We start from the raw sequence: 67,227 nt of genomic DNA on the forward strand, positions 1-67,227 counted from the left end.
AAAGCATTAAAGAAAGAAAAGAAAGAAAAAGGAAGGAAGGAAGGAAGGAAGGAAGGAAGGAAGGAAGGAAGGAAGGAAGGAAGGAAGGAAGGAAGGAAGGAAGGAAGGAAGGAAGGAAAGGAAAGAAAGAAGGAAGGAAGGAAGGAAGGAGGAAAAGACTTAAGTAATTTATTGAGGCTGGTATAATCTTGATATTAAATCTAGATAAAGACAGATATGATCTATAAATACTAAATAAAAGTAAAACAAATTCTTGAACAATTAAGAGATCAAGTGGAGTTTACTCCCGAAATTCACCAATGGCTCAATATTAGGAAAAAATTATTTTAATTCACCACATCAAGAGACTAAAGGAGAGAAAACATCATCTCAATAGGTATGGAATTCAGTAAAGTTCTAGAATTTTTCATCATAAGGACCCCAGAAACATTTTTGCATGCCAGCTCCCGGAGATGTGTAAGAATGCTCATAGGAGCGAAGACTGGAAAGAACGCAGATGTCCACAAACAATAGATCGGATGAACGCATTGCGGTCTGTGTGTGGCAGGGAGCACAGCAGCGAAAGTAAACAAATGATGGCCATGGACCACGGCATGGATGAGTCTCACAGACATAACACTAAGCAGAAAGAGCCAACAGAGGCAATTTTAAAAATGCCTTTTCAGGGATCCGCAGAAAACTCCAGGTAAAGCAGGAGAGTGATCAACACAAAACACACAACAGCATTACCGCAGGGCAGTGGGGAAAGAGGTCCCTTTGAAGGTGGCTTCTTTTGAAAATCAGACTGTAAGGGAAGTAAAAAGAAGAGCAAATAATGCTCTTTGAGCTTTTCCTGCTTGTTTTGGGGTCTCAGATTGGTGGGCCAGCATTCTTTCTGTGGCTCTTTCAAAAGGCTTATCTACCTTGAGAAGCCTCAGCCTAAAGCAAATCTAGCTCAGCTAGAACTAATTACCCATTATACTTTCTCTTCGAGTCTACATAACTCATCTCGAAGCAGCTACCCCTCACTCCATCATTTCAGCGGGTGGTTAGGCTGTGCCAGGCACTAGACAAAATGTGTCATAGGCATTAGCTCGGCTTCCTTCCCCTCATGAGGCACCTACCACAATTACTCTCATTTCTCAGATGAGGGAAGTGGTCACATGGTTAGGATAGAGGGGAACACTGTCCAAATAATGCTCCAAAGCTGTGTGACCACACTCCATATTGCCTGTGAGCACAGAAAATCGGACTGCCACTTTTAAGGACTTGATTTGGGTAAAGCGAATGGCATTGGGAATCTTATCCAATGCTGAGGAGTGTGGTTATAGCCCTTGTCTAGGGGACAGGACACTGGGTGCCGTAGAAAAACCACATTATGCCAAGCTTTTATTGAAGGTAGTATCGCCTTTGATTGGCTTAGAGGCGCATTGGCAATGTGGAAGGTCACAGTGGGCTGTAACTCAGTGCACCGCTTCATTTCTTTGTAATCACCCAAAAGAAGCCATTAGGCATGTTTTGTTTACAATCTCACACTAGCCTGAATCAACTATAACTAAAACTGTCCTCAGAGTTCCAGAGTGACCTCTTATTAAAATGATCTATAATTTTGATTAGTTTCTATTGCTCTCAGCAGTTGTGAATTCCCATGTTTCCTTCCTGAACAGGAGTTGGACTGCTCATTTGTCTGAGAGAGGAACAGGCTGGACCTCTAGACTCAAGTTAATTTGCTTTTGCTCTTATTATTATAACAATTAGCAGATAAATAAATGGCTCACCTGTGCAGGTACACAACCTAATTCAGTTTACCCCTCATTTTCTCGAGCTCAGTCCAGAGCAGGCTGAGATGAGGGCTCTGTGGCCTCACAATGACAGCTGGCATTTCTACCACACTTACCATGTATGGGGTATGGAGATGCTCCGTATTCAGCATTTCATGTAATAATGGGTTATGATTCATCTGCACTGAAGACGAAGAATTTGGAGCTCTGAGAAGTGAACTACGTTGACTGAGGTCATAAGCTTAGAAAAGGAGCAGAGCTGGGATTCGAACCCAGATCAAGCAAAGCTTCTCCTCTCATTGTACAAGCTGCCTACGTGAGGATTGTCTCTCTGATTGGTTGAGACTAACAAGTCAACTAAAAGAACACCACACTGCAGCCTGGAGTTTTGGATCATTCTTCCGTGTGCACTGTCCCCACAATCTGGAAAACAAAGGGTTGATCTCCTTCAAACATAAACCCACTTCTGACCCTGAAGGCAAGATATCGTTTCTGTCTTTCATTATTGCTGGTAAAGAAAAAAAAAAAAAAGAATGCTGCTAAGTTGGTGGAAGTTTGTGATCTAAAGTCAGTATATGCTAAACATGAAATGGTTGCTTTAAAACAATTCAATGTTTTCATTTGAAAGATGATGGAGACAGGGAATCATTTCCATATCTTCATAGTATCATCAGCTCTATAGCTGGACAAATAAATAGATAGACCTATAATATCACCATTCCAATGATTAAAAAGGAATAAAACGATGCCAGATGTTTATTTGGAATAACCCACAGAACAACATTGAAAACAATTCCTATTTCTGCAACTGGAAATTGGAATTGATCATTACTGGGCATTAAATGTGCGTATGTTTTTCTGAAGTTCCTAAATCTATTTAATTTCTATGTTGACAGAGATATTAGACAGCTGTTTGAAAATCTGTCTCTCTTTCCTGAGCTATGCACAAGAAATCTTTATGTTAAACCACGAAATGTCAATGGGAGCTCTTCAGTGTACTAATCAGCCTGCGAGTGGAATGTGTGCGGCTGGAAGCAATAACCTTAACTTACATTCTCAATAGTCTTGATTGCCCCACATGCACCCCCTTAAGACATGGCTGTTGAAGGCAATGACTCCAAAGTACTGCCTGTGATGCTGGCTCCAGCCATTAGGGTTGGGGCTGATGAGATAGCCCACGAAAAGTGTTCTCTGCAAATGGCTTCAGCAGCAACTCACTATGCACCCCAGGGGACCAGTCCTGAACCCTCTGTTTCCATAGCCCTATGACCACCTCACCCCCATTCACCGAGTGGGCTACCGTGGGCACTAGGGACAAGAAGACAGCCGGCTTCGTTCCTCAGAGTCCTTTTAAGGGTGGGCTGCTGGGTGAATCTGATAATCGACATCATCTTAGCATCACTTAGCTTGTTTGAAAACATTTCCATGGTACAAACAAAACCAATACCAAAACCAAAATCTTATACAGAATCGTGTTCTTTGTAGTATCATTTATGAAAATTTTTTAAAAAAGGATTCAGTTTGGGGTACCTGGGTGGCTCAGTGGTTGAGCGTCTGCCTTGGGCTCAGGTCGTGATCCCGGGGTCTTGGGATTAAGGACCCAGGCTTACCGTGGGGAGCCTGCTTCTCCCTCTGCCTATGTCTCTGCCTCTCTCTCTGTCTCAAATGAATAAATAAATAAAATCTTTTTTTAAAAAGGATTAAGTTTAGGTGTCTTAGAATAGGGAAATGGTAGGTAAATTATGCTAAGTTCACACAAGGGATTTTAGCAGACCCACTGAAAATAAAGTTTACTAAAATCAGCAGGTTAAAAAAAGAAAAAGCCCCCTATATTCATTAGTTGGTGAATCTTTCAAGTTAAAGTTTGGCCCTTCTTCTCTTAAGATTAGAAATCTGACTTTGTCAGCACACCGAGAGGTGATCTGTTTCCCAGGAAAAGACACGTTAGCTGCATTTTTGACATGGATGCATTGAAGCAGAATGCCAATGTATCATTTTATATTCAGAAATGTGTTCCAGGCCCTGGGATACTTAGATAGGCACCATCAGCATAATCTCTTCCTGGAAATATGCTATATGGGAAGTAAGCTCCTATTCGCCATTTAACCACTAGTGTTTCCTGAGCGCTTATAATGTGCCAGGTACGATACCGAGACTTATCAATACCTCATTTACTGAGATCAGGTTTGCAAAGCACTTAGCACATGCCTGCTCCACAGTAGGTGTTCCGTATTTGTTAGTTGGTGTTATGTCTCCTGCCACTTATCCTTCTCAACCCGTCATGGTATCTCGTTGACATTATCCCTCCTCTGCAAATTAGAAAATCAAGACAGAGAAGTTTGGTCACTGCCCAAGTTAGTTGGTAAGTGGCAGGGTCACCATGAGAAATACAACTATCAGGGGAGCTGGGATACTCGGCCACCATAGCCTTTGGCAGGGCCCTGGGGAAGCTTGGTCAGAAGATTGTATGTGAGTACAGAATCCCAACAAAGGGAGTTACAGGAATTAAATATTTTATAGCATCAGGCCAAAACAACCTGATATGTTCACATGCTGGTAGGATGATATTGCATTTGAGACCTGTTGGTTAAAACTTCCTTTCCCTTGAATAAGAAAGAGAAGCCAACATTGAGATTTGAGCGAGAGCCTTCATCTAATCTTCAAAAAAACATCACAAAGCAGGTAGTTAGAGAACGTTTCCCAAGATGCCACTGTTAAAAAGGTGTAGAGCCTGGATTTCAACTCTGGATCGTTCACCTCCAAAGCCCTGTCTTTAACCCTGAAGCTCCACCACCTCCCGACACAGAGACACAGGCGCTGCTATTCCCACTTTACAGATGAGGATACGGACAGACAAGTTAAATAACACACCTCAAGGCATGTAGTCTGGGACTAAACGACAGAGAAGAAACCTTAGTTTGTTTGAGTGCAAACTGCATTGTGTTAGTTTGCTTGGGCCGCTGTAACAAAACACCACAGACTGCACAGCTTCAACAACAGACATTTATTTTCTCACAGTCCTGGCGGCTGGAAGTCCCAGATCACGGTGTCAGCAGATGTGGTTTCTCCTGAGATCTCTTTCTTTGGCTTGCAGATGGCCACCTCCTTGCTGCGTCCTCACATGGTTATTCCTCGGCTTGTGTCTCTCTCTGTGTTGTCCGGATTTCCTCCTTCAATAAGGACACATCCATATTGGCGTAGGCCCAACCCTAACCACCACATTTTAACTTAATCATATCTTTAAAGACCTTTTATCTGAATATAGTCACATACCACGGGCACTAGGGATTAAGACTTCAACATATGAATTTTGGGAGGACACAATTCAGCCCCTAACATGCATCTTCTTAACCAGCAAATAACACTGTTGCCCATAAAGAAATTGTTTTGTATTTTTATAAATTTCATGCTTGCTGAAAAAATATTTTATCTTTTTATTATAAACTGGAGGATAACCTGCTTACTGTAAGCTCCTTTGTTCATTCATTAATTTAGATATGGGATGCCAATTTGCAAAAGGGATTAACTAGAACTCACAGAATTTCAAAATGACTCACCTAATCCTTTTGCTTTGGGCACTCAATAAAATACATTCCACTATCCAACCAGAGCTTAAATCAAATAGCAAAATTATTGAATTCAAGGCAGTATGAGGAATATCTGGAAGTATAAACCCCTTCAAGGAACTTAAAATTTAGTTGAGGAGACAAAAGCATAAATATATGAGACGTTAATAACAATTCATGACAGTAATACAAGAAATGCCATGAGGCAAAATGGGATGAATTGCAGAATGTAGAAGCCAGAAAGTAGATACTGTGGATTCAGAGAAAGGCCAGTGACTGGGAAAGGTGATCCAGGAAGGCTTCCTGGAAGAAGAAGTTATCGTGTTAAGTATGTGGGAAGTGGATCCCTTTGAAGCATCTCTTGAGGATAGAAGCACTCATCTCTTCCCATCTCAATGGGTGCTGTGAGATTCAATGAATCCATGTTTGATTCAATGAATGGCATTCAATGAAACCATGTATCTGGGAGCAGCTGGTAAAATAGAGGGGAGCCTGGGGAGGGAGGAAATGAATAGATAAGTGTTGGGCAAAACCTGTAGAGGATGGAAAAAAGAAAGGAAATTCCTAGAATACCATAGTATTGAATATGCATGAATTTGGAGATTCAGAGTGATGACCATCTTTCCCCTGGTCTGGGTCAGAGACACCATGGTGGCACTTGGGGCAAGTCAGCCAGAAAGGAGAGCGAGGCACAGCTGCAGTTTCAGATCATGATGGTGACGAGATGCATGGGAATCCAAAGACAGAGGAAAGGCTGGAGCTGGCTGCTTGCTTGCTTTCATCTCCCAGGAGACCTATGAGAGAAGAGAACTGAAAAGACTCCCTGAAGCTTTTGTGCAAGGTAGAGGAAAATAAGAGGGACCGTGTATGATGTGAATGCTCCTTACCTGGGAAGGACAGGTGCCCAGCCGGTCATCCCTCCAGCTGTTAGCTGCAATGGAACCTGGAACCACGTTTACAAGTCATTCAGTCCCTGAGCTTCATTGGCAGATAGATTGGCTTTGTTCTGGAGGCCAAGAAAGGGGGAAAAGTGTCAGGAAACTTGGAAGAGCTTTATTACTATTTCACTTAGCAGGACAAGGTCAAGTACTCCATTCTTTTTGCCAAGTAAGTAGTGTAACAAAGGGAAGCAGATGGGGACGAATGGCTGGGGTGTAGCAGTTGAGGTACTTTGGTGGCAGGCTGCTCGAATCCAAATCCCTGTCCTCCACTGACTAGCTGTCTGACTTTGAGCAAGTTAAAGTCTGTGCCTCAGTTTCCTCATCTGTAAAATGGGATTAACAATTAAGCCTACCTCATGGGGTTATTTTAAGGATTAATTAAGAGAAAATATGTCTGATATTTAGATAACACTCAAGAAGTGTTAGCATTAATACTAATATCTGTGATAGTGGCAGGCCATTCTGGGAGTGTGGATGAGGCATGGTGGGGTGGGGAGCCAGTGAATTAGAGCAGATGCAACAAGAGAGAAAAGATTAAGGCTCCTACGGTCATGACCAGACAAATCAAATTGTTAACCACAAGCAAAACCAAAAACATCCCACCCAAACCCCAAACAAAATAAAAGGATCTTTATACAACGCCTAACAGAAATATGTTCCAGGTGTGGAGGATGTGGATTTAGCAGAAGCTGTATTTAACTTTTGTGTGAAGGCACACCAATGCAAGCAAGCCCTCTGGGAGACTGTCACCAAGACAAGGAAGTTGCCCGAGCCTGACAGCTTCCAGAGTCTAGCAGAGGCATGACCAAGTGTTCTCTGTTCCATGGAAGGTGGTTAGAGGAGTGAGTGAAGTCAAAAGTTGAAGGCAGGGGCACCTGGGTGGTTCAGTAGTTGAGCATCTGCCTTTGGCTCGGGTCATGATCCCATGGTCCTGGGATCGAGTTCCGTGTCAGGCTCCCCACAGGGAGCCTGCTTCTCCCTCTGCCTATGTCTCTGCCTCTCTCTGTGTGTCTTTCATGAATAAATAAATAAAACTTTAAAAAAAAATGTTGAAGGCAAAGTTTTGAGGCAAGCACGGCGAAAGTAGAAGACAAAATGCTGTGGAGGTGCTAAGCCCAGGGTGAATGGCAAGAGCACTCTGGGAGAGGGCATCAGCAGGGCAGATGAGAAGGTGTTGAGATGAGGCAGGCATTCCTGGGAAGGGAAGGTAGGCTCACCTCAGAAGAAAGAGCAGCTTTGCTTGCAGTCCCTGGACAAGTCGCCTGACCTCATCAATAAAGTGAGGATGACAGGGCTACCCCAAGACCTCACAGGATTTTTGTCGTGTAGAATAAATAAATGTACATAGCAATTTTTTGTCAATGCACAAGGGTCTCTCCATTACTAAGATTTCCTCTCAACAAACGTCCATTTGCCCATGCAAAATGTCAGAGATGTTTAGGCAAACCTCCAAGGTTATGCAATTGTCAGATAATACACTGATGACAGAAACTAATTTTGCAGGTACTGTGAACCCCCCCCCCCCCCAATAAATGGCAGCACCTGGCAATGGCAAGAACAGGGGTGAGTCCGTGGAAAACTGTGGTAACCATGCAGGCAGAGTCATAGCAGTTGAGCCACGAAGCTTCCTCCACATGTCTGTCACTAGCTTGCGTCACCAGGGGGGCCATAAACAGAAGCTTCTACACATCACATGGGCCATGAGATAACAACGTAAATAAAGGGCAGTTTTATTCCTCCAGTGTGAGAGGGAGGAGAGCAAATCGGTTTGTGAATGTGCTCATACCATCTCCATACAGTATGGTTTTTACTAAGAATGAGTCTGCCCAGAGTCTGGCTCGCTGTGGCTATGTCTTGTTGGATGAGACCCAAAAATTGTGATCAGGGAGTCTTCCCACTGCCTCCTCCAAGATGGCAGAGGAGATGGCTTGGGGGAGCCACTGAGGTTGTAAAGGAATGTGGAGAACACGTTCTATTCTCTGACCCTGGGCTGAGGTCCATCATAACTAGTCTCTGGGAAGAATTTCAGTTTCTAAGAGGGTTTTGGTTTAGCCTCTTTCACATTTAAAATAAAGATCTAGGATGAAAGCAAAAAATTCACACAGCCAGGAATTATACAGAGACCAGAAATGTGTGGGTCACAAGGGTCCTCCCTGCCTCATTTTGTGGATTGGGCCATTCTCCTTCTCAGTGGCTTGTTGGAGGCTGCCTTGTAGTGCTCAGTTATAGGCAGGTCACCCCCATGCCCGTGGTGCTGGCAATATTCCTCAGTGTTAAAATCAGATGGGTGCATGGCAAAACGTTGCATGTATATACAAAGAAAACTATTTAGCCTTAAAAAGGAAAGAAATTCTGACACATTCTACATCGATGAACCCTGAATACATCATACTAAGTGAAATAAGCCTGACACCAAAGAACAAATAGTGCCTAACTCCACTTATCTGAGGTACCTAGAGTAGTCACATTCGTAGTGATAGAAAGTAGAATGGACATTACAAGAGGCCATGGGGAGGGGTGATGAAGAGTTGATTAATGTATATAGTTTCTGTTTGGGAAGATGAAAAATTTCTGGAGATGCAAGGTGGTGATGGTTGCCCAGCAATGTGAATGTGCTTCAAGCTGCTGAATTGTACATGCAGAAATGGCCAAAATGATAAAATTTATGTTATGTATATTTTACCACGATTTTTAAAATGTGGTTCCAAAATTTAAAAAAAAAAAGACAAGAAAAATTAAAGGTGCCTCCACATGTCATCAGGAACTGGCTCTGAGACACCAGCGCACAGACATCTCATTGATATGTTGTCCCGTGACACTTCAATTTACATCTCTCCAAAATGTGAGATTTTTCACAATTCCTGAATATATAAGAAGGGTGGGACAAGTCAAGAATAAATATTTTTAGATGGGCTGTGCTTTTGTGTTGAGATATATAAAAGCATCTTTTGTAGAGGTTGGTTGACTCTCCCAATATTTTAAGCAATTTGCAGGTGGTTTTAAGTACTTGGTTAAAATCCTTCTAATGTGTGTGGTAATCATTTCAGCTGTTAAAGCATAATGTGAGTTCAGACATACAGTTATACTCGAATCTTTCCCACTCGCCTACCTCTCACGCAGATTACAGAGGGAATGTGTTATAGACAATAAAATCTAAGGGGAAAAAAATTGCCATCCTGTTTCAGCTCTGCCATTAAGCCCAACGATGGCGGCCATTGCCATGTAAAAGGAAAAACAACAAGTTTACAGTTCCTCATTTCCCATGGTAAACAGATTGCTTATTTTAATTTTGAAAATAAAGCGATGGAGGCTATGTAGGTCTGTAAATAAGAGTGTGCATCTCAATTTTCTGCAAATGCTTAAGTGGTTTACATCTGTTTCCTCCCAGTTGTATTTCTCAAACATGAATTTCCATTTTAAAAAGAGTCGTAAAATCACTACTGTTTCTCTGTGGATCTATTAGCAATAAAATAGCCTACAGAGGTTTGCACAGCCATGGAAAATGTACAGTGATAATAGGCTGTCCTGCTGTTACATGGCTTATGCAAACTTTACATTTATCACGGCAGAACCATCTATCCGCAGGGTTGTAGCACAGCAAACAACGGAATAAAAAAGACCAGGAGAAGGAAGAGGAGACAGAAATCTCTATGTACACATCATTAATCAGACAAGATGAATTCTCCAAGTTGGAAGCGTGTTTCCTCAAAGCCAACGGAGAGAAGGAGCAGGAGGGAGAGAACGTGGCGGGAATGTGTCACAATCTGCAATGGACAACTTTCCGGAAAAATTACCTCCCACAACAGAAAGTATTTGCTTCTCTCATTGGCATGTTGTATAGTTCATGCCTCTTGTACTTGGGTTTTTTGTTTTGTTTTGTTTTTGTTTTTTTAAGAACAGAACCAGGTCATCTGTTGAAAACTTTTAGTGCAACAGACAATGCAATTATTCTTTCATTGCTTTAAGTAAAAGGGCTCAAAAGAACCCATTCCTTTCTCACACACCAGTTCTGTCTAACCTGCTCCACCTGCCCCGTCTGGGAAGCAGATGTGTGACACTGAGCACTTTATCCAGCCCCTAAAACCCCATACCATAATTGGGGCCGACTTGTTCATACCCCCCTAACCCCACTTTGCATCCTGGTGAAATTCTCCCCCATACCGAGAAGGCATTTATGGTTGGTTTGCTTTTCTACATCTAAATTAATTCACTGAAGGTCTGGCATGATGGCAGGAAGCAGGTTTCAGAATGGGCTCCTTCCAAAACAGGGTACATGCATTCGTCGGGTGCACCCAGGCCTTTGTCTGGGAGTCCTGTGTGTTTCTCAGTCCTCAGGGTTGCCCTGCTTCCCTGAAGTAGAAAAGAATCAATAAAATGTGCCCGATGGAGTTTAAACTGCTTGGCACCTCACAGCCTGTTCTATTTGGCAGAGCAGTCTTTGCTTTTTTAAAAGTGTTTTGTTTTATTAAATTAATAGAGGAGTTTGAGACATAATTCTTGAGCCTTTTAGAGGGAAGCTGGAAAAGACATCTTTCAGCGGACCTGCTAGTGGGTAACCATTTACCCTCCTTGTCCCCAGAAGTCCCACCCGCAGGAATAGACCAGGGTGGGGATGAGCAGAAGGAAAGGCGTGCCCAGCAGCCCAACAATTCCTGCCACTGTGGTACCATGCTTCTTTTATTCAGGGTGCTGTTCTTTTGAATTGATTCAAGTTGATCAATTCTTGGAAGGAGGGGTGGGGGCTTTTAGTTACAAGTCCCCAAATCAGCAGATTACTTCAAATAATTGGGTGGGAAAAGACCCAAATACCAGCACCAACCCATTTGTAAATCAGGTGACTAGTTATTAAGACATGATCATTTTTGACTTTGGTTTGACAGCAGCTGGACATCACCTAAGTGTAACATTGTGTGTATGGGTGGCGGAGGTAATCTATTTGCATTCTAGATCCAATGTCCTCCTATGGAGTTGCCCCATGATCTCCCAGGAAGCAATGGGGCATTCTCTGCCCACTGGAGCTGACAGGACCCTCTGAATCCAAACTTGAGTGGGCTGCCTCTCCAGTGGCTCCTCCCCTTGTACTATTAGTCGTCTTTCCCTGGAGGCTTTGTCTTACCTCTTCTGTCATTAGTTCTCTGTGGGCAGAAGTCTGATACCTCCTCAGATAGACTCCCCCAGGCCTGGCGAAGCTCGTCCGGGGGCTTTGGAACTGCAGAGGCAGTCCCAACCCCATGTGGTTGGTGTATGTGAAGCAGACATGCAGTGTGAAGTCTCACTAAACACCCACCTGCCCCACATCTGCTCCTGATACCTTGGAAATGATTTGGATGCACAGTGTTCAGCATCAGTTTCCAGAATAGTCTCCAGATTCATCATGGTGGCCAGTTGGATATGGGCTACTGATCTTACTCTTCCTTGATCAATCGCTTGCTGTATTGGCTGCTCGTCATCAACAGAAACCCACGGTTCATTAGTAAGACTGGCACCTCTCAGAAACCATTTTTAGGTTGAATTGAGACCCATCCAATGGGGGTCCTTGGGAATTCTGGGAGGCAGCCATGTGACCCTTTTCGGTGGTTCCACGCTGGCCATGGGTTTTCATTTCTCTTGGGTCTCTTTGGTGATCCCTCCAGGGAAATCCTGACTCTGAAAACAGTGCTCCCGGGTCCTTCAGCAAATCACTGACAACAGGACCGAAGCCTGATAATAGCAGTAGTGCTAGTAGTAATAGTAATTGCTACAACTTTTTGGAACTTTCTACTTGCCAAGTGCCACAAACCAAGGGCTGGACAGGCTCATTCGCTTGTTCAAGGCACAGTTGTACGTGTTGGGACTGGGTTACAGATCCATGCCTTATGGGCCCTGGGCTAGGCATGTCCTCCAGGCCCAGCCTCTTTACCGTGTCTGTTTGCGGAGTGGAAAGAGATCATTTCTTGCTTCCAGCTGTAAGAGTGTGCCCAGTGGAGAACCCATGCATGGGGCACTCCAGTCTGGGTCCTCCTGAATACTTTTTTACTCTGGTTCTTTCCGCATCTCAATGCCTCTCCTCCTTCTGCACTTCCCCATCCCACTATACATCTTTTACACAGCAGGGCAGGGTAATTCGCTGCATGCTAGGCAGTAACTACATAGTAATAACAATAATTCTTGGTACTTAGAGCTCCTCATCCGAGGATGTCACCCAAGCTTAAAGAAATTTAAATATATCTGCTCACGGCAGCATGGTGGGGGTGGCCTGGGTCTTATTTTCAGGCCTGGAGAGATACAGACACACATAAAAAAAGGAAACACCCGGTCCTTCCTAATGAGGCCCTCCTTACCAGACGAGGAACTAAGAAAGGGAACCAAATAAAGGAAGGGCCAGATAAAACATCACGGCCTCTTGTTTCTCTGAAGTTCCTTTGCATCTGGAGCTTGACAAGTCTGCTGAGCTCTCAGGCTTCGAGACAGCCACCAGAAAGGGGTGTTCACCTGCCGAGTGTTTGTTATGAAATTAGCCACCAATGTCTCAGTATTCTCTCCAGAAATTGTCCCCAAGGCAAGCATCACTGGGCTCTGGCGTGGGTCTGATGACTGCTCCTTGTCCCTATGACCTCTGATCCCCTTTCCATCTGTTCCCAGGGTGGTTCCTTTTCTCTGCTCTGAGGGCAAATTCACCCACAGGCTTCCCTGGGAATATCCACACCCAAGGCCTGAGGCGGCCTTCCCCAGGTGCAGCCTGTGGTGGGGCAGGGGCTCTCTAGCTAAGAGTCAAAGGTCCCAGAACCTCATTTTCTACTCCTCCCCCATTGTTACCCTTTCCTTGCCAGGGCTGAGCCATTGGGCTTGCTTCTTTCCAACCTGGACCCGTAGTACCACTCTGTGCTTATTAAATCAAGTGTGCCCCAGGGGCACCTGGGTGGATCAGTCAGTTAAGTGTCTGCCTTCAGCTTAGGTCATGATCTCAGGGTCCCGAGGTCGAGCCCTGCATCAGACTCCCTGCTCAGTGTGGGAGCCTCCCTCCCCACTCATATTCACTCTCTCTTGCACTCTCTCTCTCAAAATGATAAAATCTTTAAAAAGAAATAAAGCCTGTCCCTCTTGACCAAACTCCTCTGTCAGCACCTGCACCCCCATAGGACACACTGGAGAAATGGATCTTTGGAAGTTAAGTTCATCAGCTAGGGAAATACTCTCATATCTTGGATTAAGAGTAAGTGTGATGTTTGGACATGCTGAAGTGGAAGGTCGTCTTGGAGCACATAGCATATGTCTGCTTCCCTGAAGACCACGCCAACCCTCTAGCAGAATAATAACCAACACAGTCTAGTGATGTACCCCTTACATGAAATTGCTGTTCTGGAAGCAGAAAGATTTGTGGAGAAGTAACAGGACGTGTCCTTACTCTCATGGAGCATGTGGTCTGAGAGAGGAGACAAGATACAAATACTGTGACATCTTGATTTTCAAGTGTGCTCCAAATCTGTATTCCAAGCATGTACCAAGCTCTGACACCAAAAGGTGGTTCTCACCTCAGACTCAGTCACAGTGAGAAATCCAGAAGAAAGAAGAGCAATTTAGTCCAGGTAGACAAGAAGCATTTCCACAGTAAAATCACTGGAGCTTTTCCCTCTGACTAAAAGCAAATACATTTGTCAAATACACCATAAATATACATTTGCACTATTTATTACCTCTGCCTATAAAAGAAAATTGTATTAGGTGATTGTGCTGAAAATGTGTCAAAAATATAATTTGCATCTCTTTTATGTGGGTGTTTTTGTGTGTATTTGCTATATTTCAATTTGCTAATATACATATATATCTCTGTAGAGACATATATAAATGCTGTTTAGTTCTTCTGATCTTTGTTTTTATTTTCTTGGTATAAAAATTTCAATATAATTTGTGATTCTAAAAATATTGCTTTTGAAAAATACGGTATGGATTCTTCATTCCCTTAATCCCCATAATCCAATCCAATAAAACATTTACTAAAAGTATATTAAAGAGAATGTCCTGGAGGATTTGCTTCTGTTTGACAAACCGTCACTGGAGGATTGTGCGGAATGCTTTCTGTGTTGTCCTGAATTTCACAGAACCCATTTCTCTTCAGTTGGGCAGATTTCTCCAAGCTTTCCTTTCACCCCCTGGATGGGGAAGACTCATTTTCCCTCTTAGCAACCCCACCAGCCATGGGAGACTGAGGTTCAGTTATTAGAGCTCAAGCTTTACCCTGCAGATGTCGTGCACTTTGAAAAGAGGTATATTCTTCTGCATTACTTTTATTTACAGCATCCAAAAGCATCTTTGTGTGTTCAGAAAAGACTTCTGTAATTATATCTTCTGCTAGTTCCCCTCAACCACCTTAGGAAGCAGATCAACACCCCGCCCCCTGATGTTAGGGAACAAGGGATAAAGCCCAAGGGGAGATTATGTCACTTTAGGGTCACACAGAAAATCATTAAAAGATTAAGACTCAGGTCTCCCAAGTCTCAAATGTTCTGCTTTGCTGTTAAAAATGTCACCTTAGCTTCTTTTCCTCATCTACAAGCCACATACATATCATTTTTCTCTGAACTAGAACACATCCAGGGCCAAGAAAGGCCACTGTCCCTTCCACCCCGTTTTGAACTCTGGAAAGAGATCCCGTCAGAGTTCCCCCAGGGAACTTGGCCTCACAGTGCAGAGAGGCAGACAATGCTACAGACTGGATCATGTCGTCATCGGCAGCCCCCCTCCTCCCCTCCCTGCCCCACATGTTGAAGTCCTAACCCCCAGTGGGCCTATATCTGGAGATAGGGCTTTTAGGAAATAGCTGAGTTAATTGAGGTAATAAAGATGGGGTATTGTATGAGAGGATTGGTGGCCTTAAAAGAAGAGAGAGAGGTATCTTTCTCTGCACACACACACACAGGGGAGGCCATCTGAGGACACAGTGCGAAGGCAAGCCAGGAAGAGAGCTCTCACCAGTAACCGACCCTGCCACACCTTGAGCTCGGACTTTCAGTCTCTGGAACTCTGAGAAAGAGGTATCTGTTGTCTGAAGCCACCCAGTGGATGATATTTTGTTATGTCAGCCCAAGCAGATTGAGACAGAGACCTTAAAGTTTGACTTCAAAGTCATCTCTGGAGGTCTGCATGGCACTGGCAGGACCTAAAGGCTGCTCAGAGTCTGGGATCCCTGAGGATAGGGTGACTCTATAGAGAAGGCTGCAGAATGGACCCCCGAGTCAGGACCGGGGGCTGTTGCAGAGCCCTGACCAAGCAGTAGCACATGACTAGGGGTTCCACCAACCAGAGACTTTAGCTGCCATTGCCAGCCGAGCAAGCAGGTCCCAGGTGAGCACAGGTGATCCAGCTGGAGACCAAGGGGCTGAGGACCTCATGCCCTAGGATCTCCAATCTGCCCTGCTCAGTGTGATCTTGGTGGTCTCCCCCTACCACCACCACATACCTGAATGCTCTCAGAGGGGAAGGAAATGGTGGAGGAGAAAATGGTGGTCTCTGAGAGACAAATATTTTTAGCAAAGAGAGTCTGATGCCACACAAAGGGACTGTTATGTCAGCTGGACCACATGTACACAGGATTGGACACTCAACTCATTCTCCCCTCCTACTGGTGGGGGCTCAGGGGGAAAGCCAGTTCGGTCACAGGCAAATGAAAGTGTAACAGAAGTTGTAATTTAAGTTGAATTTGTGTTCCACTACAGAGGAAACTGTGTGTGTGTGGGGGGAGGGTACCTCTTCCCTGGGAGAGGTGGGGTTGGGGACCAGGCCAATACTGCCACTGCCATGTTCTATGAAAGTGAGCATCTCAGGAGCTTGCATAAATGATGCCTGCCCTTCCATCCTTTATTCTGACTCCCAAGTGCTTATGATACATACGATCCAAGTGCTTATGATCCCAAGTGCTGTGTTATTGACACAGTAGGTGAGATTTGCATTAATTCTCATATATCTGTATCTTCCCAACTACAGTATAAATTCTCCTGAGCAGAAACACAAAAGGGTACCAAGTACAAGTTCTGATAAATGTCTGCGAGCTAAACAGTGCGGCTGCGACCCCGCCTAGGTGGGACTTGAGCACATCCATAGGCTTTGCAGCACGTTTCACAATCCAAGCTGAGGACTCCTGGGTTGGGCGCCAGCCCGGACATTAGCTAGGGGACCATGGGCTTCCATTTTAGGACCCCAGTTCCCATACCTGTAAAACAAGAGTCAAGCTTGGGGCCCATTAAGGGCCTCTCTGAGGTCGCAATTATATGAGAGCTTGAGATCTCGTACTTCATCTTTTATTGTCTTTCCAAAGGGCCAAATGGAGAAATGGAGCTTTATGTAACTTAACCTAGTTAGTCCTCACCGTGACCCTATGAAGAAGGCATCGCAATTGCCGTCATCATTTTACTGACAAGGAAACTGAGCCACAGGGTACAACTTGCCCAAGGCAACAGAGTTAGCAAGGATTAGAACTGGCTCAGATGCAGACTGAGGCTCCTGCCTGAGACACAGCACTGTGCTGCCCCCAGCCCCCAGAATTATTAGCCAGCAGGTTGACTTTGGACAAGACGGGAACCCCAACTTCCTGAATTTGGAAACCTCCAAAGAGTACGGCCAAGGTCCACTTTCACTCCTGTACACTCTTTCCCCCCTGCCCAAAGGTTATTATCTAACCTTATCCTTTCACACTTACCGAATGCCTGCCACGTGCCAGCCTTGAGCTTCAACAGGAATCCGAAGTCAAGGCCATTAAAAGGGGAAAGGTCAGGTGACACTCTCTGCAGATGGTCAGTTTCTAAGATGTTTTTAGGGAGCCGTATTCAAATGTATCATGCTCATTCCAGATAATCCAATTCTATCATCCCACTGAATGCTGTAGAAATTCTCCATGGGGCTATCAGTTGATCCCCAACAGAACCCTAAGTGGGCCCATCCTACTCTGTGATTTATAATCTTCACAATCTTCAATTGGTTTATTTGGCTTTTGCAAAGAGATGGTAGGAGACAAGTGGGAATACCTTGCCCTGTTGATGGATTTGCTTGTAATTCACTTTAATTCCCTGCATGAGAAAACTGTGCATTTATTCTTTTGAGCACCATGACTTTTTTACACAAAATAATCATTTCTCAAATAGATGATAGGAGCTGAACTGGAGACGATGTTCTCTATTGAGTAAACAATAATGTAGTTCCTTTCTGAATAATGCCGTGAAGGGGCTTGCTTTCCATCTCAAAGAACGTATCTCAGCAACATGACCCTCTCCAGTGGACATCTGCCGCCCTGCCAAGTGAGGGAGCAGCACAGGCTATCCTGCTTCTAGACTGAATCCACACTGCGAGGGGTCCTTCAGGAGACCAAGCTGCTGCCCAAGTAACTGCACAAAGCTTGTGGGCGGCATGGGGGTTTGAGACTCTGCTGAGGTTATTCTGGTCAGAGTGGAGAAAACAAACTTTTCTTACCCAAGTGGACCCCATCCACCCTCGGGAACCTGTGTTCCCACCAGCCATGTAAATGCCAAGGGCGGTGGATGTGTTGGGGTGAGGAATGCAATCTCAACTGCTTCCTATGCTCAGTGCAGAGGGAAGAGTTCAGAGGGATGGTGCAAGGAGCCAGGCTGGGAGGCCCTGGCAAGGCTAGGAACAAGGCTGGGAGGGTGGAGAAACCAGCCCCTGCTGGTGAATGTAGACCCCATGAAGGGTGTGGGTGTGCACTGAGTCCACCCCTGAAGACTGGCCCACACCCAGCAGGGTGTGGCCTCTTCTCATTCACAGCCTACGTACTGAGTTGGTGGAAAGAGACCAAGGCCATAGTGAGGCCCCGTGGGGAACTAAAGTTACTCAGATCAGTATGGTCGAGCTAGACTGTCTCAGGCCCCCCAGGTGGGAGACAACAGGTGAGATGGGGTTCTCCAGCAAGAAGGGGGTTGTGCCCACCAGGCCTCCAGCAATAGCCAGTGGTCAGCGCTGGCTCAGAAAGGGAGGTGGTCTGCTCTCCTCCAAGATTCCTTGGCAGGGCTCCAATGGGAATGTCAGTGTGAAAGACATCCCTGGACTGTGTGACTTCCTTAAAGCTGGCTGAGGCGATGGCCAGGAGCCAGCAGCCCACCCACTCCCTCTCTGGAAGGAGGCCATTTTGTCTGCCTGATGCTGCATCAGCCAGCCCACCATCTCCTTGGCTGGTGTGGAAGGAGAAAGCTCCAGAGACCCCGCCTTCAGGTAACGGTTTGACTCTCCAGCCAATGCGCGCTGTATTCATCGCTAGGAAAAGCAGAAATGCTTCAGTCATCCGCAAAACCATGTCTTTCCCTTCTAGAATATGGCTGCATATAAAGAGAGAGGGAGGAGAAAAAAAAAAAAAAAGACAAGACACCAAATGCAAAATAATGTCAAAGGAAGCTAGGCTCTCCCTCCATTTTTCATATTGTTTCCTATTTTCAATAGCTACTGGGTGCCAGAGAGGAAAGGAACAACTTTAAAAAACAATTAGTGGGACATGTGGTGTGCATTCTTGGCTGGAACTATGCAGCCTCATCTGCTGGCAAATACTCTGCAGTCTTTCATGAAAAATGTTTTAGAACTAATGAGCTATATTTGCATTCCCCGTAGAATGGATTCGGAATTTTTCATCTACGCCACACCATGAAAAATGGATGTGTTTGGCACAGAAGTCATTTGAACATAAAGCCCAGCCTCAGTGGAAAGACAACCTTCAGAAAAACTTTTCAAGTAACTTAGCTCATTCGCACTTGCTTCCACCGGGGAAGGTCAGGCTCCTGTGAAAGATGGAAATTTCCTGCACAAACCTAGATGCTGATGAGATTTGTTTTTGTAGATAATCTGCAGCAGTGAAATTTTTCATAATGTCACTGCAAAATAAATTAAAATGTTCATCTTCATATGGCTGGTTCCATTGCATTAAAATAAATGTTGCAAGCTCATTTAATTAGTATAGTTAGGAATGTCTCTTCCCTGCTTCACTGACTCTCCAAATCACAAGTTAATTTGTCAAAATCAGACCATTGTTTTTCCTTCATTCTTCATTACTAGAGACAGCCCCATTTAAATAAATGTTTATGCTACAGAGAGCAGAGCAGTGAACAACCCCAAATATTTTCATAAGCCAGCGCTGGAAAAGTTTAAAACACAGAAAGTGAAGGTGTGCAGGGGGGTTCCCCCTCCCTTTGTGGTTATTGGATATTTGACTGGCTGAAAAGGTACAAAATTGAGCAGTCTGCTGTAACTGATGATGCTCCGTCCACCATTGCTCATGTTGGCGGGCTATGTCCTCTTGAAAGCGGTTTTCTTCTATGTTTTCAAAGACAAATGATGACAAAAGATACCATCTCTATAAATTACCCTCATCAAATCATTCTCTTCACGAACCTTTGGTTAATCAATTAGTCAGTGATGGGGGAGGGTCTGGGGTGGAGGTTTCTGGTTTTCACAGCCTTTTTCTCACCATTACTGGCTGTGGGCAACCAGGGGTTCCTGCTGAAAATTCAAGAGATAACCAAACTCTGAGGGCTCCCTATTCTCCTCTTTCACTTTCCAACCCTCCCAAAGCCTCCCCCCAAATCAGAAGCGTCCATGACCACTGACGAAGTATGAATTCCTGGCAGTAAAAGTGTGTTAGGGTAAATGATGAAGACCAGGGGAGGGGGGTTCACATAACTGGCTGAGGTGTTCTGTCTGTGGAGATCTTCTGGAAGGCATCCATTGGTAATGGATGAAAGAGCTTATCAGATCATCCTCAGTGCCCCATACTAGTGAGGTGTTGCATGGTAGAGACTCCTCCACAGGAACAGGCCACAGTACTCAGATCTGGATTCAGCCCCCAGCACGGAAAGGTCAACTATCTTCCCTGAAGCTTTTTGTCTTTCACCATGATGGAGCAACCCAACCTCCCTCTTCCATAAAGAAGCTATAAGATAGGTCAGATGTTTTCTTCTTACTGTACAGGTTTCTCTTGTCCCATCATCCATTTTCCTCTGCCACTCTTGCTTTGCACAGCTTTTCTTCCCTGGATCAAATGAGTAGGAGGAAATGGTTGTGGTTCCTCAGATTTCTAGAGAGGCAATGTGCTTAAAAGACTTTCAAAGTTGTCCTCAGTGTGACTCTGATGAGGTCTGATCTGTAGAATCAAACCGTTGTTTTTTTTTTTTTTTCTCTCCTTCATTCTTTGCACACATTGGGACAAACTTTGCTTCATTAATAGAACAAGAGGATTTAATTACTCTCTATTGTGCAGTGTGCCTACTTGACTTTCAAAAATCAGACCTCTCCAGAGCTGCCACAGACTCAGGCAGGCAGGAAGCAGCAACTTTCCTGGTCTACCTCCCTGACAGCTGAGTGTTACCCCCAAGTGGTAGCCGAGCACCACACCGAGCATGCGTCCATTCATTCACTCATTCATTCACTCTTTCGTTTGATCAACGTTTGCTGGAGGCACCGAACTCAGCACTGAGTGTGAAGAACCAATCTTCTTCCCTTATGTAGAAGAAGTATAGCCTCCTGACTCGACCCGGGCCAACACGGAAGCATGCCACCTTCTCTACAATGATGAGTTACTGGAAACAACTCCTATGTCTCTGGTTGGCTATAGAGCAGCCTTTGTAAAACTGAAGAACGAGCCGTGTACGTAAGAGATGAGCGAACCAGAGGCAGGTCAAGCAAGTGCAAGATTGTCCCTTGGAGTCCTTTCTCCTTGGGTCAGCTCATTCGATGCTGTGTTTCTCTGCCAATATGAGGACTCACATGCCCTTTGGGCACTGAGAAGGCCTGAAGCAGAGGAACCAGCCATGGAAGGGCAAACCAGTGAACAGGAGACAAGTTATTTTAATAAAAAAAAAAAAATGCTGCTACATAATGCCAGCCTGTTTCTCTGCCCTTCGATCAAAAGCCAGGAGGGAGCCATGGCGCACAGAGCAGGCGATCCTCAGACAAACACAGCTAAGCTCTGTGAGGCTTTCTGGCAGAGGGAGGAGAGAAAGACCCCCGTCCAAATCCCGGGCTCCACTCCCCAGCCACGACCTGGGGCAAACGACTCCTTCTCTCACACACAAAAGGATCATCATCACCATAGTGTATCTTTTGCACTGTTCCTGTGAAAATTAAATGAGACACTATATGTAAAAGTGAGTAAATTGGCACATATCAAGGGGTTTGACAAATGTTAGTTCTCTTCTGGGGGCTTTTAGAAGGAATAAGGTAGCAGAAGAGAGGGTAAGTTGCTGGATGGCAATGAATGAGGGGTGAAGAGAATGTCCTTTGAGAAAAGTTAATTTCTTAATGGCATTGATTTTTAATTAAGTCTGGCTGCTAAACTATTCTTGCATGGGACACTACTCGAAGACCGAAGCACATACATCTCTGGTTTATACAGGGTATAGCATTCACAGCCTTAATTTATTTTTTTTCCTGGAATGAACTTAGTGATCATCTGGTCACGACCCATTCACAGCTTGCAAAAATGTCAGATGCCTTCCAAGGTCATACCCAAGTTCGCAGCTCCTCTCCACGCTACCCCCCACCACCCTTTGGATGTGAGGAAACCGCAGACTGCCTTGTCCTAAGGATGCTCAGACCCCCCCCATCGTTCCTCACATCCACCTGGTTTCCCATCATTTACTGCCCTCTCACCCTTCCTTAACCCTCACTAGTTTTACCATCTTCCTTTTTAAATGTGATGCTCAAATTCAAACAAAATACACCAAACCCTCCCGACTGTGGCAGGGAAAAAAAGAGGACCCATGGCATCTCTTGTTCTGGACTGCTCTGTGATGAAAGGAGTCTGTCGGCAGCCACACCACGTTGCCCTTACAATCACCTGAAATCCTTGAGATTTTTTTTTACACCTGAATGGATGTCAGTCTGCGTCTCTCATCCTGTAGGTGTGTCATTAGTTATTTATCCTGATAATGGAACCTTATGTTTATCACCATTACATTCAGTGAGTTTGGGGCTATCACTTCAGACTGTCAGGATCTTTTTGCATCGTAATCCTGTCACCTGGTAAATTAGTTCTCCTTCCTAGTTCAGTGTCAGGCTGTTATTCGCCCATTACATGCTTTTCTCTCTGGTCCTCAAGGATAACATGATAGACTTTGTCAAAAGATTTGCCAAACTCAAAATGCTCCCCTCTCTGAGCTCCTGACACCCAGGCTCAAAGCCACACCATCGAGAATTCCAGTGTCCCCTGAGGATTTAAGACCTTTCAGATACCCAGAGATCCACTAGGAAGAGGTGGTCAGGCATTGTTACTGAATACTTTGGTGTTTCATCAGTTCACCCTTTATGATGAACGATGAGGAATGGAGCTGGGAAGGAGTCGACATAGACTGAATGTTTGTGTTTTTCTCCAATTCATTCACTGAAATCAACTGCTAGTGTGATGGTATTGAAAGGTGGAGCTTTGGGGTGCCTGGGTGGCTCAGTGGTTGAGCATCTGCCTTTGGCTGAGGTTGTGATCCTGGGACCTGGGATTGAGTCCTGCATTGGGCTCCCTGCAGGGAGCCTGCTTCTCCCTCTGCCTCTCTTTCTCTGTCTCTCATGAATAAATAAATAAAATCATTTAAAAAAAGAATTAAAGAAACCTCCTTTGCCCTTTCCACCCTATGAAGACACAGTGAGAAGACCACCTACCTTCTGTCTATGAACTAGGAACAGACCCTCACTAGACGCTGAATCTGCCAGTCCCCTGATCTTGGACTTTCCAGCTTCCAGAACTGTGAGAAACAAGTGGGTTTTTGTTGTTGTTGTTGTTGTTTCTAAGCCACCCGGTCTCTGGTATTTTGGTTTCAGTGGCCCAAACAGACTAAGGAAGTCCTTGAGAGGAAATGAAGAAACGAAGGTAGAAAAATCCAGGATGTTGGAAATGGATAAACTTGGCCTAATTCACACTTTTCTGTGCTCAAAAATTAAGCATGAAAATAGGAAAGCATGACAGATAAAAAAAAAAATTTAGTGAAGTCAGAAGTGAAAATGGGCATTACATTTTTGTCTCTTACATTGGTTCACTCTTTACTGCTTAGAATCTAAAGATTGTATATCATGCATATCCTTATAATAACTCTCAAATTTTTCCTTTTATCCTTATTTTGAAAATGTTATGAATGTATCAAATGTGGGATTTAAGAAACAAAGCAGATAAACAAAGGGGAAGGGAAGGAAAAATGAAATAAGATAAAAACAGAGAGGGAGACAAACCATAAGGGACTTTTAATGATAGAGAACAAACGGGGCTGCTGGAGGGAGGTGAGTAGGGGGATAGGCTAAATTAGGTGATGCAGATTAAGGAGGGCACTTGTTGTGATGAGCACTGGGTGTTCCATGTAAGTGATGAATCACTAAATTCTACTCCTGAAACCAGTACTACACTATATGTTAACTAACTTGAATTTAAAGAAAATCTTGGGAGGAAAAAAAAAGAAAGAAAATATCATGAGTGTAAAAGGAATGCTCATTTATGTAAAGTTCAAAATTGCCCATGGTGTTAGAAGTGAGGAGGAAGGTTGCTATTGGAGAGAAGGGTGGGATATTGACCAGGAGAGCTCCAGGGTTTCTGGGGGGACTGGTTTTTCACGTGAGTGGTGGTTACACAGGTATCTTTGCTTTGTGGACATTTATCAAGCTACATAAGTGTGAACTGTGCACTTCTCTATATGTAAATGGTAAAAGGAAGCCATTTGGCACTGATCAGAATGCTTTTTGTAGGTGACTTCTTACTGAGCAGAAAGAGCAAAAGAGCATACAATGTAATTCATTCATCAACTTTTTGTTTTCTGAGTGACTTGTAGGTACCAAGCATTTTGCTGGGGCTCCGAGATTAGATGAAGTGAACATGACCCCTGCCTACAAAGAATTTACAGTCCAGTGAAGGATAAGCATGTACTGAATATCGCTGTACTCCAAGGCAAAGTGTCCTGAGGTCCTAAGAGGGATCAAGTGGCTGGTCTTCATGAAAAGCCACTTAAACAGCACTCCATATTTTCAGGAATCACATGTAATCTTTAAATGTGAATTTATATTTAGTGGATGATTTCTTGTTTTTACTACCTTACTCATATAATGAAGAGCTTCTTAGATTCCACTTTTCTCCCATTTCGTGGCAAGATCAAATTCATACATAATCAATAAGAGACGTGTGATTATTATTACTGAAGATACTAAGATAACATGTACTTTATAGCATTCTTTTTCAAAGATCTAAGTTTTTAAGATATTCCAAACAGTAGCAACACCCGAGGAATTAATTATAAAGCCAATTTTGAACATATGAATGTGTAATTCTTTACATGAAAAACCATCCACTGATGAATGGATAAACAAAATGTGGTATGTCCATATAATGGGATATCATTCAACCGCAAAAAGGAATGAAGTGCTGATACGTGCCACAACATGGATGACCCCAGAAAACATGCTACATAAAAGAAGCTGTATTCAGAGGGTTACGTATTGTATGATTCCATTTACATGAGGTATCCAGAATTGGCAAATCCAAGGAGGTAGACGGTAGATCAGTGGTTGCCAGAGGCCAGGGGAAGGGAGGAATGCTGAGTGACTGCTAATAAGTACAGGGTGAGAGGGTTCTTCAGGTGATGTGAATGTTCTGGAATTAGATGGTGGTATATACTTGTGAATATACTAAAAACCACTGAGCTGTACACTTTAAAACAGCAAATTTTATGATATGTGAATTATATCTCGATAAAAAAATATACAAGGTAATTTTCAAACATAAAGCTAAAAAATTTTAAATCATAAATGTTTTTACCTGAGAAATTCTCCATGCAATTTTATTGTACATCTAATGAGTGAGCACCAAAAAACATACACCTCAAGATGGAAAGTTATAAAGATCAAAATAGGCAAACGAGCTTCCACTTCTATGAAAATTAAATCAGGATCGAACACAAACCTTTTACGCGAGGCTACAGAGGGATCAGACCTTGACTGCTTGCGTCTGTGTCTCTACTTCTAATTCCAAAACCGAATTCGTTCGTGGCTGGATTACCCGCATCAGTGAATATTTGATGAACTCCCGCTTTTCTTAAGCTGATTGGCAACAAAACTACCTTCCGTTTACCTCCCTGATAAGCAGCCCTTTCTCTGATGCTTGTTGGTGGGAATTAGAGATTGGGGTGTGTGCAAATTGGCATTTCCAGGTAAGATGAGCTTCCTGTGGAAGGAGAAAGAAAGGAATGAAAGCAACCGAGCAAAGGGCTTTGTGTTGGAAACCCAGGTAGGCCCCCAGTAATAAATACATTTATTGCTTGGACAGTAAAAAGTACTGGAGAGTTTAAAATAAATTCAGAGTTATTTAAACTTAATTTATGACCAGGAAAATAAACCCTCTCTTCCACCATTAATGTTTTTTATCTGGGCCATCAAATGTCACACGCTACTGATTTTGGATGTAAGGTCACTGGAAACAACATATCAGAGGTGTCAGCACCACAAATCAAGTGAAATTCCCTTAAAAATAAAAACGTCAGGAGTAAAATAATAGGCAATAGTTATTTCATGCTATGAGAGACTTGTAATATATCAAAGGGTTCACCTTTTTCTACCTTTATGATGTATCGCTTTGAACACGAAATATACTTCTGCTTAACAGATAAAGAAAACAGGCATCAGGATGCCGAAGATAAGAATGATGACATATAATAAAACTATTTGAGGGCACGAAAACATTAGGATGCAGACCACTGAATATATCAAAAGACGAACAATGACCCTGCATCTATGCAGATCTACTGTCTGGCATGTCAGTTATTTTAAGGGGTCATCCTAAAGGTCACCCAAATGGTATCTTTGAAATCAGAATACAAATCACATTGGGTTTGGGGAAGGAAATAAAGAATGTCTTAGGGCTTGCCGAGCTGGTGTAGTTCTACACAGAAGTCCAAATCCTGAAGCAATCCCCTGGTCTTTTATACTCGGCCTGAAAAAAGAGAAGCAAGTGCCAATCTGCCGGGAGGAGACGAAAGATAAAGCTGACTTGGAGCAGACAGCTTCTTTATGATCCTGATGTTAAACACCTGACAGGCAGTGGCATTTGCCATAATGCGTTGTTGCTAAATGCATTAACTCCTGGCAGAGTAAATTCACCCAGGATTATACTTTATGCAAAAGCATCTGACTAAAAGGGTTATCAAAGCCTCAGGTAAAAATGACTTTGTTTCATCCTTGTGACATATCTTACAGCGATTTTCTAGGACGTTAAAGGTAAAATCTCACTTCCTGATTCAAGGACTCATAATCTGGTGGATGAAATGACTCCAGGGAAGGATAAAGGAGTATAGAGCCATTCACATATAAGCACAAATTTCGCCCAAGATGGTAGTGAGCAGTTAGAGAAAAGCCATAATACTTTAGTTTAAGCCTCCCCAAGTCCTTTTATCATTGGGAACGGGGGACAGGGGGAGAGGAGGTCATGTCTGCCAATCAGCAGATAACAGGGGTGGGAGACAAACCGGTACTATCACTCTGTCAGCCAGGGTCACAGCACCGGAACCCTGCATTCCTGACGTATGGTCGCCTACATAATGAAGCATCCTTCCCCACTGTGGTGACTATAGAGCTTTAGTGATGAAATGGAATGCAAAAGGTTTGAAAATCTCTCTCCCTTCAGGTGTTAGAGGAGGGAAACAGGCTCAATCCCAGGAGGAAAGTGCTTGGGGACAAGGTGGGATCCTCCACTGTGGTGTCTGGCTCTGGCCAGGCCACTCATGCAAATGTCACATGCAAGCCCCACATGTGTGAAGTGGCTGTTGCTATCGGGAGGAGGCTCCCCCAAATGATCTCCAATTCTCCTTTGACTTACTGCGCATGTGATCCTAGCCAACCACTGAAATCTCTGCATTTGTTTCCCAATGAAGCTACTTGATGTCTGTGCCCATCCACTTTTCAGGACATATATAAGCTCGGGCCTCTTAGCAGAACACTACGTATCCCTGTAGAACCCAGCACTCAGAGATCCAGACTGTCTAAATTGAAGTCCAGCTCTGCTGTGGGCTAGCAGTCCAACACTGCATAAGATGCTCAACCTTCCTAAATCCTTATGCACAAAACAGGGATAGGAATACTAATACTTACCTGTGTGGTATTGTGGAAATGAAATGAAAAGGTCTCAGGGCCACAAAGTATGCATTTAAACAACAGAGAGTGAATCTCTTGAAGCAGAAAGCAGTTGGTCTCAGGGGTCCTGGCTCACCATTGTCCTGCCACCCAGCACTTCGGCTTTTACCTGCAGACTCAGGACCTGACTTTACTGCAAGTGTGGGATGGAATGGCATGATTCCAAGAATGCAAAGCCCCTAACAGCCCAGGGCTTCCCCCCTCCGGCCTGTTATCCTTTGAGCAATCTGCTCAAATGATGGATGGTTCCTCTGGTCAAGATGGGGTTTGATTCAGAATCACATTGTGAGAGACAAGAGCCCCAATGCCAGCCAGCACCCTATTTATTTGTGGATTTGGCTTATTAGAGACAAATGATGCTGAGGCAGTTCTGTGGGCATCAAATGAATTATTTATACATCCACTTAAGTTGTTTTATTGGAAGACTCAAATTCGTTTAACTCTTGAGTTTTCAGCATGGTGTATGAGAATCCTATTGAGCGCTTCCTAATCACTTTCTAAATTTTACTTTGGGGTACCACCTTGAAAATCCATGGGCATTAGGATGACACAGCAAGGAGATATCAATACTCAAGGCTTTATAAGGAAAAAAAAATAAAAACCAAGCTTAGGTTTGAGAAAACTATCCATTTCTATAAAATGTTTATTGGGAATCTGTTTTTGAACTGATTAGACCTTTGGAAACCTAGAGTGAAAGATATTTAAAATAAAATGTAATGATACAGCACTTTTTTTCATTTTCCCTAACTTTAAGGGAAGCTTTTTCTTCCTTCAGGCACGCAATTTCACTCAAAAGTAATTGCCAACCCTGCCTCATTCTATTACTTGTAAATTCAACATAATTAGAGACACATTCAGTTCATTACTAGCTTGAATCTTTGCCCAGCTTTTTTTCAGCCTGTTGCCTTTTCAAAACACTTTATTAAAAACTTGTTTTAGTATCACATTCTTTAAAGGAAAATAATAACTCCCAAGTACATTTTATAGAAATTGCTCAAAATACAGGACCCAATGCCAGAAACTAATAAAATCAAATCACAGAACTTACATCAGAAGGCTGCCATAAACTGCTGCAGAGCAGCTTGGGCATGTTTGACCTGGAAATTGAAATTCGTGTGCTCTAACACATAGTTTCAGTGGAGAAACTGTCACCAGATCTTGCAATTTAAAAACTATGTTCTTATTCTATCGACTGTAATGCAATTTAGCCCCTAAATATCCTTTTTCCTCTGAAGAACTCCAAACACTTTCCTGTCATATTACCCAAAGCATCAGCCTTGTGGGCATTTTTTAGTTCTGTTTTATAGAGTGAGATGCTTGGATAGGCAAAGGTTTTCAGGCCAGACTGTTGAGATAAAGAGTTTTGACCTTGAAGCTTCAAAATGGTGCTTTAGTCCTGGAAAGAGGGAATTTAAGGAGAGAACACCCTGGGCAGAGGTTGAGTCCATATTGACACCTGCAACCCAGAGGTGGGTTAACAGCCCAGGTGCTAAATGGCTTGCAAGTTTGAAAGCTTGAGCAAATGAGCCTATGGGTATACATGAAGCACAACCACCCTGGCTATTTGCAACACCAGCCCCTTGGAGAGCACGGAAGCAAAAGAGGCAGGCCCTCCTAGAACCAAGAGCCAGAGAAGAAGCTGGCCTTGAGGAAAGGCAGTACCAATGGAAAAGAGAGAGGTCTTTTCCAGGTCACCTTGTTATCTGATAAACTGAATACCTATCAGGTAGAAAAGTACAGTTGACATCCCAGTCTAGACAGGACCATTCCTGGGGACTCATTTGTTAAATTTGCTGTTATTTCAAATGCTACATTCTGTAGGGGCCGGGGATGCTTCAAATAGCTTACTTTAAAAACCTACCCATAGCAAATCAAAGCATGAAGACTTGCATCCTAGAACCTGGAAGGTGTTTCTCTGGGTGAATCACACTATGTCTAGTCCATAACACATTGGCTTCCTGGGTTCCTAGCATTTGAGCTTTGAGGTATGAAAATGGTGACTCTGTGGTCACTAAGTAGAGAAACTGAGGATGAGATATGTTGCTGGTCACTCTCTTAATTTTCAATTAAGATAGCTGATCATTATCTTAATGTCAAATGAAATACAGTAATTTGGCCACAGAGACTAGTTTTCTATTCTAGGATCCAAGGTTTTTACTTGACTAGGAAGGGTCCGTCATGAAGAAATAAGCATTTCCTCATTCTTCTGGGTTTTTATCTGTGGAAAGTATGGGATCTAGTACTCAATAAAAATATCCTGACCTGATCAATATATGACCCTGACATCAGGACCTGAGCTGAGATCAAGAATCGGATGCTAACCAACTGAGCCACACAAGCCCTCAACACATTTTATTTTTGATACATCCAATTCCAATCAAAATCTCAATAAGTCACTTTGTGGATATTGACAAACAGATTCTGAGGTTTATATATAGGAGAGCCAAAAGACCCAGAATAGCCAACACAACATCAAAGACAAAGCTGGAGGATTGGTACTGCCCGATTTCATTACTTCTATACAGCTACAATAATCAAGACAGTGTGATGTTGGCAAAAGAAGAAACAAATACAGTAGATCAATGGTACTAAGTAGAAAGTACAGAACTATAGTCAACAATATAGTATACAAATATAGCCAACTCATCTTTGACAGAGCAAAAGTAATTCAATAGAGGAAAAATACACTTTCCAACCAGTGGTTTGAACAACTGGACAACTACACACACACACACACACACACACACACACACACACACACACAAGAATCTAAGTACAGACTTTCCATTCTTCACAAAAATTAACTCCAAATAGATTAGAGACCTTAATGTCAAATGCAAAACTATAAAACTTTCAGAAGAGAACATAGGGAAAAAGTCTAAGTGACCTTGGGTTTGGCAACGAGGTTTTAGATACAATACCACAAACATGAAAAAGAAAAATTTGCTCAGTTAAATTTCATTAAAGTTAAAACTTCTGCTCTGTTAAAAGCACTGTAAAGAAAATGGAGAAAAAAGGCACAAACTGGGAGAAAATCTTTGCAAAACACATATTTGATAAAGACTTGCATCTGGAATATAGAAAGAACACTTAGTACTCAGCAATAAGAAAACAACCCAATTAAAAAGAAAAAGTATGAACAGACACCTCACCAAAGAAGATATAAAAATGGCAAATAAGTAAATGAAAATATGCTCAACATAACATGTCTTGGGGGAATTCTAAGAGAATACAAGGTACAATTGCACACCTATTAAAATTGCTAAAGTCCAGAATATTGACATCAAATGTTGGTAAGGATATGGCACAATGAAAACACTCATTCACTGCAAATGGTGCAGCCACTTTGGAAGATACTCTGCTGGTTCCTTAAAAAATTAAGCATACTCGAGGCACCTGGGAAACTCAGTCTGTTAAGCATCCAACTCTTGGTTTCAGCTAAGATCACAATCTCATGGATCATGGGATTGAGCCCCATGTTGGGCTCTGTGCTCAGTGGGGGAGTCTGCTTGAAACATTCTCTCCCTCTGCCCCTTCCCCTGCTCGTGCTCTCTCTCAAAATCAATCAATCAATCGATCAATCTTTAAAAAGAGAGAGAGGAAGAAATGAGCTATCAAGCTATGAAAAGACATGAGGCAACTTTAAATGCTTATTACTAAGTAAAAGAAGCCAGTGTAAATGGCCTAAATATTCTATATGACATTCTGTATAGAGCAAAACTATAGGGACAATTTAAAAAATCAGGGGTTGCCAAGGCTTTGTGGGGCAGAGGAAGAAATGAATAGGGGGAGTACAGGAGATACTTAGGGCAGTGAAACCCACAACGATGGATGCATGACACTTGACACACAACAGTGGATACATGACAGTATGCATTTGTCAAAACCCATAGAACCACACAACATAGAGAGAACTCTAACACAAACTATGGACTCTAGTTAATAATAATGTGTCAATATTGGTTTATCAATTGCAACAAATGTACCACTCTAATGTAGGATGTGAGTAATAGGAGAAACTGTCTAGGGGAAAATGGGGCATGAAGAAATTCTTTGTACTTCCTGCTCAATTTTTCAGTAAATCTAAAACTGCTCTAAATAATAAAATATTAATATTTTAAAACTGATTTGGTAAAGATTTGTTTAATCAGGTGATCCAAGTTGCTCAAAAACAGTTCTTTTTGCCTTGTTCTGCAGATATTGGTCAGGGTATATGAGAAGACACTCTCATCTTTCACCAATGCACATATACTATTTTTAAATAGCAGACAATGAATCCTATCATCCCTGGTTTACAGATGAGAAAAGTGAACTTATTAAGGAGTCTTAAGACAGTGGCCAGAATTCAGGCCTCCTGATCACTGAACTATAACATTTACTGAATTAGGCTGTTCTCCTATACATGAGGAGTAGCCACCCTAAAAGGATGAGCAAGTTGTGGCTGTATGTGAAAACAAGACGGTAAGCTGCTGGTCCTGGCATTCAGACACACTGTGCTGTCCCTGGAGACCCAGGTTGGCAGATGCACTCACTGCATCGGTCAAAGCTTTAGTCACACACTGGTCCCTCCAACAAAAAGAACCTTATCTCTAGGGATGCCTGGGATGAAAGCCTCTAGTCTTTGTAGTCTATCATTCTCTTGATGAATCAAAACAAACAAACAAACAAAAAAAAAAAAAAAAAAAAAAACTAGAGGCACCTGGGTAGCTCAATCAGTTAAGAATCCAACTCTTGATTTCAGCTCAGTTCTTGATCTCAGGGTTGTGAGATAGAGTCCCAAGCACTGGGCATGGAGTCTGCTTAAGATTCTCTCTCTCCCTCTTCCTCTCCCCACTTCTAAAAAAAAAAAACTATTGAATTTATTTGAATCATAACAGCATCTGCCAAATGAGAATATAATTTCTAGAAGAAATCAAGAGAGAGTGGGTTGTGGGGATGGCACAGGGGTGGGAGGGAAGTGGAGATAGATTCACATTTTCCAAACCAGAGTGTGGTGACTTAAAATCTCATGTGCCAGTCAGGGCGGGTGAGGTTATACTCTAATAACAAACAAAAATTTCAGTAGTGTAAAATAGTAAAGCTGTATTTCTCACTTACTCTGCATGGTATTCTCAGATGGTGGGATACTTCTACTCTGGTCTTTCTCACTCAGAGTTTCAGCATGATGGAGCATCCACCATCTAGAATGTTGCCAGTCACCAGAGCAAGGAAATAGAGACATAAGAATCCTGTACCTGCAGAACCTGAAGTCTTAAATACTTCCACTGGGAAGTGACACACATCATGTCTGCTCATGTTTCATTGGCCAAAGCAAGTCACATGGTTTGAATGCTAACCTCAAAGAGATGAGGATGGGAAATCCTACCAGCACCCGGAAGGAGGGGAAAGAGAGATACCAGTGCATGATAGTAATGACTGCCATCTTCATATGCCTTTATCATAGTTCTCTCTTGATGTTATGCAAAATGGATTGTTTTTAGAGAAAGAGGTAGAGGAGAAAGGACAAAATACAGTGAAATTTATTTGATACTCTATTCCTTGGGCACTGCTTGAATAGAAGCTAGACCAAAGCTTGCCTTAGTGTAGAAAACCGTGTCTTTCATCAATAATGCAAATTAAGCTTAAAAATATGACTTATGGAAGGGTTTCAAATCAGACTTGCAAGTTCTTCGGGAAAAAGGTCAGCACCCATTCGTAAAACTGAACCCTATACTAACAGAGCAGAGTTGATTGAACCTCTAATGAATTAGTTTACTTCATACAATTACACTCTTCATTCTAGGTGGCCTCCTGATAGAGTAATGGACTAATCAAAAAAGAGAGCCATTTAGGAGATGTAGGTTTCCAAAAAAAAGTCATCACCAGCAAAACCAAATTCAGCACATATGACTCATATAAGGATGTAAGGAGTGACAGGAGCTTTGGCTTCACAGGCACTAGGTCAGGATTTGCCACCATTATCATCATTATCACTGACAAGCAAACACGTACCCCAATATGTCAAAATTAGGCTTACCTAGTCATTAAAACTCCCTACCAAATATCCTACCAAAGTGATCTTCCCACAGTGAAATATGTGAGCAAAGAAACTCATTACTCAGTAAGCACCTACTACGTGCCTGGCACTGTTATCAGAAACAAACACAAATGACTGCCCTGAAAGAATGAAGGAAAATTTTAATCTTATATTAACTTGAAAGTGATGATTACAATTATTTATTTTTAAATACTTTTAACAAGGACTTTGCAGTTTGAACATAAAATAAAATAAATGTTTTAGTCCTTGGAAAATCTGGGTCACGGCTCTGCAGTCAAGCCTCATGGCTAGCTGGTGTGCACGGGGTAGTCACCGCCCCAGCAGGGCTGTTAGGACAAAACACTGAGCCAGGAGGCAGAGAACCAGTCTCCTGGCATCCTCAGCTGACTTCCTATATCACGTCAAGAAAGGCACTTGACTGTTCTGTGCTTAATTTCTCCATCAGTCAAAGGAAAGCAATATTTCTTACTCCCGTTCCCACTCCTCCCAGAGTGTTCCATGGATTAATTACCTACCATATAGGAAGTACTCTAAGTGCCTCATAGAAAGGAGTTTTTTCAAACACAATGTTCCACTTTTAAATGGCCCTGGAGAAGCGAGGGCATGATTTTGGTGTCAGGCTTCTCCAGGAGGGATCTATCTATCTGGCGATGCTGCTCAATCTCACTCAGTGTTCAGTTATTGAAAGATGGCCCTCAGGTAAGTTTGGAGACGCGAGCAGAATGACCATGGTCCCCCTCAGTTACACACCTCCCCAAATTCAGAGCAAATACTTGTCTTGAACTTCCCTCCCCTCTGAAGCCCTTGGTGAGCCATCTCTCCTCCTGTGACAAGCTCAGCCTCCCCTTGGGGCATCTACAGCTGTCCCTCTAGGTCCTGGTCTTCTCTCTTGTCCCTCTCTCTTCATCTCAAGGTGCTGTCCCGAACTTCTCCTAGCAACACTCATTTTCTCCTTGCCTTAGGAAAAACCCCAAACCCAAAAACTCTTCTCCCAAATGGATTTTGCCATTAAAACCCTTCAATAAGTAGCTTATCAAAGAAGAACAGCAGGAACATTCTGAAATCCAGCCCTGCCCTGGGGTGTACAGGACAGGGGACAGGGCATGCAGCTAGGAGGTGGGGAAACCCAGGGTTTGACGTCTGCTCTGCCAGGACGAGTTGAGTGGCTTCAGTCACTCAGTCAAGGACTCCCTTATCTGGGTCTCAATTTTCTTGGTTGGAAAACACTTAATCAGGATGAGCTGCATTCCAAGGTTGCATTATCTGCCATCTGCTTGGTTTCATTTGAGGAGAGGGTAGAGGGTAGAAATAAGTGCATAGGTCGTGGGCTTGAATTTAGACACTACCACTTACCAGCTGTGTGATCTTGGGCTAGTTACGTAACCTCTCTGCCTCACTTCTCAGCTGTAAAATAGAGATAATAACCATCATCTCACAGGGTTGGTGGAGGTATAAATGGAGAATGCAAAGTACTTAAGTAATATCTGGCACCTCAGGAGAGTGCCCTAAATGCTCATCATTTTTATTATTCCAGCAGGTGTCAGATTTGCATTGGACATCCCTGCCACCATTCTTGGCCTGGTGTCCTTCTCTGACAAAGAAATTTAAGGTTCTCGTAAGGATGCATTTTCATCCTCTACCTGTTGCGCTGTGTGGAGAGAGCTGATAGCATGACAGCCAACGTAAATCATCCTCTGGCCCATGGGTGCCAGGTGGCAACAGTGCAGTGGCTACATGATGGGAGAAATGGGGGCCAGGGCAGGAATGAGGTGGAAAAGAGAGACAAGTCCCAGTGCCTGCAGAAAGAGGAGAGAGGAGGAGGGATGATCAGATGATTCTGTTCAAATCAACTAGCACATGCTGAGTGACTCTGCTGGATGCACAAGACTGGTGCTCAGCACCGCACTTATGTTTGTGGGGTATGTGTGTTGTGTGTGTGTGCATGTGTGTGCAACACATGCAGGGATACATGCACACCCACATGCATAAGCCCATGCAGAGAGAGATATCGAAGTGTTTAAAAAGACAGTGTCTCCGTCTCAAGGAGCTTACAATCTAATTGAGAGGCTAAAACAAGAGCCCAGCAAATTTGGTTTAGTTCGGACTACATTATGTGAAAAGGTAAGAACAAATGAAGGGCCAAGAAGGACATCCAGTCCTTTGGGGAGTCCAGGGATGGTTTCCTCATGGGGTGGCACCTGAATGGAACCTTAGATGATTAGAAGCATTGCAACATTCATTCACTCACTCAATAAAAATTTGTTGCATGCCTACTATGTGTCAGGCACTGTTCTAGGTCCTGGGGAAGCAATGACAAACAAAAGCAGACACAGTTCTTGGTGGTAGGATGGAAAAGAACATTCAGGACACAAGAAAAAAGAAAAGCAAAGGGACAAAGGCAAGAAAATGTAAGCTGGAGCATAGTTGGGATGACAAGGAAGAAGCGGTAGCAGGGAAGGCAGTTGGAAGCAGATGGGAGGGGTCAGATGCCTGGCAGTGAGCTTGAACTTCACTCAGGGAAGAAGTGTGTGTCTACGGTAATGTGAGGATGTCTAGGAGGGAGTGCCATGGGCACAGCTGGGATTGAGCAAGCCTGATCCGCAGGAGCAAGTGGTAAAAGGGTTGGGAAGGGCACCGACGCATCAGAGCCTCACAGTCCCAGGGCTACCATGTGCATGTGATGGCAGACACAGGTGGTACCTGGAGGGGTCACAGCAAGGAAGAGATGGGTGAGGGAGAAGCAGAAGATCTGGTGGGGAAGAGGTGCGCTGCTATCAGACTCACCTGCCTTGTCTATTATAGGTTGTGTCAGCCAGGCTGTTGCTTAACCTCTGGGCCTGTGTTTCCTCATCAACGAAACAAACCAACAAACAACCATGCCCAGAGAGTTGTTTTGAGAAATAAAAATAAACTGCATAGTTCTAGACACTAGGTAAATAGTAATTATTGGGCATTGCATGGATGAAATAAGTAGGACATTCACTCATTTAACTTTCTTTCCTATAGCCTTATTTGCCTAAGATAGGTCCTACAGACATACAGGTGATCATGACCCCCACCCTTGGTGATGGAGCAGAGTGGCTGCTTTACAGACTGGGGAATAGGTGTTGTTGTTTAATGGGTATACAGTTTCATTTTTGCAAGATGAAAAGGATTCTGGAGATGGATGGTGGTGTTGTTTGCCCGATACTGTGAATGCACTTAACACTACTGAACTATGCAATTAATAACGGTTACAATGGTAATATCATATATGTTTTAACCACAAATAAAAATAAAATAAAAAAGAATGAGGGCAGATTTAAGAAGAGATAACATGAAAAAAAAATCTTTACAGTTTCAAGTATTTGTGACCAGGAGTATGGTGGGAATCAACAGAGAAATAGGACAATCTAGATGATTCCATTTGGTGGGTAGATGGAGAGCTGGGTCGATTTGGACACACTGAGCTTGACGTACCAGCCAGACACTGTGTTGAAGCCATCCTGCCAGCAGAGAGAAATGTGAAGCAGGAGGCTGGCACAGAAGATGCACATATGGGGACCATCGGGGCTGAGTGGGGTTGACACGGAGGAAACAGATGTCTCAGAGCTCCATGGAGGACTGCGGAGAGAAGGTGAGAAGACAGTGGCTTTTCTCATGTCAAGTAAAGGGGCTATTCAGGGAAAGCAAACCAAATAACTGGTCTCAGTTAAAGCCAGGCCTCATGGGGAAGGAGGATAACAAGGAGGGAAAGAAGGTTCTAGGCTTCGGAGGCATCACGAGAGCTGCACAGCTGATGTGTATGCAGCCTGTCTCCTGCTCCACTGCCCACGTGCCTGGGTTCTACGGATCCGCCCCATTTTCTCATCCCATCACTGACATTCTTTCTTTCCTTTGCCTCTTCAGACCCCTTCTGTCCCCATACCTCCTGCTTCCTCAGGACTTCAACTCTGCCTCCTTCCTCAAAATGACCATTCACACCTGTTGGCTTGGCTCTGAGCATCCCTTCAACTCTAGCCCGGCGCCTCATTGTCTGGAAATATCTTTACCTGCCTAGGAAAAAGTGCAGAGATCGATATCATGACATACTATCCTATCATGAGATAAGTGACCACAATGAAAAAGAATGGTAGTAGCCAGTGCTAAAGGAGAATGGGGACATAGGGATTCTCATGTATGTGAGTGGGAGAGTAAACCTGGTGTAACTGCTCTGAAGATTAATTGGATGATATTTACTTAAAACTTCAAGTTCATACCCTTTGACTCAGCAATCCCACTTTTCGGCATGGAAGCATGGAATTCTATTTATCTAGGATGCTTATGGTAACATCGTGAAGGTTCCATCAGTGGGGAATTACGGAATATATCATGGGACATCCGTTTCAAGAATACTGATCGGTCCTTGATAAAAATCTGCATTTCTTGGCCTACAGAGATTCTATGGTACAACTCAACATACATAGGGTGGTCCATAAAATAAATATACATACACACACATATATACACATACATAGATAGATAGAGATCCCTATTTAACAATAGAAAAAAATCAGGAAAAACATACACATAACTGCTAATACTGATTATTTCAAAGGGATAAGATTTCTTATGCAGACATGGGAAGAGAGAGGGGTAGAAATTTAGTCTCTGTATATAATGTTTTTTAAAAGTGGCAAAATTTGAGGGGGGTGGTTTTTCTTTTATGTTTTTATCAATATTTGTCATATAAGGTAAATTTAAGGGGTGCCTGGGTGGCTCTGTCAGTTAAGCCTTTGCCTTGGGCCCAGGTCATGGTCTCAGGGGTCCTGGGATAGAGCCCCACATCCCGCCACTCCCACCTCCCACCCCCATTCTCTCTTTCTCTCAAATAAATAAATAAAATATTTTTTAAATGAAGTAAATTTAAAATGAAAAAATATTCTTGATAGAGGGGCTCTCATTGGCAGATTATTCTTTCATACCCGGTAGTGACAGAGGTTTCTGACAAGCCAATGGGTTGACTGCATCTGGATGACCTGATAACCCCGACCAATCAGAAGTGGGACAGGAGGAGGAGGTACCACTGGCTTCAAGGTTGCGTGGTGGTGAGGGCAGTTTCACTTGGAAGGGTTTGTGAAAATGCAAGTAGATATCAACATGGAAATGCCTCGTACTTCCCACCTTAGCCAAGGACATAAACTTGGGAAATGTCTACATCTCAGGGACACGTAGAGAGGAGAAATATGAGGGAGGCCAAAAGAAAACTAAAATAATGTAATGCAGAGAGGGAAAGGAGCCAGTAGAGGGAAGAAATTAAATAAGAAGAGACATGAGCAAGCTATTCATTGAATGAACATTTACCAAATGACTACTATGCGTGGATGTTATTCCAGTGCTGGGCATATGGCACTGAACAAAGCAAGTAAGATCCTTTTATAGAGAGTTCATATGCTCTCAGATGGGAGGTATGAAGGTGGGGGTAGAAACTTGCATTTGAAATTAGGAGTCAGTTTAGCTGCAAATGATAGAAGATCCAACATAACAATAGTTTAAGCAGGTTATGACCTAATTTCTCTGTCACATAAAAGTCCAGAGCAGCATGACCCAGGGTTGCTAGGGTCTCATCATGATGTCACCAAAGACCCAGGATCCTGTTATCTTGGTGCCCTGGGATGACACTTTCACTTCAGAGTCGAACACGGCTGCTTAAGTTCTAGCAGTCACATTCACATCCCAGCTGACAAGAAAGAAAGAGGATAAAAAGAGCACTCCTTCTCCTTCTAAAGACACTTCTATTTATCTTTGACCAGAACTGAGACATACCTATATGTCTCAGACATATAACGTGGCTATACCTCACTGCCAGGGAGGCTGCGATATGTGATCTTGTGTACCTGGTTGAAATTTGGGGTTCTGCTGCTAGGGAAGAAGGAGGGAATGAATAGCAGGAGCAACCTGCTTGTCTCTGCCATGGGAAGAAGTCAGAAAATAAGGAAACAAAAATATCACAGAGGAATCAATGGCTTGATGAGTAAAGACCTGTGGAAAGAAACAGAAGATAAGGCTACTCCATAGAGGTGGAGTGGTCAGGGAAGGTCTCTCCACAGAGGTGAGAGCTAGGTTGAGACATGAATGACAAGAAAAGCCAGCGGGCCATCGAAAAATCTGGGGGAAGAATATTCCAGGAAGAGGGAAGAGATAGGAGAGAGGCCCTGAGGCAGGAGCAAGCTGGAAATGAATGAGAAGGTTGTCATGACTGTGCACAGAGGGACCTGGGGTCATGCCTGAGGGGGTCCAAGAGGGACAAGAACACCAGTGGGGCTTATTAGTGCTCTTTCTTAGACACATTGTGTGCACATGCGTGTTCGTGCATGTGTGAGAGACAGACAGCAGACAGAAGCACTCTCTCTCACTCAGCTGTGTGTTCATCTGCTCCAGACTTTCCAGATTCAAAGTGTCGAGTGGATGAACAATTTGGAGAGTCAGAGATGATAATCTAATTCAAACCTATCACGATAATAATGCTAATAAAATTTCCTCCTACTCAGAACTAGGAACCCTCTTCCCTGTCAACACCCACTGGAACCCCATGACATCTCTGCTGAGTGAGGAACTTGGGCTCTTGGTTTCAATGACCCTGCAGCAATTCTATGCAATCGTCTGCAATATGTTCTGATTACAGCCTCTCTTTGGTCCCGTGGCCATCTCTTTGTGCTGCCAAAGGCTAGAAATCCGGACCTAAACTACTGTTCTGGTCCCCAGGCAGCTTGGCCAGAAGATGGAAGCCATTAAGAATTGCCCATTCATTCCACTCAGATGCAGGCGATGCCCAATTCCAATGAAGCCAAATTATTTTGCAGCTACTATGTAATTTAATTCTCACAGCATCCTAGGAATTGGGCGAATAGGTGTTATTCCCACTGTACAGGTGGAAAAAAGAATTGAAACATGGGAAAGTAATTGATTGACCTAAGGTGAAGAAGTAGGTTGACAGCATCACAAGACTCCCTGCCTTCCATTGTTAAGTGCTTTGTCTGCTTGACCACACAGCTGCCTGAATGGGGTGGCTCCTATTTGAGCCACAGGTCACTAACATAAAACAGCCAAGGGATCCTTGCTCTGTTGCCTGCTAGGGTGACATGTTCTGCTCTTTGGAACCTGACGAACAATCATGATATGGAAAAGGTTACACCCTTAGACCTGGGTATTTCTGATTTATACAGAACAGCAACATTCAAAAGAGAATTTCCACCAAGTACCCTATTTTGAGGCAATGCTGCAGTATAGTTCTTATCCTAATTATGGCCAGGTCAAAGGCAGCAGGAATGGAGAAAGCTGAAGGATCCTATTAAAATCTTGGCTGGTGGGGAGCAAAATAATGCCTGTTACCTCCCTGGGTATGTGGAATTTTATTCACAGGATTAGAGAGTATGGATATAAAGTAGAGACTCATGAGTTTCTTTCAATTATCTTTCACGAAGTTATACCAGGCCGCATGCTCCTCTTTTATTGCTAACAAAAGGGGATTGTGCTTGAATTCCTTCCAGTGTCTGGGTTGTTGTTGTTTTTTTTTTTTTTTCCACCCCCGAAGTGAGCATTCTGCTCTCAGCTACACAGGTGCAGAGCACAGCACCGTGATATCTCATAAAACCAGCTCCAGCCAAGGTGCTCAGAGACACAATGGCTAAATTTATGAGGCACACATCAGCATGTCCCTGTAGGGGGCTGGGCTGGCTGGGGGGGGGGGGCGGGGCAGATGAAGGGGCTCCTTACTTCTATGTTACCAGGTCGAATTAAGTACTGGCCAGGTGTCCCTACAATATACTCCCCACTAGTAAATGTGGGTCTTGTGTGAAAAAATGATCCCAAGACCTTGAATCAACTTTCATCATAGTCAGCAATCTCATCAAGGATGTGAGTCTGCCAAAATATCAAGACAGTCTCGGCAAGGACTCAATCTAGCTTTAAGGGTGGGCACCTTTCGAAGTTAGGTGGCAAAGACAGTGGGCTGGGTGTTTTCTTCGCCCGAGACTGTTTAGAATTTTATCACAAAGCCCAAAGCTCCAAAGGGCATAACTGCTTGTGTGTCTAGCGTGAGGATGACTTGGCTTTGGGGACAGGGTGACCCAACTCAGCTTTGTGGCCCTGGGCAGGCCTCCCTCTTCTTGGTCCCACAGCCCTATATTTGCTACCCTTCGCACTGGCAAGGGTCGGTGTATGTACAGTCCTTCACTTGCAGTAAATGCTCACTAGTTACAGATATTAATAGTATCAGGTGTGAAAGGAGAGCATTATATAGCAATGGGGCTTTTTCCTAGCAGTTCTCAGAGAAATCTCAAGAAGCCCAGATCAGAGTAAGTTGAAATCAAAAGAGCATTTCCAGAACCTCACTAGCTCTCTGATAAGGACATCCCTGTGTGATTCCATCTCCTCTGGCAGCTGCCTCCCTCAATAAACTCGTCCCCTCCCCATTCAGGCCCTGGTGTGCCTGCTAAGCCTTTCAGCTGTGCGTCAGCTGAGCCTGTGACTTCTAGAGCTGGCTCCATCCACAGAGCCTGACGAGATGAAGCTCTGTTTTCTGGCTCTTTCTCCACCCAGTGCCATCGCTGGATACAAAGTACCATCACTGAATCACCGGTGGCCTGGCACAGGGCGCTATCTGTACACACAACACAGATAGCCACTCCCCATCCCTGCCATTCTCCTGGGGACAGCAGGCAGCCAAGTTCTAGGAACTTTCCCGAGGAAAGCCCTGGACAGGTTAATAACCTGGAAGGAGAAAAACCTATGAAGAGGGTGCAGATGATAAACGGTTTATTACATCAAGGAACCATTAGAAAAATTAATCAGAAGGTAAAAGAGAATGAAAAGAAAGAATTGTGACAGCTCTCTCTGGCCTAATCCCTTTCTCTCGGATCCAAGAGGCTGTGGGGTGTGATTTAACATGACACATGAAGGCATCACTCGGGTTCCTCCGGCGCTGCACGACTCAGCGGCTGTGCGCCACATGGTGCAAGGTTACCCACGGCGAACCCACATCCTTGTATCCGAATCAGGCTGACCCTGCAGGGCGTGTGAAGGATTGGGGGTATCGCTTGCTTCCTCCCGGAGACACAGCCTGATGCCGCTGGGTGCCCCAACCAACCAAGGGGAGAGAAGCCCCTGTGTTAGCTGACCCTGCTCCTTTGCTCACCTCCGACAAAGGATTGTGTTGCAAATAAGATGCCTCGGAAGCACTGTTCTGCACAGTGGCTTTCCTTCCTTGTCTGCGTGGGCAAAGTGAGCTGCAGAGTCAGTGCTGCCTGGCTAACCTGTTATGGGAGGAGAGGGCCTTTGTCGTTTACTCAGTCTGACTGGTTGCCTACATTGCCTACACTTTCTGGAAACTTCTCAACTGTGGACTTTGCAGGACAGGGATGGATGCCTTCGGGGAGCACATTTTTGTGCCCTCAAAATCATGGAATGAAATATAACAAACACAGGATGCGTGCTGTTTGCAAAGTATGGTGCTGAAATCACTGGGGTGCAAAAGGGAACACGCTTTTCCAGGAACTCACCATGTGGAGGGGAGACAGACACACCTAGAGCCTCCGAAAGATTCAAACACAAAGTTTCAGAGCACAGGGAGGAAGACACTGACCTTCCATTTTGCCAGACTGTCTATACTTCTAGAACCATTTTGCTGACCACAGATATCTAGCATCTTTCACTGCCCTGCACTGCCTGGCCATCAACAATACTCAAACAACACTGGCCACATAAATACTGCCTGGAGAAAAGAGGAGCTGGCAATGGAAGGTAGAACATTCCAGAAAGGAGAAACTGCATCAGCCAAAACTCAGGATTTGTCAGGGAACAGTGAACACCAAATACACTGCCAGCTGGGCCAGGGTGGGGTTAAGGTAATTAACGGAGATAAATTTAGAAAGCTGGTCAAGGTTCTGGAGGCTGGGGGACATATTTAAACCCACTTTCCAAATATATTTCAGAAGAGCTGGTGAAGGTGACACCTTCCAGAATGTAGAAGGAAGTTAGCTGAACCTTCCCAATGGTCTCTTTTTCCTGTCCTCAGGCATGGAGCACAACATTTCATGTGACACAAGTAGGTCTGAAGCATGGAGAAGCAGAAACAGCCATGGTCAAGCCACCAATTTCTGGAACCACCTACATAACAGTTGTTGGGGCCGATCTGTGGCAGAAAGCATTTGCATGCGTACGTTTCACAGTGGATTCAAAGAGTTCAGGTGTTGGAGCCAAATGGACCTGATTTCAAATCCAAACTCCGCAACTTTCTATCCCATGACCTTGGGCAAAATACATTTCTTTGCTGGGCCTCAATTTCCTCATTTATAACTCAGAGAAAGTAACTCCAGTGTCATCTGGCTGCCGTTCGGATGAAATCAAAGGATATGACCGCCTAGCCTGTAACGGAAGGTGTTCAGGACACGTGAGCGCTTCTCCCCCGCCTTTCTGTTTTAAATTTGTTTCCATGCTGCACACAATTAAAAGTTTACGATGTTCTAAAACTGATTTTCCAATTTAGGGGCAGTAAATTGTAAGTCGCTGCTATTTTCCTGAAATGACAGTCTTTAGATTAGAGTCTGCTGGATTTCTTTTCAATTGCATTAAATTCTATTTACTGCATTTCTAATAAGACACCAACGAGTCTAGGAAGAACATCCAATGGCTGATTCTGACTATGAAAGCAACCTACGGGAATAATAACACCCCAGACCTCTGTCCAGTCACCTGTCCCCATGGACTCCGATGAGGACATTGTTAGCAAATGTGTCAGACACCTATGAGTTTAACACCACTGTGCTCAGTGATTCTATCAGCCTGGCCCTGTAGAACCTTCCAGAGATATTGAAATGAGCACATTTAGTTTAAATTGCCATAGGGTGCACTGATGTGCTTTTCATGGTTCCCAAGTGGGAGATGCTGTCTATGGCCATCAGCTGCTGGCCCCACTGAGGCCACTAGCACCATCCCACCTACCTCAGGTCTTGGCCACAGACGGGGAGGAAGAAAGCAGGTTTACAAAGTTTGGTCAATAAAAAGACCTGTTGGGGCACTTGGGTGGCTCGGTCGGTTAAGCATCTGCCTTCGGCTCAGGTCATGATTCCAGGGTCCTGGGATCCGGTCCCACATCAGGCTCCCTGGGCCTCAAAGAGTCTGCTTCTCCCCTTCTTCTGCTGCTCCCTCCTCCTGCTTGTGCTCTTTCTCTCTCAAATGAATAAATAAAATCTTTTAAAATAATAAAATTTAAAAATTAAAAGACCTGTTTTCTTTAGACTGGTCAGGAGGAGGCAGTCAAGGGCTCAAACCCGTGAGGTGAGGAGAGGCCTTGTCCAGGCCGGGCCCTTTCTATCTATATCCTGCCGATGATCCCAGACAGGCCAAATGTCCCTCACCTCTGAAGACTAGCTGTCTGGGCAAAGATTTTTCCAGACTACATCTTTGTTGTATGGTAAAGCTTTCCATGCAGTGTAAAAGCCAATTACTGTAGGGAAGGCAAATAAGCCCTGAGCACTTGTTTAATTTAGACTCTTTTTTACAAATACTCTAATTAAGCCTGAAGAAGCCTGCTTTTAACAATTGACTTCCTTTGCACAGCTGTCAGACCCTTCCACCTGAAATCTGCATGCCCCCTAAAGCCCCCTGGCACCCTTCTGTAGAGGGCTGTAGAGGACCATTTACTCTTACGGGCACAAAAGAGAAGTGAGTACGAGCAGGCTTGACGCAACCCAACTGCTCAGTATGCCAAGCCACAGCAGAGAGGAAAAGAGGAAGAGAAGCCCAGTTGAGCAAGGTAGAAATACACCCTTAGGCTACACAGATGCATGCAGCTTCCAAGCCACACTTTGGGGTGCTGGGTACATCTGAGTGAGTGGGTTGGGGGGAGATCCGTGGTCCGTTGTCTCATGGGCCTGCTGGTACCCTCTGGCAAGCTTGTCTTTGAGGGTGAGGAGTTTCCTTGCATCTCTTCTATTTCCTAAGCTGGGTGTCTGCAGGTGCCAGGAGAGCATGGCCTCTGAGGTCATCATCTGCCCCAGGGACGTGTGCTGGGAGCTACCCTCACTCGCCTCATCCACCCCCAGCCCTCCCGGGACTGGCCTGGCCCAGCCAAGGGGAGGGGTCAGGTCAGAAATAGGAAATAGGCGCAGAGCTTAGAAGGACTCAGAGGGAAGGAACCCCTGAGGGCTGGTACAAAATTCCTCATGTGGGAAAAAAGCAAAAATGAAAGAGCACATTTAGGCCGTGCTTGCCCAGGAACAAAGTTGATTCTCTGATGTCCTGCAGAGTTCAGGGGCTCTGAATGTGCTGACAGGGGGAGATGAAGTGGAAGGCTGCACCCCGTGAAGGGCAAATGCATTCTTGCCGAGTCCTAAGGGCTTTCACTGAATGTAGGTGCCCTTTCCCAAGAGGGTGACAGGCTTCAATGGGGAAATGGTCAGAAATATTTCCTTCTCAGAGCAGAACCCACTGCAGGTGGTTGTGGCTTGGCTAGCCGCGGGATGTTTCTGGATGTCTGCCCACCATGTCCCACATAGCATTCTGAATGTGTGTGACCAGTTATGCAAAATACTCCCTTTTTCTTGCCAAGAGCAAAGAAATGTTTAGGACTAATTTCCTAATGGGAGAAAGGGCTGGATACCTGACCATTCTGTTCAGAAACCAGTAGAATTTACGAATGACCAAATTTAACTAACTGCAGAGCAGGCTGGCTTAGGTCGTGTGGTTCAGTGGAAGGAATTGGGGTCTAGAGTTGGGTCAGATTAGGTTCCAGGATAGTCCCCCAGGGCCACCTGGGTGGCTCAGTGGTTGAGCATCTGCCTTTGGCTCAGGTCATCATCCCGGAGTCCTAGGATCAAGTTCCGCACCAGGCTCCCAGCAGAGAACCTGCTTCTCCTCTGCCTGTGTCTCTGCCTCTCTCTCTCTCTCTCTCTCTCTCTCTCTCTGTCTCTCATGAATAAAAGAAACAAAATCTTAAAAAAAAAAAAAAAAAAGGATAGTCCCCCAGGATAGGGTGTGAGTTGGGCACACCATTCAATTTCCCTGGACCTCCATTTCCTCACCTGCACCACGTAAGAATGCCTCTTCTCATAAGAGTGGCTGGGACAGTGGCTCCCAAATTTTGCTGCATATTGGAGTCACAACACCTGGGAGTCTTTACTAAATACTGATGTCCAGACATTCTGATTTCACTGGTCTGGGGTGTGGCCTGGGCAGCAAGATTTTTAAGTGCTCCAAGTGATTCAAACATGCAGCAAAGTTTGGGAACCATTTAGCCTAGAAAGTACTAAGTGTTCAACAAATGTCTAGTCTCTCCAGGGCCAGCTTTGCAATTTGTGGGGCCCACCGTTTGAAAATTTTCCACAATTTCAAGATGGTGACAGCAAAACATTGAATCAGGCTTGGGGCACTCGTGAGCAGGAGCCAACTACTGTTTTCTACCTTCCTCTCATTCCTAGCGGGGTGACTCCCCACACTAAATTATCAAAAAAAAAAAGAAATCACACAATGGGCAAAGGGAACAAGAAATGAGGTGATCCAAGGCAGTTATGGTGGGATCTCCTGCAGGATTTTTTTTGCAAAACCTAATACCTGTCTAGAAGCAAATGCCTTGCTTGTGTGGTTCCACCGGTAATGTGAAGGCTTTCTAAAAACCTAAGCACAGAGCTGATTCCCACTGCCTCACCAGTCCACACCAGCTCGTTTGTGTCCATACCTGGTAACACGAGACAACAAGGCACCAGAGCAGGGATCCTCTGCAGGGAAAGTGTTAACATGTGGGACAGATTCTGTGCTATCAGGACACAGGCCTTACAGGGAAGGCAGTGCAGTGATGAAAAGAAATTTTGCAAGAGGGATGGGACACACTGCATCTCTAGAGAGCAGCCAGGCAAAAATGATGACCTGGAAAATTCAGCCCATTGGACCAGCCATCCAGCATGCCCTCTGGGGTGGCGTCCCTCATTTTGGGGTGGTGATGACTTGCCTTCCTCAACCTTTTTAGGGGTGCCCAGGACTCCTATGGGGCCCCTTAATCCAGTGCTTTACTAGAAGAGGAGGCAGGGAGAGCAGGGGAGCTAGGGCGAAAGGAAGGCTGGTGTGTGCCTAGGAGCTCCTCCTTAGAAAAACGCCCTGGGATCCTGGGGCCGGTGCCTCCCCCAGCTCTGGGCCGCAGTGATTTAGTGAAAGGCACTCGTGGCAACAAGTCACAGGCTCAGTAAATGCATCAGAAATGGGGTAATCTTGCAGAGAATTTACAGCTGTCTGGTCCCCACCCCACTGTCTGGTCTTGGTCCTTAGGCGGGTTCACACAAAGGGTTCAATGATTTCCACTCCGTCAACAGAAACCCAGAGCATCTGGGCCTGGGCCCAGCTGGTGGCTTGAGCCTGATGCTACGCTGTCAATTGCAGAGTTAGAGGAAACAATTTGGGGAACACTGATTAAAAAACAATCAGGGACCATGAAAAATCTGGGGAGTCCTCCTAGTTTCAAAATGGGAAGAGGAAAATGTTCGGCTCTGAGGACACTCTGTGGACATTTCATCTGCCTTGAGGACACTCAGCTTTGACACTGAGGGAACCTGCCCTCCGGGGCTCTGGCTTCCATCTCACCAATTTGGGATTTGGGAGAGAACAAAGCGAATTTTTTTCCAGTCTCTGCCCCTGGTCCCAGGCTTTAGGCTCAGCCGTTCACTAGTTCTCTGACTTCAGGCCAGGTGCTCACCCCTCTGAGGGTCGGCCCTGACGTTGCAAAATGGGGATAATCGGAGGGTCGGCGCATGAGTTAAGTAAGATGGTGCAGCATCTCGGCACCTCCTAGGGCACGGGGAGAGGGCTGCTGAGGACTCCCTCCATGTATCTTCTCACAGAGAGCCTAGAAGGGCAGGACTACTACTCTTCCCATCCGAGAATGAGAAAGGTATGACTTATAAGAGGTTAAGTAACTTAGTGGAGTTAGTGGAGGTTGCAAGCTCAGATTCTAGGTCCATCTGAGCCTTGGCGACTCCAAGTCCTGCCAGCAGCACAGGGGCCCGCCAGCTAGGATTCCCACCCAGGCTCCCCCGACCCAAGTCCAGGCTTGTGTGTGTGAACTCGAAGGCGATCCAAGGAATCTAATGGGCCAGATGGAAGAAGGAAGATAGACTATAAAGAAAGGAGGCAGAAAATACCTCGCACGGATCATCTCATTGTTGGAAAATTAAAGAGAGAGGAAAGGGACGATTTTGCTCCCTGTTGGGGTGCTGGGGGCCGCGCTGATGAGCCGGCGGTGGGGGCCAGGTCACAGGTCACGGAGCCGTCCGCAGCCGGGTTTCCAGGGGGGTGGTGGGACTCCACCGCCGGAGCCACCAGGCTTCGCAGTTCCAGCAAAGGCCGGCCCCCCGAATTCTGCCCCGGGCTGGGGGCAGAAGCAGCACAGCCTGGGCAGAGAGGCGGCGCAGGCCCCGGCGGGCACGGAGCGCTGCAAAGACGGCTGACGGGCGCGCAGCAGCGCCGAGCTCTGCGCCTGCAGCCAGGCCGGCGGCCACGGGCGGAGGGGCCGGGCCGCGGCCCAGTGGCTCCGGGAATGATGGAGTGGCCTTTAATTGTGGATACTCGGAAACCTGGGAAGCGTTGGCAACAAAGCAAGAATGGAGAGGCTGCTGGCAGCCGGATGACAGGCTGGAGGGCGAGCCTCCACCCACCTAAATGGTTAAATGGCCGGTTTGCCAAGGCCACTGAGCAAAGTGTTACCTCACCACGGGGCAGATTAAAATATGCATTTTCTCCTAATTGAGCATAGTGAAATCAGCCGGCGGTCCTGTCACAAGCGCAGGAATGAATGGTCACAGCACGAAACACGCTACTCGACAGAGCATCTATTATAGGGGAGAAAAGAGCCACATAAACTTCCTTCACGTTGGAATTTCAACCGATTTGTGGTCTGGTGGGCTGGGAGAAGCCTGTGTGAAATGGTCACCCAGCTATCCCGATCTCCTAGAACAGCAGCTCACGATCTGATTGTAGGGTTATGGGCCTGTGGCACACCCCTATTGGGCAAGAGAGCTAAACACCCTTTATACCGATTGTCCTTTAAAAAAAAATATTTTATACACTTACACATTTAAAAACATATCAGGGCAAATGTATGCAAGGCAAATCCCATTTTTTCTACTGTTTTCCAGTAAAAAAATTTAAAGTGTGTCCTTATAAGAAAACAGAAAATCCCATGAGAGAATAAGTCCATCCTGGCCCCAAATCTGGTACAGGACTGGACAGAGACGCTTAGAACCTGGGGCGATGTGAAAGCCTCTCTCCCTCACACAGATCCCTGGGAGATGCTAGCACCACCTTGGCATGAAAGCTTCCACGACAGGCTTATTTCTGCTCAGGCCTCCTGCCACCACTGGATGGTGTTAGTTATGAGACCTGTCAAGCCAAGTTGATGACACTGGAACAGTCAGAACCTGTGTTCTCCATTTTTAACTTCAGGGTCTTTGATATTTTTAACACGTTGAATAGTGCTTTTTGGTCCTTTCTTTTTCTGCTTAAATATCCCTCATTTCAGACTGTCTGTAGACTTCACCATCCTAATTCCCTTCAATTTCTCTCTTCAGTGGAGGCATCCATGTGAACTCAACGACAGGGCCCTTGTGGCCCAAAAGTACATCTCAGATGGGTGGAAAACACCCATGCGGTTGGCACCCTCTGGGCTCACAGCCGCCTGAAACCCACTGTCGTTTTCATAGGAAGCATCATGACTGCATCCCAGTAATGGAGTCTGTGCATCTAAATGCAGGACTGCATTTATTTTTATTAGCTTCCTTGTTATGGTTTCAGCCATGTTATTACCCATCCAGGACTTTTTTTTAAAAAAGATTTTATTTATTTATTCATAAGAGACCCTGAGACAGAGAGGCAGAGACACAGGGAGAGGGAAAAGCAGGCTCCATGCAGGGAGCCCGATGCGGGACTCAATCCCAGAACCCGGGATCATGACCAGAGCCCAAGGCAGACACTCAACCACTGAGCCACCCAGGCGTCCCCATTGAGGACATTTTGAATCCTGATTGTGTCATCAATAAAGCAGCTGTTTCTCCTACTGATATGCTATATCTATGAACTGGATAAGCAGATTTCTTTGCGTTCAAAACCAAGTCAATGAGAAAAATATGCACCGAGTTCAAGCACAGAGCCTGTGGCATCCTCTAGAAGCCTCTCCACGTTTGTCAGAATTCTTCTGACTTACCAAATGGCTGACTTAGTCAGCCATTGGCTGGAAAGTCTTTCTCAATTGGAGCTTCTTGGCAGCAGGGACTATGGTCACTCAGTAAATACTTGTGAGTAAAAGCAATGGAAAAAATTTGAGTTCTATTTATTCTTTTAAAAAGGACAATCGGCTGGCTCAACTGGTAGGGCATAAGACTCTTGATCTCAGGGTCATGAGTTCAGGCCCCACTTTGGGCATAGAATTTACTTTAAAAAAGAAGAAGGACAATCATACTTTAGTGTAAGACTTCGGTATGATTACAGGTAACCATAAAGAAAATACTGTCTCTGAGATCCTGATAAAATACATGACGTAGAAAATGTAATCCATATATAGAAATGCAAATACAGTATCTTTCCCTGGAGACACAATGGACTATAATGACTTCTTTAGTTCTAAGAAATGATTGGAGATAAAAATAGACTAATTAGCTTTAATTAACACATTTTCTTATTATTCTTCCCCGCTAGTGACATCAGCTTATGTTCAGTCTTTGGTAGTTACACACATATCTCGTTCTTGGAGCTTAAAGTCAGGAGATGTGGGTAAAGACCCTGATATCCACTGATCCACGCAGGGTCCCTGGAAGGTCACTTATGTCCCCCAATCATAAAGAGGTGGTGCCTGGGTTGCCTCAGGTCAGGAGACAGGGGAGGCCAGCAGTGAGGGCGGGCTATATGGGTGGCTCATCTGGCCTGAACGTAGGGTCTCTGGTCCCTGGTCACTGAGACTCTAATCCTAATGTTACTTGATTTCCAGATACTTCCTTACCCATCCCCATAGTTAAATACCACTGTAGCATTGGAGACTGGGAGACTGCTCCCAGTAACAGAAACAGCAAAATTAGGAACAGCTAACATTCACTGGCTGTTTACAGAGTGTGTATGCATTTTCAGGCCTGGTGCTCACAAGAACCTGGAGGTTCTACCTCTAATGGTGGTTGTATTTTTATCCCTTTCATGGACAGAAGCTTAGGCTGTGGGGTCACTTGCCCAAATCATGAAGCAGAGTCAATAGCCTGACTCCAGAGGGTTTGCTCCTGACCACTAGGCAACACTGCCTTCCTTATCAGTCTACACTGGATGTGGTTTGGTTACATTTAATTCCACAAGTAATACCTGAGTTCCCATCACATGTAGACACTGTGTTAGATGGAAGAGACTTTTCTTGTCAAAAGGCAAAATTCCTAGCTGTGTGCATCTTACAGTCCATGGAATTAGGTTTTACAGCCTCAAAGCCTGATTGAGTTAAAATATCCAGAGCTTATTTCTCACTCAAGCTGCATGTCCACTGCAGATAAACTGGGGTCTCTGCTCACTATGGATCACTCAAGGACACAAGCTACATTGAGATCTCCCAGAAGAGGGGAAGAGGTAGGCACAGAGGACTCCCACTCTTCCCAGAAGAGACACACATCCCTTCCACTCCCTTCACATTGTCCACAATAAATCCATGGCTCCCAGGCTCAAAGAGGGGCCTGATAATGCAATCTCCTGACAACAACCCCCACATGGAGGCTAAGACTTCCTGCCTCACAAGGCAGAATGTGGTACGTCCTAAGCTGCATGCGCCATACATCAAAAGGGCCTGGAAAATAATTTCCTTTTGTGGGACCAGGAAAGATGGGCTTTGTGAGATAAGCGAGACTGTAGTTGGCAACACTTGGGGTGCAGTGGGGTGAGGACCTGAGTTGAGAGAAGAGTAAGAGTAGAGGCTGAAAGTGGGGAAGGGGGAGGCCACTGGGAGTAACAATCTGGTCTAGAGCACAGAGTGCGAGATGGTGTGTAATAAGGACAAGGCAGAAGGCTGCACCGAGCCTGCATGGAGAAATCTGTTGTTCATTCGGTGGCCTGTGGAAGGCACTGGAAGCAATGGCTGTGATATGATCAGACAGCTGAGCTCTAGGAAGTTTCTCCAGACAGCAGCAGCAGAGAGGGGAGTTTGAAGTAGTGGCTTCAGGGGCAGGAAGGAGGCTGTTTCAATCCCTCAGGGGAGGGGGCGAGTAGGCGCGGGAGGGCCAGGGCTAGGGAGCCAGTGAGGATAGAAAGTAAAGGATGGGTAGAAATAAAACCCCCAGAACCACAGAGTCACACATGCTATCAGGCTAGATAATCAAATATAATCAGAGAGAGTGGGAAAAGGAGGGAGGAGAGGAAAAAAAAAGAAAAAGCCCTGATTTCAAGCCTACATGAGGTTCTTGGATGACCGATGGTACCTCTTGAGAAGCCACAAGTATTATCTACAACAAGGTCACACCAAATCTTACGTCTGTGGAAAACAGGAATCCATCCTGGTCACATGAATGTCTTACTAGGCAAGAGCCTGTTGCCAACCCTGTAAAATATGTTCTTCTCCCAGGAACATGTGACTTAAGTCACTATTTAGCTAATAAGTGTGCAATAGGATTTGTGTGCTAACCCTTACACATCAGCACTAACCATGGAAAAGTCTTTTACAACCTGTACTTAGTACAGGGGCCTGAAGCTGGTATGAAAATATGCTTATCTTCCTCGGACTTAGAAACATACATATTTTATGCAAAGATTTTTGGAAACATTAAGGAGAGACCATGTGTCGGTGAGTTTATTCTATATGCATGACCAAGAATTCAATTCAGGAAACCTGAGACAGATTATAGGGGATTTTGCAGAGTCAGCGCTGTGTTACACACCGATCACTACCATGAAGTCCAAGGTCTAATTAACCCTACTTCGATGGAACTACAATCAAAATCCACTGAGGCTAAGGTTATTTTAACTTCAATCCGGTCTTGCACACGTCAGAGAAGCTCAGCAAATACCCCCATCTAATCTGCCTTGCACAGCAGGTGTATCTGTGAAGGCTTAGGATCTGCTTTCCAGTGAATATAAAGCTTTTGTTTTATAATGAATCATATGCATCAGTAAACATACTTTAATGGTTTCATGTTGTTGTCTTATAATTAGATCAGGAATTCCAGACAGTCTAGTAAACAGGAGAATCCAAAGCCTGGAAATAGGAGTTAGCTTTTTCTGGGGATTTTTGGCATGATATGGCAAGCATATAGCTTCCATACTGAAGGAGCAGGTTCTAGAAAATGAGTCCCAGAAAACCACACAAGGTCTTGCTACTTGAGTGTGGTCTGTGGCTCAGCAGCATCAGGACGACGTGGGAGCTTGTGAGAAATGCAGAGTCTCAGGCTCTGGCTCAGATCTACTGAATCAGAATCAGCATTTTACCGAGATTGCCAGGGGATGTGTGTACACGCTGAAATCTGAGAAGCACTGACACGAGGCACCCACCACAGCAAGTGGACTAAAGAAATTTAAGTGAGGGGATCCCTGGGTGGCTCAGTGGTTTAGCGCCTGGCTTCAGCCCAGGGCGTGATCCTGGAGTCCCAGGATCGAGTCCCACATCGGGCTCCCTGCATGGAGCCTGCTTCTCCCTCTGCCTGTGTCTCTGCCTCTCTCTCTCTGTGTCTCTCATGAATAAATAAATTTTTAAAAATCTTTATGTATGGAGAAACAGAGAAAGAGAGAGATGAAGGCCTAAGAGCATTACCACCCCAGTAGCAATGAACACACCTACAATATGGCTATCTGGATATCTACACACCACTCTCCAATAAAAATAATCAGAGCTTTCAGAGAAGTGGCTGATTCTGAACTAGGGCATAGAAAACACAAGATGAGCCTGGAACATCTTGTAGTGCCAGAAAATAAGAAAATGCTCGAAAAAAGATGAGAGCCTGTCAAAAGAACACAGCGGTCAACCTGGAAGAGCCAAAAGCTAAAACAATCTAGCAAGAAAACATACCAGTAGATTCTAACATAAAGTAAAATAAATATCCCTAAATAGATCAATCGATCAATCGATCTATAAATAAGTGCTAAAAACACATAAATAACTGTGGTAAAATACATATAACATGAAGTTCGCCATCTTGACCATTTTTAAGGGCACAGGGGTTTGTGGCAATAAGTACATTTACATTGTTGTACAATGGGCATCACCGCCCAGCCCCAGGACTCTTTCTATCTTGCAAAAGTGAAACTGCATCCATTAAACAATAATTTCCCATTCTCCTCTGGCAACCACCATTCTACTTTTTGTCTCCATGAATTTGACTACCCTGGCACCTCACATGAGTGAGTGGAATCGTACAGTATTTGTCCTTCTGTGACTGGCTTAGTTCACTCAACATAATGTCCTCAGGATTCATCTATGTCATAGCCTGTGTCAGAATCTCCTTCCTTTTAAGGCCACTGTATGTGCACCCCACGTTTTGTTTATCCCTTCGTCCGTCAGTGGACACTTGTGTGGCTTCCATCCCTTGGCTATTGTGAATAGTGCTGCCAAGAATACATGATATCCTGCTTTTAGATCCACAAACTTTTCACTGAATTATCAGATTCTTACAATATCCCTGGAAAACAAGTATTATTATTACCTTCTTGTTTTTCAGATGAAAACACAGGGGCTCAAAGTATCATGGCTACCAAATGATGCAGCGGGGTCTTGAATGCGGGTTACAAATCAACAGGCCTTGAGGTTCGGCTCCACTGATTAAACAGAGCAGACCACATACATCTTTCATTTGCTTTTGGAAAAGGAACACTGGCTAGAAGAATATCCTCCCTGGGACTTGACTGGACAGCAGAGAGAGATTAAACTGTCCTGGGTTTTCGAAATAATGGGAGTACTACCATTCTAGGTTTCAAAAACCATCTGAAACATTTTTAGGGGTCCAGAGTTAATTTAGCTCTTTTCCCCATCAAATGTTGTTTTCTCTTCTGGAAGCTCCTGAGGCCTTGAATGAGAAGGTGAGCCGGGTACACATCTACCACAATGATGGGTTCTGTGTCTTTCCCATTATACACCCTCCCTCCGTTGAGACTAGAGGATCTGACCCCCACAGGGACCTGGCTGGATTGGGGTTTGGGAGGAGGGAGTGAAGGGGAGTCTTGAGCTTGGGTGGGGTCAGTGTGGACAGCATTGGTTCCTGGGGTAACTAGTAGGCAGAACCACCCTCCTGCGCCTGGCCCTCAGGAAAAGCTGTCCCTGGCCCTGCTGAAAGGCGCCAAAACATTAACTGCCTGTAATTTTGACATGGCAGATATTTAATAAGGAACAAATTAGCACTTGGGTCTTTTTTTCCTGAGACAATCCAATTTCTATGCCAGGCACCAACTTCTATATTTCAAAATGCATTTTTGAAGGTTAATTAGAGAAGCAGCAGAGATAGTGTTTTCCAAGAGGGATTTTTCTGGTTCCTTCCAGGTCTATGGATTGCAGAAAAAATAACTTTCACACACTGTAAATTGAGTATGTGAAGCTGTGAGAATAAACCCATCTCATTAGTCATCATGTCAATTATAGTATCTAAGGAACAATTCTGTAGCAATAGCATATTTATTTGATGTTGCAAAAGCTACCTGGACCCACCGTTAGGATGGTATTTGCTCTTAATGCTCCGAGTACCTCTTTAACAAAATGGCACTCCATAAAAATTTAGTGTGTTCCTACTGTAATTAAATGGCCCTAGTCATTTTTGCATTTATGATATAAACTATAATGGCTGTAAAACCCCGCAATTAACTTTCCTTGCGCCAACATTTCATACTTGAGAAATTCTCATTACAAATTTCATTACTGATTCACTTATCTGTAATTTGTCCTATGTAACCTAAAGAATATTAACAAATTTAGAGTCACTTTTGCTCTATTAAAAACTAAATATAAAAGTCTTTCACCTAGCAAGTCAATCTTGAGATTTCAACGGGCCCCGGAATGGTTCGAGCTCGGTGGTGAGGCCGGGAAGGGGAAGCGATGGTCTGACCGCAGGGAGAGGAGCCAACGTGGAGGCAAATAAGTGGGTGGCACCGAGCCCTTCCGCCTCCTCAGCCAGCGGCACAGTCGCGCTTGAGCCAGGCCCGGGGAACAGGGGACGCCGCACCTGGAAAAGTGACAGGGAGGGACATGAAGGCCCGGGGCTTCCTATCCCAGGGCCTGGGGCTTCTCTCACTTCCGCTTCCGGTGTGCTTTGGGTGAAAGGTCAGGGCTGACGGGAGCCGCGCCTGCGCAGTTGTCTCCGGCTCTTCCGCTCTGGTAGCGAGTCTGTCAGAGGAGCCTGGTTGTGAGTACAAACCACAAAATTTTTCTTTTCTTTTCTTTTTTTCTTTTTTATGCCGAGGGTATGTGCAGGGAAATTCTTCTCGGTCAACAGGGATGCAGGACATTGGGGGTGTGGGGATGGGTGGGGGCGAAGGGACAGTGAGGAGTGGCAGGTACCGAAGGGCAGAGGGAGGGGAGAAGGTGACTGGAGAGTGTGATGCTGTAGGATGTGGGCGGAGTTACCGCGACTGGCGATGACGGGATCTAGGGTCGGACCAGGGGGAGGGGGTGCCTTGGGGAGAGTTGGTGCAGGTCGAGGAACTGAGAGGCCAGGTGTTGGGAAGGGCAGCGTGGACAAGGGGTTCAGCGGGAGAGGGAAGGGGAGGGCCCCTGCCTGAGTTATGCTTACGCTGCCCTTTGCCTTCTCCCCTAGGCGCCGCCGCCCACTGGCTTGTGGTGAAAGCTGGAGAAACTTTCTGCCTCCTCTCAACCCCTGGCCCCACTTTTTAAGGCAGAAACCAATCTACACCCACATTCAAGCCAAGTGAAGGTTGTCTGACTTGGGGTAGGTGTCGGAACCCCTCTGGGGTTCCCCAGGCTGCCAGACTGGGAAAGGAAGGGCTCCCCTAGATCGACCACTGAGGCTCCCTGTGTTCCTCTCAGGACAGCCCATTTCCTAGTAGCTAAAAGCAAGGGCCTCTCCCCATCCAACGAATGGGTGCCAAAGCCACGTTAGCTCAGGGTGCCAACAGCCACGTTAGCCCCTGCGTTTCCATAACACAGATCTCCACGAGGAAGCGCCTGAGTAAATATTTCCCCCCAATAACCTCCTATCTCAGCATTTTGCTGCCTTCCATAACTGCATTCATTTTATTCTAATTTGTAATTAACTTTTACAAAATTAAATTGGAGATAGAAAATTACTGTCCCGACATAAATAATCCTGCTGCGGGATGTGGCAGTGTTAACACAATCAACAATACGATTCATAAATGAAAGAAATGTTGTCATACTTATTACTTCTGTGTGCTCCATCTTTTATAGAATATTACAGTGTAAATTGAAATTTTATATGATTTAATAAACCTCAAAAAGATATTATGGCCAAGTAACCACATAACTGTAACAAATTGTCCTCCTCCCTCATTACAGAGCTTTTCTCCTCACACGGGGCTCAGCCTCATTATCAGAGCGGTGTCTTTGACAACCCGGAGCCCATTAAAAACATCTTGAAGAAAGGGTACCCCACACTGTGGAGCTTCAAAATCTATACCAAGCTGGAGTCCTTAAGGATGGTGTTACAACATGAGCAAGCGGCTCCTTCATTTTTCATCCTAGGGTATCAAGGAACAGACATGTTATCTGGCCCCTATGTGACTGACCCCGGCCACGTTGCACATCGCCACCAAGACACTGAAGTCAAATAATCGAAATAGCAGCGGAGGACCTCTCTGCTGGGGTTTACAGCCCCTCCAAATCTTGAGCTGCTTTTATAGGGTTACTAGTTGAGATTTAAAGTTTCTTTGTTTTCAGAGCACCAGAGCTCCCATTTGCCACCAATTGCCATTTTTCAAAGGTTTCTGGCTCACCCAGGAATTCATTAGGGTGGTAGCAGAAGAAAGGGTGGATAGACTAGACCCACAGTGCAATCCCGACCCTGCTCCCCACTCCCCACTCCCTCACTTGGGGGCCCGAGCCTCACCCACACTCCCTTGTTTTCCAGTTTGGAAGGAGGAAGCCAGGGATGTGAGCACTCTCTAATCATATGCAGTGGTTTTCTCGGAGCCTGGTGTGATTTCTGGAGCTTCCAGCAATGTGTGGGACACACTCTGCACTGAAGAATTTAATGACTTGTTTTACTGCTGCCTGCCATCAATATTTATCTATATTAACTGAAGAAAGGCATTACTTGAAATGGCGTTTCACACCTCTGAGCATTATACAGTAATTCCAAAGTCGTAAGTTGTACCAAATTCTACGGGCAACCACAGAGATGCAGCATGAATGGAAATAACCCAGCTTGAAGTTGTGAAACTTGAACCGTCTGCAGCAATCTGGAAAGCCAAAGTCAAGATTATTAAGAGTTGCTAAAGGTGAGACTCTCTAGCAGTGGATAGAAAGCAGTGGCAACAATCTTTCCTTTGCTCTCTGTTCCTTGAATTAATAAGAGCACTTTGCAAGTATACATAATAGACGAGAAACGCTCTCGAGAAAGGCAATGAGACGAGGCAGATGAGTACCTGGCTTCCTTCTGCCTTAATCATTCAGGCAAGCCGGCTGAATCATCCCTTCCATGTTTCCACTTACCCTTCTGGCCGGCAGTGTTCTCACTCTTGGTTTCCCCCTGCCAGGAAGCCATCTCTGACCCTGTTACCTCATGCCAACATTTTCTGGTTTGCATCTCTTCAACACACTTATGAAAAAAGTATCCTACTTATTCGAGGGCCTGTACCCTTGCCTGCCTCCCCGCTGGCACGGAAGTGCCTTGAGATCAGAAACACACCAGGCAGACAGCCGTTCTGTCTTTAGCACTGAGCCCAGGGCCTGGTATATGGTAGGGGCCACTTTGATTTGCAGGGTGAATTACCCACCCTAGAAGATCCTGAGCTTGAAGCACTGTGGATACCACACAGACCACATCATTTTGAGCCAACAGCTTTAAAAGGACCATGTAAGCATCCCATGCTTGAGCTTTACTCAAAGACCAGCAGTTTCAAGGATGAAAGGATGTAGGAGATCAGTTGGGCCAACCCTTCACCTCACAGAGGAGAGAACCTAGTCCCAGAGGGATTAAGAGACTCACTCTTCCAAGGTCGTTCAGTGCTTTGCAGAGGCAGAAGTAACTCCAGGACCTGGGCTTCTGGCAGCTGCTGGCTCTGGCTCTTTCTCAGATGCTGTGCTCTATCTCCAAAAATAAGCTCTCCAGCCAATGACTTCTAGAATAGCTTGACTTTCACATTGTGATCTAAAATGCACTTCCTATAATTTTCTCGTCTTTGGAAATTATGTTTATGGGACATCTGGGCGAGAGAATTAGTCCTCAATTCATAATAGATAAGGTTTACATTTTTAATAACGGGATTAGAACTTCAGGGAAACTTTATAACTGCACTATTAGCACACCACACTTAGGTTTTATATTAATACAAGATTACTGGCCCAATGACTTTACACACTTTGGAAGAAGCACACAACTTGGAAGAAGAATGGTGAACAGAAGGACACATGTTCAGTGGGAGTCTGCTTCCCAGTCTTTCTGGAGTTGTAAAAGCCTGCTGTTACTTGGTGGCTTCTGTGAAACAGGACTGACACATTGCTTATTCCCTTTAAAAAACTATGACGTGGAATTCATTTATTTTCATTTTAAGGTTGGAAGCACTTCTTGAATAAACCAGAGATGCCCTGAAGAGTAAACTATAAGGATAAGAATCACTGAATAAGAAGCTGTAAACCAGTAGGTAAGACTGTGTACGTATCAGTCCACATTCAGACATGACTGTTAGCATGACTTATAAAGTCATTTATGTCCCTTAAATAAATAGATAGTGATTAAGGAAAGGGGGGGGGATTCCTGGGTGGCTTAGCGGTTGAGCATCTGCCTTTGGCTCAGGGTGTGATCCTGATCCAGGGATCGAGTCCCATGTCAGGCTCCCTGCATGGAGCCTGCTTCTCTCTCTGCCTGTGTCTCGGCCTCTCTCTCTGTGTCTCTTATGAATAAATAAATAAAATCTTTAAAAAAAAAAAAAAGAAAAGGCGGGGGCTTGAGGGGGAACAAAGTCATTCGGGAAACAGCCATCCTGCTGTTTTCAGAAAAAAAGGGACAACATGGGCCCAAATCCATGCCATCCTAAGCATTAATTCTCAGAGTAAATAAAATTGTTGGCTAAATAAGATCGCTTTTCTCTGAATGTCATCTGTTTATCCACTGTTCTAAAAAAAAAAAAACTATTAGCAAAGGTGAAGAAAAGCATGGCTCATAATATGGGTAGAATCTTTGAAAAAGGGGAAATATGTAAAGCTTTCTTTCAACATCAAATCAATATCTCATTTTCTTAGTGATTAGAGCATCCAGCTCTTAATGTGTTAACTGATAGATGATTTCAATCCTTTCTTTACTCTCTATATTTCCGAAGCAGGATCATTTTCATGTCTGTTGGCCATCGTGCCCGTACTCCCTGTATTAGGTCAGTGGAACATGCGCAGATGCAAAGACAGCTTTAGGTATCTCAAAATCAGAATCCGGAAATATTTTCTTCGTTCTTTTAAGCTAACAAGCAATGACAGGTATTCAAAGCATCGAGCTGTCAACGCTGTGACTTCGGCCGTCGCCTGCATCATAATCTGTTTCTTAGTAACACTTGGTCTGAGCAGCAGTAATAGAATTAATTATACTTCATTTTGCTGCCTTTAACAGTATTGACCAAATTTAAGAACAAATGAGAAGTGCTTATCAAGCTTGAAGAAAATAATCCATCAGTGGCACAATTTAAATTCTCTGCAGTTCTCTTATTAATCAAAGTAACACTTACTATCCTATCTCCACTTCCCATTAACAGTCATTAAGCCCTGCTGCTGATTGAAGCAATTTCTTTAGGGATCTCAACCTCATTTTTAAGAGAACCTTCTTTAGTGGAAAACAATATCATAGAAACGCAGCAACTTAAAAGAGAGGAAGAAGGTTCTTCAATCATGTTCTGACCTTGATATTTCTCAACGGTGTGAGTTCAGAAAAGTGCACAACTGTGAGCCTGGAAACTTCAAGAGTGGAAGGGCTGTCCTTGCCTCAGCTCCAGAAAGAGGCACGGATGGAACAGGCGAGGCATGGACGGGGCTCCAGCTGCTTGCCAGCCTCTCTGAAACACTATGGCCCTTGTCTTAGTCTTTCACTCACAGTGTCCGAGGCATCTCAGAAGCACAGAATACCCGAGAAGGGCTTACCAGGACTACCTGTGTTTTGACTTGTGGTTCTGAGGAAGGAAGGGCGGGTGGTGTGGGGTGGGAGGACTTGGCTCGGAGGCAGAACTCACCATGTCTAATCCAGAGCATCACGAGCAACCCAGCTGGTCTCTCGGTCTCTGTTTTCCTCTGAAATGGAAGTCACAGCCTCGTCTGCTAGGTTTAGCTCTCCAAATTGCGCAAAGCGTGCAAGGAAATGTATGTGCAAATCTTTTGAAGTTGTTCGATGTTGTGCAGATGTTAGCTCATCACGCCCTCGAGGCCATGGATGGTGTTTCATTCCACTCTGTCCCCGAGCCCCGGCTCCCTGCTGAGGCATCATAGGTGCCTCCTAAGTGCTGAACTGCTGCTAACGAAGCCCTGTTTCTCAACAGGTGCATGAGGTAAGGAAGTGGAGTGGGCCACCTGGGTGGCTCAGTGGTGGAGCATCTGCCTTTGGCTTAGGGAATGATCCTGGGGTCCTGGGATCGAATCTCACATCAGGCTCCCCGCAGGGAGCCTGCTTCTCCTTCTGCCTCTGTCTCTGCCTCTGTCTCTCTGTCTCTCATGAATAAATAAATAAAATCTTAAAAAAAAAAAAAAAAGAAAGTGGAGTGGCAATTTTTCAAAAATCCCTGCCATAGTGTTGAGTGGCAGGGGTCATGGATGGACAAAGCATAGGTCTGGGGCACTGGGGAAAAACCAAAACATTATTAGAATCAAGGGAATTTGGAGGGCAGTGTCTGTGAGGCTAAGAGTTCTGTGATGGGTATAATTGAAGAAATGGTGGCCATAAGAGGAGGATGCCAGAGAATGTTGGTGATTGGTAAGGGGAAGCAACACCTACCTGCCAGTTTGGTCATGCCAGGAAAGATGCTAGTGCTGGGACAGTGTCCTCACCCAGTGCACACTACCTTCTGCCCCTAGGGGTTTAATGTCAATGCTACTGACAGCACAGCTTCGAGAACCAGGCTGCTAAGAGTCAAGTCACCAAGTTGAATTGCAAAGCAACCACATAGCGGGATGGGGGATGAGGGATGGGCTTGGGAACAGGCTCTGAGATTCTATCTGACCTGTGGCACTAGAGTATTGTGTCAAGACATCTAATATTCTCGAGTCTCACCTCCTTCCCTGCACAATCCCTCAGATGCCAGTGTGTTCTTTGGGTTATTACTTGCAATTCACCATAATCCTAATATTTATAAAAGCCAACTACAACATGGCCCTCGTTACAAAATTTCAAGGCGGTAAAACATTCAGTATTCATCTTGCTCAATGTCATCAGTGAAGAAACAGAGAAGTCGGGTGGCATACCCGAGGTCACCCCGCCGCGTACAACTGGCCATCTTTGGTCCATTCAGAAGTGACCTCGCTCCTTTGTGCAGCCCTCTGAGATCCGTTGTGAGGCTCTTCTCTCCCCCTGCCACCCCCTCCCCCCAGAGGCTGTATTCGTATGGGAGAGACCTCTCAGGAAGGACAAGACATGCCTGTCCCTTTCTTATGTCGGTGCTTTAAACACAGAACCCTTTGGCTTTGGGTTGGCTCAGAAATCAAGGTTTCAAAAGATTGGACAGGTGAGATAGATTCATCATTTTTATAACTGTCCACGTCCCAGGACAGATAAATCAAGACCTGGATCTGAATTTGCTTGGCCAGCATAGGCGTGAAGACACCTCCCAATAGGCCATTGGGCCTGATGTATAAAGACAATCATATAATCAATGAAGAGATGGAACAATCTCAAATTCTGATGACCATCGATGACTCCAACCGCCAGCCCTGCCCCACTCTGGAGATGTTCCTGGAGGGCAGAAGGGAGCAGAGATCGGCGGGGAGTAAATTCTCTTTCCTTGAAGAGATGAAGGGCACCATCCAGCACTTAATCTTTGAGAAGATGTTAAATGTATGATTCCCATCTCTAAGAAATGAAATGCTGAGCTGAATTTTTGGATCAATGGAATACCTACTCCAGTTAAAGCACTTAAAAAGGAAAACATCTACAAAATGTCCCATTAGGCTGACAAATTTATAACACTATGAAAAGTGTGCCAGCAGTTTCAAAGCCGAATAGAGCGTTGTGTTTAAAGAGTATGAATGGATTTGAGTTCAGCAATATTTCATCTACACGAACAAGTTTAGCTATCACATCTCTTCCCAATATTTCCCACATTTACTTTTAAGTAGGCATATGTACCCATGACAGAATATGGACATCATCTTAAAAAATAAGTTGTAAAATGAATGATATTAAATGGACTTTCACAGCGTGAAGACACGGAAATATATTCTCATCTTGATGTGTGGGGCTGTACAGACATAAATGCCATTAGCATTAATGGTAATTATGTGCGTAAATCCCCATGCTCTGGATGAGAATATGCCCCTTAGTTTGCAAGTACAATGACGGGCTCATTTTTGAGATTAGAAACAGCTGAGGCTTTTTTAATCCCTCCCCACCAACGGGGAGACAAATACAGAGTGGCTCAGAGCATGAGATCTGGTCGGCCACTTTCACAAAACGTGCGATTCAAGCCCTTTAAAATTCTCTCACCTCCGAAAAGCTGAAGATGTAGGAAAAAGTCTCAGACTGGAAGCTGAGTTTCCCAGAAATTTATGCCAGAGCATTCATAGTTGCCTGTCACCTGCCAGGGTGGCTACACTACGGGAGCTCTGTTCTCTCATAACGAACGTGGTTTATTATGGTCCGGGAACTACCGAGAATAATATTTTTCAGTCCACCCAGAAAGGACTGTCTAACTACAAAGAAAATTTGCAGAAAGTAAGCAAATTTAGCATCCTGTTCACCAAAGCCACTGTAGTCTAATCTTATTAAAACAGGCAGGCAGATGACAGTGCCAGGGAAAAGGTTCACGTCTTCTCTTTCTAATTCTTAAAGTAATAAGGCAGCGGGACCCAAGCCTTCGGTTAGGCCTTCCTGTTTGTTGTAGGAAAACCAAACAAGTCCTGTTGGCCAAACAGAAGACTTGAACACAGAGGACCGCCTGCTTTACAACTTTACAAACACTTCATCAGGGTAAGATGGGACAAAGAGACACATGTAATTAAAATATACTAAAAAAACAAGCCATTGTGGCTTTCAATTACAATGGAACGAAGAAGCAACCATATTATTTCTACAAACTATTTTCACTTAGCACAGTTCAGATGGAATTATTGCCATGACCTTTTAAAAATGTGAAAGAGTGAATCAATACCCTTTCAGAGGCAAGATTGCAGGAGCAGAATTGGCCGTGCTCTAATAGTGTGTATTTCTGCATCAGAAGGCAGTTGAAACCTAATTATCGTCAATCACATACAAGGTAGCTCCACGTACTGATGAGTCCGGGCAGGCGGCAGCGTGCACGGGAGGGTCTGTGCGTGCGGGTCTTCGAGAGGGAGGAGCACGTGTGGCACAAGGGCCGGGGATCCACGGAGCCCTAGGCCGGTGGAGTCAGGCTTACAGGTGAGTTATAGGGACTGTCACTCATTTACAATAACTAACACCGGCCTGTCAGAAATAGCCACCTGTAAATGATGTATGAGTGCCTGGCAGCCTGCCATCCCCCAATAGACCTTGCAGCCAAGAATCACATTTTATTGTCGAGGTCATCGGAATGCTTCCTTGGATACATGCCATATATTATTAAAAAATAACAAACAGCCAATCAGCAACATTTCTTAAGGCTCAAGGGCAAAATAGCCAACCTGCTTATAGAAAATAGGAAACGAACATCCGAGATCCGTTTTAGCAGGTGAGTTTTTTAATTGCTTCTCTCCACATATAAAGAAACAACGCTGCGGAGAGGCCTGAGGCAAGCAATACAATGTTGGATGGAGAGAATGCACTGGGATGTTCACGTTTCCTAGGCTGTTTTATCCATGACACCAGCACCAAAAATAAACTTCTCTTCATCATCAACAATGACAGCCCCAACTGCTACTCTGGGTGCTGATGGTAAGTCTCCAGGCTACAAAAACCACAGAAATTGGTGAGTGAGGCAAGGAAGTAAAGATCTCTGGTTTGATTTTTTCTATCCAACTCCATCTTTTTTGGAATCTGCCTGAGAGTACCAAATGATCCTGTGTCCTGTGACAAAGTCTTTTTGTTTTGTTTTTTGCAATCAACCTTTCTATATACCATCAGAAGGTCATAGTAGTTTTTAATTTTATTCAATTGCCCATGTATCGGTAGAAGTTTTGACAACATTTCAACAAGAAACACAACATTATCAAATGTTAGAGATGTTAAGCTGTGAAAAAGTGTTTAACAAGCCCTTGCAACTTTTCTTTAAAGCCAGAAAGTTCTATTCTGTAGCCATACAATTTCAAATACTGTCCCATCTAGCTTGGTGTTGAAAAATCTCTGTGGTAATCAGCCTCCACCGTCTTGCTCCACTAGCTTCACTTGCGCCCACAGAAATGAAGGATTCGGCATATTTGTTAACATTATATAGTAATTGGACAATCTTTTGTTCAATGCTCTTAATGTTTCTAGAATAAAAACATTAAAAATGCACTCAAAAAATCAGGAATACTCATTACACACAAGCAATAGTTTTTAATTTAGAAAAAGAGTCTAATTGAAATTACATTTGTTATGCAGAGACTACCAATAATTAGCTTGGCCTTAAATATGCAAACACAAAGATTCTTTGGGAATTGACAACTCTTTTCAGAAGGGGCTACGACTAGTTGAATTCAGTGATCCAGGGACGGAGCTGTGAAAGCAGGTGGTCTACAGGTGTACCAGATGGCCTTCCAGAGCTGCCACAGTAGAACATGTGCCAGTTTAGTGACCCGAGGGTTCCGTGAGATTCCTGCCTAGGAAGATGTCACCGTGCTTGTCCCAATCACACCACTTCAACCACAGAATTCCCAAATGGGCAAATCCTGTCCCCCACCCCCAGAGTGGTGACATGCCATCCTATCAGCCTCTGGCCTCCTAACTTTGAAAATGAGAACAAGGGACAACTGGCGAAACTAGAACAGGAGGTTAAAATCCTGCCCTTGCTATCACTTAAGCGATTTTGAAAAGTGGACCACCCTTGCTAAAAGCAGGAGGGACTCCTGCAGGATTCCGTAACTCATTTGTTGGGCTCAAGAACAGTATGCAAGAGCCTCTGTCTTAAATAGCTCATGGGCAGAGACAACCTTAACGCTTCTTCTTTATGATCTATCACCTTATTGCGATTGATGCAACACCTGTATCTACTGTACAGCAACCACTCCAAGTCCTCCTTAACAGGAGGTTTCTCAATACAGTGATTTCTAATGTCCCACAAGTGCTATAAAGTGATTGCTTGTTGACCATCGTCTTGTTTTAATGTCCCCTAAATAATAATAAACTTTAATGCTTAAAAAAATCTGTTCTCATTCAGGAATGTATTTCTTGTAAACTACCATATGATGTAAAGAAAATAAATTTCCCTCTTGGCAACTTAATTTGTAGATAACTGGGGTTGTTTTAAGATAGGAGTCTTATACTGAACTTGGAATCTATGTGACTGTTTAATATCATTAAGGGAATATTGTATTGGTTACAATGGCTCAC

At 44.5% G+C, this 67,227-nt stretch overlaps 2 long non-coding RNA genes across 9 annotated transcripts; one reads left to right on the plus strand and one right to left on the minus strand.

Annotated features, from left to right (window-relative positions):
- Positions 1 to 1,889: 1,889 nt before the first annotated feature.
- On the minus strand, positions 1,890 to 56,656 carry LOC102155186. Of its 7 annotated transcripts, XR_005369587.1 has the most exons (11): positions 56,381 to 56,656; positions 55,078 to 55,189; positions 34,778 to 34,828; positions 25,166 to 25,426; positions 22,888 to 23,070; positions 16,940 to 21,347; positions 6,214 to 6,332; positions 5,900 to 6,136; positions 4,777 to 4,930; positions 3,927 to 4,069; positions 1,892 to 2,183 (listed from the first exon to the last, which is right to left on the minus strand). It is a non-coding gene; the product is annotated as an uncharacterized LOC102155186 (long non-coding RNA). The 7 variants fall into 7 exon arrangements; XR_005369589.1 differs by lacking the exon at positions 55,078 to 55,189 and having other exon boundaries at positions 1,890 to 2,183; positions 22,888 to 23,149; XR_005369586.1 differs by lacking the exon at positions 55,078 to 55,189 and having other exon boundaries at positions 1,891 to 2,183; positions 22,888 to 22,970.
- Positions 56,657 to 56,687: 31 nt separating this feature from the next.
- Positions 56,688 to 60,716, plus strand: LOC111098807. Of its 2 annotated transcripts, XR_005369217.1 has the most exons (4): positions 56,688 to 56,763; positions 57,175 to 57,306; positions 57,894 to 58,834; positions 60,110 to 60,716. It is a non-coding gene; the product is annotated as an uncharacterized LOC111098807 (long non-coding RNA). The 2 variants fall into 2 exon arrangements; XR_005369216.1 differs by having other exon boundaries at positions 57,894 to 60,716.
- Positions 60,717 to 67,227: the final 6,511 nt, after the last annotated feature.

This window comes from Canis lupus, chromosome 14, assembly GCF_011100685.1.
Source record: "Canis lupus familiaris isolate Mischka breed German Shepherd chromosome 14, alternate assembly UU_Cfam_GSD_1.0, whole genome shotgun sequence".
NCBI lineage: Eukaryota > Metazoa > Chordata > Mammalia > Carnivora > Canidae > Canis > Canis lupus.